General features: G+C 36.2%; 1 protein-coding gene across 8 annotated transcripts; it reads left to right on the top strand.

The window, feature by feature from the left end:
- The first annotated feature begins 241 nt into the window (after positions 1-241).
- On the top strand, positions 242-55,144 carry UCHL3 (ubiquitin C-terminal hydrolase L3). 8 transcript variants are annotated; one of them, XM_072782775.1, is made up of 10 exons: positions 502-587; positions 707-718; positions 8,705-8,833; positions 13,366-13,522; positions 13,878-13,963; positions 15,793-15,840; positions 43,464-43,655; positions 48,280-48,355; positions 54,261-54,319; positions 54,932-55,144. In XM_072782775.1, the coding sequence occupies exons 1-10, from the start codon at positions 546-548 to the stop codon at positions 55,013-55,015; spliced, it is 885 nt and encodes a 294-aa protein (XP_072638876.1). In that variant the 5' UTR covers positions 502-545; the 3' UTR covers positions 55,016-55,144. The 8 variants fall into 8 exon arrangements, with proteins under 8 accessions (XP_072638882.1, XP_072638883.1, XP_072638881.1 ...); XM_072782783.1 differs by lacking the exons at positions 707-718; positions 43,464-43,655 and adding an exon at positions 8,228-8,294 and having other exon boundaries at positions 499-596; XM_072782778.1 differs by lacking the exon at positions 43,464-43,655.
- The last annotated feature ends 362 nt before the right edge of the window (positions 55,145-55,506 follow it).

Below are 55,506 nucleotides of genomic sequence, written 5' to 3'. Positions count from 1 at the left end.
AGACAAGGCCTACATATCACCTCTGCATGCGACATGAGCTTTAGGGACAGGACTCCCGGGCATCCCTGGCCTTCAGGACTCCCGCTGTGCGGCTGGCAATCCGGTGTCTGGCTCTCAGGACTAGCCTCGGTGGCACGCCCCCTAGCGCCTCCAGCCGAAGCTGCAGGAACGGGAGGGCGCCGGCGAACACGAGGCGCCAGGGCCGCGCAGGGCGCAGGCGCAGCGCGCGGGCGCCCGGCTCGGAGAGGAACAGTCCAAGTGAGAGGGGAGCTGGCTGCGGATTCAGATTGTTTTCCCTTCTGCAGTAGAGAGGTGGCTTCTCTTCTCCTCTCCGATTGTATGTTCGTCTGTAAGACGTGTGTGTGTCTCCGCAGAGAGGGAGAAGGGAGCTAGAGAGGTGTCAGGCTTTTCTTCGTTCGTCGGCCCTCCTCCCGGGGGGTGGCGGAGGGTTAGACGGTCCCAGGTCAAGGCGCGCGGGGGCGGAAGCGGCGGCGGCGGCGGCGGCGGCGGCTGTCAGACCTGGACGGGGGCCGGGCGGGGTGGCCATGGAGGGTCAGCGCTGGCTGCCGCTGGAGGCCAATCCCGAGGTGAGCGCGGCCCGGACCTCGGCGTGAGGCCGCGGGTTAGGGGTCGAGGGCAGCGGGCTTGCCGCGGCGAGCCCAGACCAGTCTGTCCCTATAAATTGTGTTCTCTGTTTGGTTTTCAGGTCACCAACCAGGTGAGTGAGGTGTCTGCCGCTCGGGACCCCGGAGCCCTCCCTGCCCGCCTGCATCTCTGCGCCTACTAGGAATCGGGAATTAGATGCAGTGAGGGCCCCTGTGGTCCTGCTTCAGACCCGGTGTGCTGTGCTCCCTCTGCGGCCGTATCCCTCCCACCTGGCTCCCGGAGATGCTCCCGGCTGTCCCGGTCCCTCCTCTTGCTTCCGTTGCCCCGTCCTCTCCTTTCCTTGGGGTCTCCGGGTCCGCGGCTTGTGGCACCTTGACCCTGCCCTTCCCAATACCTCTCCCCTCTTGGTGTTGCCTCCTGCTGCTGCCGATTCCATCATTTCCCAACCTTTGTACCTTGTGGGTGACTAATTCGTCTACACTACCTGACTCCAAGCTTTGTAAACTCGCCCACCCAGTCCTTGTAATTTCATCCACCGCCCGCACTATGAAATCATCTTCCAATCATCTTGTCTTGCTCCATCAAGTCACTGGTCTTCCCCGCCACGCCCCCTTTCTCTTCCAGTCCCTTAAAGCTGGAATTCAGTTGCTTTGACACCATACAAAGCTCAGTATAATGGGACCCACGCCGTACTTTGCTCACCTACAAACTCTTTTATTTATTTATTTATTTATTTATTTATTTATTTATTTATTTATTTTTATTTTATTTTATTTTATTTTATTTTATTTTATTTTATTTTATTTTATTTTATTTTATTTATTATTTTTTCCCCACCTACAAACTCTTAAAGCCCCTCTGGGTGTTGAAGGTTCAAGTTTGGGGAGGGAAAAGGGCACATCTTCCAGCCACTCGATTAAAAGAACAATAAGTGCTACCAGGTATAAACTTTTGATTTGCTTAGGTGTATTTTGTCTTAACCTGTTTGTCATTCTCAGCAGCTCACTGACTTTTTACTGTCTTCTTACTTTGTCATATGATCTACTTCCCTCCCCCCCCCCCAAACCCCCATAATCTTTTTCATCACCAAGGAATAGTGATTCATCAGGTACTTAATTGATATTTAGTTTTCAAAGCTTGTAGAAAATTCCTTACATACAGAAAATAGATAGAAATGTCTATTTTTTTTTGTCTCTTTTTTTAAAAAAGATTTTTATTTATTTATTCATGGGAGACACACACAGGCAGAGACATAGGCAGAGGGAGAAGCAGGCTTCCTGCAGGGAGCCTGATGCATAACTTGATCCCGGGACCCTGGGATCACTACCTGAGCCAAAGGCAGAGGCTCAACCACTGAGCTTCCCAGGCATCCCAGAAATGTTTTAATGTTGACAGCAAATCCTTCATCTTATACAGTTTATTTTATTTTTGAAATGACTGTGAACTCTTACCTCTTTAGTAATCTAGAAATGTTCAAAGCTTAAAATCAGCATTTATCTTTTATATTTCTCTTTAGGTGGCAGTCCCGGTCCATAAACACTTCCCTTTTCTTTTGTTTACACCCTTTGAAATTTGCTGTCCATTTTTCCCTTAAAACATTTTGACCCCTTTGTAGAAAGAGAAAAAAAAATATTTAGGCTGAAAAAAGTCCGTATTTTCAATGCCTGATTTCGTGCCGTAAGAGAGACGCCTATTTCTGTCAGACTCAGTCCAAATCTATTTTTACACCTTTCGTGAAAAATCAATTTACCATATATCTGGATTCTTCTTTTCCGTTGATCTATGTGTCTCTTCTTTTTCTAATACCACACTGTTTCTATTACTGTAGTTTTGTAGTAAACCTTGAAATCAAATGGTAGGGATCCTCCCACTTTGTTCGTTTTTGAAGTTGTTTCAGGTTATTAGTTACTTTGCCTTGGCATATAGATTTTACAGTCAGTTTGTCAAGTTCTACAAAAAAATTGTGATGTTTATGGTGAATGTGTGTCTAAATCTATATAGATTTAGTTTGGGGAAAATTAGCATCATAAAAATATAGAGCCTTATAATCCATTAAGATGGTATATCTCATCATTTACTTGGGCCTTCTTTGATTTCATTCAGCAGTACAAAACACAGTTTCAGCATTTAGGTCTTGCACATGTTAGATTTATACCTGCGTATTTAATGATTTTTGGTACTATTGTAAATGATGCTGTTTTAAAATTTAAGTTTTTATTGTTCATTGGTATGTATAGAAGTACAGTTGATTTTTATATGTTGATTTGTGTCCTGCCTTGCTAAATTCACTTATTCTGGTGGCTTCTTTGTAGATGTTTTGGAACTTTCTATATAGACCATCATATTCTCTGAATAGACTGTTTTTTTATTTCTTCCTTTTCAGCCTGTGTGCTTCTTATTTCTTATGGCACTGGTTGGGAACTCCAATACAAAGTTGAATAGAATGGAGAGGGAGGACATCTTTATCTTTACCAGACCCTGGGTAGAAACCATTTGCTCTTTATTAGGTATATTAAATGTAAGGTTTCAGTAAACGCTTTTTTTCACATAAGGAAGCTTCCTCCTTTTCTTAGTTTGCTGAGGGTTTTTATCATGAATCAGTGTTTAGCTTTCTCAAATGACTTCTCTGCATCTCTTGGGATGATTATTTAAGGAAGAAATAATGCCAGTTCTACATAAACATAGAAGAGGAGGGACACTTATCAATTCATTTTAATGGCCAGCATTACCAGGCAAGCCATAATATGAATAATACAGACAGTGTCTCTCATGGCATCTAAAAATTTTCAACAAAATATTAGCAAAGAGAATGTAGCAATGTGTAAAAAAGGTACTATTTCATGACTAAGAAGTTTATGCAGGTATTGCTAAGCTGGTTCATTCAAAAGTCAATCATTGTTATTAACCATATCAACAGACGAATGAACAAAACTGTTTTTTTAGGTGATATTGTTATTTTTTAACAATATAAGCTTATTTAACTGTGATGTGATCCAGCTGCTATTGGACTTTGTTCCCAGGTAATCTTAATAGACTATAAAGCACATTCACTATAAACTAAAGTACTTACATCAAATAATATTTGTGGAGTACCTTTTTAATGTCAGGTATCTGAGAAGGAGCTGGTTATTCTTTAGTGATTAAAATATTCATGGTTTTCTGGTTTCATTTCAGTGGGATGATAGACAATAAACAAGTAAGGAAACAATTAGCAATTGTTTCATGTGCAGTGGAAAAAATTAATAGGGTACTGTGATCGAGATCATCAGGAGAAACATAATAGGTTGAATGGTGACAGGAGGCCATTCTGAGGTGACACAAACAGGGAAAAGATATTTTGTGTATGACTCTACACTATTTCTGGCTTGCTATGGCATGGTTCAGTTTGTTTTAAATTTATTAAAGAAGTGATATGCTTTTAGAGGAGAATGGGCAAATATCTTGGAAGTGATGATTAGTTTTAACCAAAATTTTTGTGGTTGTTTTTTTATCCTCTGTATTAGTGACAAAACTGAGGGTAGAAAATGAATAGAAATTTAAAAACTGACTTAGAATTTGGAGAATTAATAAATTAAACCATAGATAAACCCCAATACTATCCATCCCCACACTATTTCCTCATCCTAATGGACTCTTAGGCCTTTTACTTGTTACAGTTTGATAGTTGCATGTGTTATTATTGTACTCTTAGTTTGAGCAAATACTGTTTTATGTTCTAATGATACCTAGTTTGTAGAAGAATGATTGACTCATATTGACTATATGGAGATCATTATTGTCAGACATTAATTAGTAACCATGTGTCTCCTTAGATGTGATAAACAATGATTTTTCTTATTGAGTAATATGCTGTCAATACCTTCTAAGAACATTTTTTTGCCATGTTACAGGTAAGACTTACCTGGAATAAAATCATTTACGTGATAGAAAAAATTATTCTTATTTAACTACTATTCTTCTACTTCTGCATTTAGCGATTACTACCAATATATGTTTATTGGTAGTAATATCAAGCAAGTACTAAATTTAAGTATAATTTCTGTTATAATCTAAATCATTAACAAAGTAGTAATAAGGAGGAGTCTATTGCTGCCCTAAGCAGGGCATTAAAGACCAGAGAAAGTGGCTTTAGAACAAATTTGAAAGGAAAATCTTATTTTTCTATTTTCTTAAATTTATAAAATCAGAGTTTTTGTTACTTGAATATTATCTAAAGAAGGAGTGATTCATTATAAACTAGGGGCAGAGGGCAAAAGTTTTTCAGGTACAGAAGTCTAGTTTGAGTGCAAAAACCTGGAAGGAAGAGGTGGTTATAGACCCTTTGAGAAGAGGAAGAGTTCATTGTAGCTAAAGTTAGAAAATAAGGTACAAAAAAAGAGACTTCAGACAGTGAAGAATGGGGCCTGAAAAGTAAAAAGGGACGAGAGCATCCTGGACCTTTGCATGTGGGTTCTAACAGTGTGAGCTTGAAAAATCATGTAAACTCCCAGACTCCCATTTTCTCACTGGTAAAAGGATATAATAAAAGCTATCTTGCCAGTTGCAATAAAGGTGAAGTACATTAAATCTTTTAGCATGTTTCTGATACATGATACTTTAAAAAAATTTTTACGATTAATCTTAAATTTATTTAGTAGAAAAATTCATCATTGGACTATCAAAAAAAAGCTGCCTAAGGATCTTTCATGGATACATATTCCTTTTTTTTTTTTTTTTTAAAGATTTTATTTATTAGAGAGAATGAGCAGGGGACGGGGCATGGAAGAGGGACGAGCAGACTTCCCATGGGTATGAAGGATGGAGACACAGAGTTCCATCCCAGGACCTTGAGATTCTGACCTGAGCTGAAGTCGGACACTTAACCGACTGAGCCACCCAAGTGCCCCTAAAGGCACATATACTAATTTACTCATTTTTCTTGATTGGCTAAAATTTTAGTGGCATTGTGAACATTTGGTGAGCTAATCAGAATTTTGTTATTTTATTATCCAATGTTTAGAAAAGCCAAAAGACTGGAATTAGAGGTTATAAGTCTGTTTATCCTGCTTGATGCAAACTGGATGGTTCTAATTGTGTTGAGATGGCTTTGCAAATGCATATATAGAATACTCTGTGGGTAGTTTGGAGATTTTTTTGGAATAGTTTTAAGATTGTTACTTTGAGTTTTCTCCCAGTTTTGTAAATTTAACTAAAATACATATGTGTATCAGTTCTATAGATTTTTTTGTAACTTACAAACTATATATAACTGTTGTAAAAATAACACATTTTTTTAAAACTGGAAAATGAAAAAGTTGAGTACACTACTCAAGCTAACTGCAGTCAATATTTTAGAGAATTTCCATCCAATCTTTCTCTATTTTCATAGGATAATTTTAAACAAAGGTTTTTGTTTTTGTTTTAATGATCAACATAGGACAGCTTCATGATTTAAAAAAGAAAAAGTGAGAGGTAAAAGTTGATGACCTTCTTCCTCACCCTTTCTCCACTTCCCAGAGGTAGTTACTATTAATAGCTGCTTTTGTTCTTTTTGTTCCCTATGATGACTTCCCGCGTGAGTCTTACAGCATTCTGGAGTCAGAGGATGTAACTAATGTACTTGATAGATATTGATTGAATTTTTTTTTATCAAGCTCATTTGATTAGCAATATGAGTAAAAAGTTAGAAAATGTGATTCCACTTCAAATTTACCCATTTTTATGTTAATTTAGTCATGTTTTCCTCAGTTTTTTCCTTATCAGCTCACTACAGTTGGTGCCTTTGATCTTGGTACTTTTCATAATGAACGGCTTTGGCTGACACGGAGTTAGTTTACAACAAAGGCCCTCTACTTCACAGTAATTTGCCAGTTTTATCCAGACTGTCAGTAAAATGTTTACTTGCTTTTGTGGCACAGTTGTGAAATTACTCTGTTATGTGTACCATCTTGTTTTATAATTTTATGACAGTATGACTTTTTGGGATATACAAAATTAACAAATAAATTAAAATCCTCTTATCTAGATTCATGATTCTTTCCTTTAGAGCTCCAAATCCTGGGCAGGTAGTAGTCTCCCATCCAAGTACTAATCAGGCTCGACCCTGCTTAGCTTCTGAGATCAGACAAGATTAGCATGTGCTCAGGATGGAATGGCCATAGGCTGGGCAGGTAGAATTCTGAGTTGATTAAATGAATGTCCGGTTTTAGATTAGGGGCCAAACATATCTTTCCTGTCTACTTAACATGACACAAATAAAAATGAATATATTTTAAATATATGTCCATAGCTTAATGGACATACATAGACATACAGATGGCAAGATTATATTTATTAAAATAGGAATGTAATCTTCAGTTCAACAAGTATAACTTGAGTGTTGGGTTTAGCCAGGTACAGTGCAAGGCAATGGGATTTAAAAAATGAATAAGACACAGTTCCTTCCCTTGGTCAATTTTAATTCTTTTTGGTTTCTAAATAAAACTGAATATTGAGAAGGGCATTAAGTAAGAATTTTGGAGAAAATGGAGAATGGAGAGAGAAGTAGTTTGGAGTACTTCGGTGAACTTAACTAAAGTTTGGACCCTTTAGATGAGGGGAATTAGATGAAGAATAGGTATAATACAGAGGAGTCCATTGATTTCTGTGGCCCCAGACTGTTGGAGATCATGTGACTTGATTAACTTAATAGATGTTGAGCTCATTCTGCCAAGAGAAGTTTTTAAAATCAGTATATTTCTTATTACATAAATCTAGGACCTTATTTTTGACCAACCATAATATCATTAATTAGAGTTTCTTTGCCAAGCAGAGAAGTATGGAGATATGGGGACTAGCTATTTAATTAGGAAGGTCTTTTCTTACAGAATTTGACTGTATGAGATGAATATCACTGTTTATTTAACATGGCATGGTTTCTATTAGTTTTTCAAGATCTCTATTGATGGTCCAAGTACATATGATCATTCTTTAGAGAGAAGGACCTAAGGCACTGTCTTATTTTCAAGTTTCAGATAATGTTAGACCAATAGATAACTTATAGTCTTTTTTTTTTTTTTTTTAATTAAAGAAAGAGAAAGAGAGAGAGTGCACATTCCTGAGAGAGAAGGGTGGGAGCAGAAGGAGAGGGAGAGACAGAGAGTATCCTAAGCAGGCTCCATGCCCAGCGGGTAGCCAGATATGGGGCTAAGTCTCACATCCCTGAGATCATGACCTAAGCTGAAAAGAAGAGTTGGACGCTTAACCAACTTAGCCACCCAAGCACCCCATGATACATTTTCAATATGATTTTTTCCTCCTCTGCTCCTTTTTTTCTGTCATCTAAAAATAAACCTTATTTTGTGATGGTGTACTTTTGTAAATCAACAGCTTCATTCAACCCAAACATTTATTAAGACTTTATTGTGAAATTGACATCATTCTCATTTTTTCTGTCTGCAGTAGATTAGGGTCTGACATTTTATTTTCCTATGAAATCTTAAGAGTTTAAAAAACCACTAATCTTTTGCTACAGTTGTTTTGTTAAGTATGAGAGACAGTGATGTTGAGTAGGTTTCATTAAGTATTAGAGATCAGGAAGTAGTTTTCTTGTTATATCAAGCATTTTCTGCGTTCATACAATCACTGGACTTTTTTGCTATAGGTACTTTTTGCTTATTGATATAATTTGTGATAATCTGCCTATCTTTAAACCTCAAGCATCATCTTTGGTAAGTAGGATAAACTGTGTTGATCACCTAATATAATTCTTTATTTGCTAGAACTTAAATACATCTTTTTAAAAATCATGTACTGGAAATGAGTTTAACATATCAAGCAAGCTAATTTGTATGTGTTTGGGGAAGCCCTGGTTTATTATGTTCAATCTCAAAGTAATGGATTTTTAAAAAGGAAATTTGCTTAATATATTATAAATTGTTGATGTTTATTGATATAAATATATAGATGTCTTTTTCCACCATATTCATGGAAAACCTGCTTTACTTCATTCTTACCAAACCTCACTAATAATTGTCCCTTTCATTTGCTTTTATTTATTAGATATGCAGTAATTCATGTTCATTATTTCCCTGTTAACACTACAATTTTTGTTTGTTTGTTTGTTTTCAACCTTTACCAGTTTCTCAAACAATTAGGTCTACATCCTAACTGGCAGTTCGTCGATGTATATGGAATGGATCCTGAACTCCTTAGCATGGTACCAAGACCAGTGTGTGCAGTGTTACTTCTCTTCCCTATTACAGAAAAGGTAATTGTTAATTGCGATAATAAAGTTTCTGGTAAATGTAATGTTCTTTTTCAATGTTGAATTAAAAACATGCTATTCTTTAAGAACAAATGACTCCCTTCTTGCATAAAATGAGGAAATCTAAAAGATATCTTAAAAACCTAGTTTAGTTAAAGAAATGTTATTTAGATTTTGATTTATAGATTGAGAATAAAGCCCTGAGTTAGATTTTTAAACTCGGGTAGTACAGGGGCATCTGGGTGGTTCAGTGGTTGAGCGTCTGCCTTTGGCTCAAGGCAGGATCACGGGGTCCTGGGATCTGCCTTTGCTCTTCCTCTCTCTGTGTGTCTCATGAATAAAAAATAAAATCTTAAAAAAAACCCAAAAAACAACTTGGGTGTAGTGCCAAGACTACCATTTTTGGATGTCTCTTTTTTTTTTGTCTCTTCTTTTTTAAAATATGATTACTTTGCCTCAGTGTGTTTTGGATATTGCATTTAATCACATTTTGATGTATATACTTTAGAAATATTAAGTACTACAGTAATCCTAAATCTGCCTTAGAGAAGGTATAAAGAATATTCACAATTTTAGTATATAAAATATGTAATTGTATCCAATATATATGTAAAAAGAAATCTTTAAGGAGGTAAGTGTAACTAATGACAGGGGTTACATTTACAGAATAAACTCAGTATGTGTGGAAATCATTAAGTTGAAATATAGCTTAATTGGCAGATTTAGGATGTGCTGAGGATTATAATTAGCTGTTCTTATAGTTCTGTATTTAATTTCAAATCTCCATATTTCAGGCCTTTCTTCTAGAATGTCATATAGATATATGCATTATGAAGCCAGAACTTTTAAGTTCACTTTAAAACAGGTTTTGAGTCCATATCTTTCTTTTATTTCTAAATTTAGAAACAACGGGATACAGTCAGTAGTTGTGAAAAATGAAGAAATAATGTTTGAAAAGATGTGGGAGAAGTGACGTGTTGATAACTTGGTGACCATACTCAGCTCATCTTATTTTTCAGGAATAAATGGAGCCAAGTCCCATAGAAAATAAGAATCAGGGTTTGTTCAGTCCTAGAAAATTTTGGATAATTTTCTTTATGTCATAACTAATTAGCCTCAGTTCAATATGAAAAAATACTGAAATATTTGTCTTTTCTACTTAATATTCTACAAAACAAATAGTTGTGTTTTTTTTTTAAAGATTTATTTATTTATTTATGAGAGACAGAGAGAGAGAGAGAGAGGGGCAGATACACAGACAGAGGGAGAAGCAGGCTCCATGCAGGAAGCCCGATGCGGGACTCAATCCTGGATCCCAGGATCATGACTTAAGCCAAAGGCAGGCGCCCAACTGCTGAACCACCCAGGTGTCCCCAAAACAAATTATTTAATCAAGGAAGGGATATTTATTCATACTTGCTGTTTATAACATAGAAGTTCAGAGTTAGAAATTTCTTATTGATTATCCATTATTACACTAAACTTTTTAATGGTGAGGTTGTAATTATTCTGAAATTTGAGGAGTTAGGACACTTAAGTTTACTCTCCTTTTGTCCAGTATTATTATTATTTTTTGATTACTAAAGTAAGCCAATAAATAGCTATCCCAGGACCCCAATTGGTTGTTTTTTTTTTTTAAGATACTATTTATTCATGAGAAACAGAGAGACAGAGAGAGAGAGACAGAGAGAGAGGCAGAGACACAGGCAGAGGGGGAAGCAGGCTTCATGCAGGGAGCCTGACATGGGACTCGATCCTGGGTCTCCAGGATCAGGCCCTGGGCTGAAGATGGTGTTAAACCGCTGAGCCACCTGGGCTGCCCCCCAGGACCCCAATTGTAAGGAACAATAACAAGAAAAAAAAGAAAAAAAGTTTGCTTATAGCTCAGGATTTCTTAGTTGGTGTGACAAATGTGAGTTTTTGGTCTGAATTGGAAATTTCCTAAAACATTGAGTTTTATGACCTACTTTTTTTAAAATTTATTTTTATTTTTTTATTCACTTTTTAGAATTAGAGAATAAATTGGATTTGGTCTTCATTTATTGGGTCATCATTATTTTAAAAAAGCATGTTGTTCTTATCGGTAGGACTCTTCATTTAGTGGATCTCCAGTACTGAAAAGCTCATTCTCTCTATTGCTAGAAAGAACACAATTCTAACATATTAAAGTGGAAAATATAATGGCATCTGCCAGTTTTGGTTGTCTTTATAATTTTTTATATTCCTATTTCAGTTCATAAGTGACATATTAAAGTCACTCAAAAGGTATCTAGAGAATATTTTAGGAGATACAGAGTATTTTAGGCTTCTATTTTTTTAATTCTATTTATTTGAGGGTGAGAGAGAGAGAGAGAGAGAGAGTACAAGAAGGGGAGAGAGAGAAGCAGACTCCCCAATGAGCAGAGATCCCAATGGAGGGCTCAATCGCAGGACCCTGGGAACATGACCTGAGCTGAAGATAGACACCAAACTGACTGATCCACCTGGGCATCCCATCAGGCTTCTATGTTCTAATTTAGAAATTGATTATGTAGTTGCAAATGGCTTAATCATGCTAATACCAAAAGGACTGTCATGGATACCTCATAACTCTTTATATAAAGTTAATTTTGGTGTTTTAAGTGTGGGTTTAAGTATATGTTTACTAACCAATGAATTGCAAGTGAAGAGGCTATACATTTATTTCTAATATTTTTGTATATCTTGACCATGTGTTTTCATTTCAGTCTACTATTAATAACTTTTCTTTTTTTCCCCTATACTTGCTATGTATCATTTTAGGATTTTTCTGCTTAAACCTTAAATCTTGAGAAGTTACCAATCTTATTTTCCTTTAACAAGGAACATTGATATTAAACAACAGCAGAAAATTAAACTGTATGACCATATAGATATTTCAGTGTAAGGTTAATATGTTGAACCTTTTCCAGTTTTTATCAATTAAACTTACATGAATGAATTAGTCATACAGCATTTATTCTGAAAATGTAACTTAAAAATTTGACTTAGAAGCACATTCATAAAAATTATTATTTAAGGCATATAAACACTTGTTGTTAGAAGCAGTTTCTTAATTATGAGTTAACTGCAGACATCATTTGTTTCCTTAATTGCAAGGATCAGACGACATTTTCTGGAGAGGACCAGATAATAAAGGTTTTCAACTTTGTGGGCCTATAGAGTCTCTCTTAAAACTATTCTACTTAAACAAAAAACAAAAAAAAAAAACTATTCTACTTTGCTTTTTAGTGTGAAAACAGCCATAAACAATACAAAACTAAAACTTTTCTTATGAGAACAGGCAATGGGCCAGATTTGGCCTACAGGCTGTAGTTTTGCAGATGTCCTACTCTATTGAAATCTGAAATTATAGAACAAAACAATAAAATTATCTTTCTGTCCTCTCCCACCACTCACTCCTCCCTCATTTTTTAACCTCTTTATTATTTTTAGCCTCTTTTTACAATTAGGAAAATGAGACTTATCAAATAATAATGACAGGAAATAATGACAAAGTCAAGACGTGGGCTCAGTGGTCAAGTGTAGAACCCACATTTCTGGCATTTATTATTATACCATATTGTCTTTATAATCAGTTATTATAGATAATAGTGAATATTTGTTATGAAATAATATGCTTATATCATATGAATTTTGTTAATACAGTATGATTTAACAATATAGAAATATAAAAAATAGAGGATTTCATTGTAAAAAGAGATAAAAATCCTCCCGTGATCTCATGTCCCAGAGATAACCAACCTGTTAAATTTTTGTATACCCTTTTAAATTTTTCAACGCATATATGAAGTAGATATTTTAAACATTTTTTTAAATCAAAAAACATTTAAAGATTTTATTTATTCCTTTGAGAGAGAGAGAGCAAGGGAGCATGGGGTGGGGAGGAGCAGAGGGAGAGGGAGAAAGAGAAGCAGGCTCACCATTGAGCAGAGAGCCCAACTTGGGTATTGGTCCTAGGACTCCAGGATCATGACCTGAGCTGAAGGCAGATGCTTAACAGGTTAAGCTACCCAGGTGCCCCATAAATTTTTTTTTTTTTTGAGAGATAGAGGGAGTGTGCCTGCGTGCAAGTGAGCTTGTGTGCACGCTTATGTGCACATGAACAGATCGGGGAGGGGCAGAAGGAGATAGAGAATCTTAAATCAGGCTTCATGCCCAATGCAGAGTCTGACATGGGGCTCTATCTCACCAACCTTGAGATATGACCTGAGCCAAAATCAAGAGTCAGAGGCTTAACTGACTGAGCCACTACGTGCCCCTATAAAGTAGATATTTTAAAAACATAAATGAGAATCATATTAATTATATTGACCTAGAACCACTGTATAATCACGGACAAATTTCTGAGTCAGACTTCGTACTTTTTTTAAGTGCTTTATAGTATTCCATTAAGACATGCCATAGTATGTTAACCAAATCCCTGCTGATGGATATTTAGAAGTTTCCCAGTTTTATGTTTGAGTACTTTATAATGTATTATATTCCTATGTAGATTATTGACTTTTTTTTAATAGTATGAAGTATTCAGAACAGAGGAGGAGGAAAAAATAAAATCTCAGGGACAAGATGTTACATCATCAGTATATTTCATGAAGCAAACAATCAGCAATGCCTGTGGAACAATTGGACTGATCCATGCTATTGCCAACAATAAAGACAAGATGCACTTCGGTAAATAATTTTGTATTACTGCTTGCCCCCTACACACCCCTTAAGTTAGAAGTTAACTTATTGAGCAGTAGGTGGAGCTGTAGTTCTTTCTTTTAAAGTATTAAATGAAACATTTTCTTCTCTTCTTTCTTTAATGGGAGTGTATATAGCATAGAAGAAATACTAATCTTTCCCATTCTGTTATATTATTGATAAACAGGTTTAACAAAGCCTATCATTTATCTCAGTTTTCTTAAATTCCCAACTTACCAGTGAAGGGGTTTTTACCTGAAAAAGTTAGCATGCTTCTAGTCTTTTCATGTATTAGTTTCTTTGAGATAGCAAACCTTCTCAATTTTATCTTTAATATTCTCAGAATCTGGATCAACCTTGAAAAAATTCCTGGAGGAATCTGTGTCAATGAGCCCTGAAGAACGAGCCAGATACCTAGAGAACTATGACGTCGGTACCTTCTTTCTGTCTTGATCTCATTTATGGGCAAAGTTTTGTGGGATTGTAGATTTTGGGGGTTTGTCTTAAAACTGTAGTTCTCAGCAATTGCAGATTTTATTGTGTCTATTAAAAAAAGATCTTTTGTACTTCACGTAAAATTACTTGAAATATCCATAAGTGTTGATAAATTGCCACTTCTTTTTTATATCCAGAGCTGAATGAGAGGAAAAAAGTTTGATTTACAAATTTAAAAAAATATTTTATGATTGACACTAGCTTACCGTTCCCTCCCTATTATAAATATATGCCTTGCCGATACCCTATGTGTCTTTCACTGGGAATTTGGAACAGGCTGAAGATTAGTGGAAAAAACAAAGGTTTAAAGGTAGATGCCAGACCATAATTAAGCTCTTTTATCCTCTTAGTAATGTTTTTGCATGTGTGAAGACACAGGCCACACAGTCTACTTTTAAACGATGGTACCATTTCATAGAATTGTTTTAGAGAGGCATTTAAATTTCACTGTATTTGAGATCTATTTTCCTTTTTCAAAAGGAAAAGTCTTTTTACCTTTTAGTAACACTATTAAGTAGATGGTAAATTCTTTGAAATTAGAAGTGGTGTAGCATACAGATTATTTGGCTAGAAAAGCCTTAGAGTTTGTACTCAATAAATTCATTGATTTGATTATGTTGTTTTAGCATTCTTATAAACGGTGATTATCTTAAATTGTTTTTTCTTAAAAAACCTGCAGATTTCATGAAACATCTTTATTTTACACAAAAGTAAAATAAACAACATAAGAGTAATCCCACTAATGAGAGGTAGCCATCATTATTAATATTTTTATAGGGAGTATTATGTATGTACACAATTTTTAAAACAAAAGTTTGATCACACTGTAATACTGTTTTATAACTTGCTTTTTTCACTTAACTTATCACAAACGTATTACATACCAGTAAGTATATATTTGACATCATCATTTAATGGCTGCATAGCTTTCCATTGTACAGTATTTTATTTTACCAATAAATTATTGTTGGAAATTTAATGTTTTCCCCTTTATTCACTATTTAAAAAAATACTACAAGGTATATTATTGTAGTTAAATCTTTGCAAATATCCTTAATTATATATACTTATGTGTATAGTTCTGTGTAAATACATAAATTCCTAGAACAGAAATTGCTGGATCAACCAGTTTGCATGTTTTCAAGGCTTTGATACTTATTGCCAAATTGCCATTCATAAAGGTACTTTCACCCGAAGTTTACTACTTTTGCCCATTTTCTTCATCTTTGCTAATTGTGGGTATTTTAAGGGCATTTTTTTTTTAAGTTCAGAAAACTAAAATCTCTAGCTTCTGATAAATGCATGCTTTTTGCTCCACGTTTTTAAAGTGCTGACTGAAGCTGCATGATTAAGCAAAACTACAGCCAGAGCTGCAGAGGAGCATGTAACCTGGAGAAACAGATGAGATAAGCTTTTTCAGTCTCAATCTGTGAGATGCTTACTTTATTCCAGTCCCAGTTGAATAAAGTGTTTAACGTTAATTCTAACAAGTAATTTAAATGACTCCCACTTGACATCTGGAAATTACAAATAATTAGATATTCAGTTGCTTCAGTCTGTAGGGATTTGTGGGTTGGACACTACCATTCATTTCGTTACTCAGAAATCATTCTTAAGTATTTAATATTAAACTGTTCCTAAATTTCTTCCAATTTGTTATTTCTTAACAAAGCTTTCAATGTTAAAATTTAGCACTGTTGTTTCCTTTTAAAAATCTGGATATAGTCATTTTTTCCTATTGACATCTTGTGTTCTTGTTACAGGCTATTCGAGTCACTCATGAGACCAGTGCCCATGAAGGTCAGACTGAGGTATTTCACGTTTTTCAAAACTTTCCTGGCCATATGTAAGTTTAACTGCAGTGTTGTTGGATGGCATGTAGTTTTAGAAAATCACTTGAACTTTTTTTCCCTTTGAGGGAATCCGCTCATGTAAAAGTAGTTAAGAAATAGCACAAGAACATTTATGAATAAGCTATTAGTAGGCACTTGGCTATTGGCTATCTCAGTCTGTCTGATCATTTGGACAGATTGCAGATTATGGGCTGGTTGCTTTGGCTAACAAGTGGCCTGCATTTTCCGTATTAGATTCTTCTGACTTATGCAAGCGTTTTGAGAAAAATGCCTGCATTATAGTACAAGTAGATGAATGTGTAGGATTTTCAAGACTCTTCAATCATGCCCAACTTCCAGCAAAAAAGTCCCATCATTCTCTTTGCTCAATAAATCTGTTGTGGGGCAATATGATGATTCTTAACATCTTCATTCTGTTAGTTGTTCTTCACCCAGGTCACCTCTCCTCTACTTTCTTTGCCTCTTTTTTTGTTCTATTGGTTTCCCTCATTCCCTCTTCCATTTCTTTTCCTTTGCTCCAAGCCTCATGCTCCCATTCCTGCAGGAAGTTTGTCAAAAGGTATTTCAGTCAAAATGGATAAAGTTGCTTAGTAAACCTACAACGCATTTTAGCACTAACTCCAGAGAATTAGAGATTTTCTTCTTTCTTATCCATATGTGACTTGAAGCCATATGTTTTCACGTACAAAGATCATATTGCTTTTATGTTTTAAAAATACTTGAAAAAATGCCTGAAAAGTACCTGTTTTATTTTTATTTTTATTTTTTTAAAGTACCTGTTTTAAAAATACTGTTCTTAAATATTTTTACTGTCTTCAAAAAGTTTTTTTTAAAGGAAAAAACAATTCAATATTATTATGTAACTGCAATTTTTCATAGATTGAACTGGATAACTGAGTGTTTATAATAAAGCCATCTAGGAATTTAAACACTAATTCCCCCTGTAATTTATGCCATCTTGGTTGTTCTCAGGTTCTGTTTTTAGAGGTGTGGACTATTGCTTTTTAACTAAGTTTTCTCTCACGTGCACGCACACACACGTGCCATCTCTAAATGACTGTAACACCAGATTAGAAATTAATAAAATATTCCCTTTTTAAATTGTTTTGTATGATCCTAGCATGTTTTTAATATTCACTATAGCTTTGCTTTTTTGTTTATATATTTACAGTATTAAAATTAGCAATGATGATGATCAGCATGAGATTACTATAAAATATGAAGATAGTTATTTGTAATAAAGCTATTAAATGCTTTAATACATTTACTTTAAAAATTTTGTCTTTGCAATACCTTCTCTTGCCCTCTTTTTTGCAGCTTTATCCATATTATGGCTTCAATAACTCTGTAGGTGATGTTCACAACTTTTTGCAGACCTAAATTCCACTTTTTCTACTATCGGATTGCCTTTTAGACATCATCTGAGTGACCACCACTATTTTAGAATGCACTTGTCCTTGTTTGAGTATTTTAAACTTTTTCCTTTATTTTTCCTGTTTCTTGTAACACTTGCATCATACATTTTCCCCATTATCACTAGTCTAATATGAATTTATTTAATTTCTTCCTGGAAGATCAGTTTCTAATGTAGATTCTTAATTCTTAATCTTTATTCCAATACTTATTCATTTTTACACAGTTCTCCTGGGTTACCTTTCCTGAAATGTAATTTGAATTATTTTGGGTACTCAAATTTTTCTTTATTTTTTTTGTTTTGTTTTAATTTTAAATGTGTAGAAAGGAGTGATTTTCAAGGTGAGGTAGGGGTAGAAGTTAGAATTTTCTGGACAGCTTTTCCTAAATTTACTCTCAGAAGAATTGATTGCTTTTGCATTAATCAATCAATCAATCAATCAAGAATTGATTATTTTGCATCTCCTATAATCACTACCAGAGTAGTCTTATTTTTTATGTGTATCATAGCCCCAAAGTATATTGGGGTAAAAAAAGAAAAGTATTTGAGAACCATTCCCCAAGGATATACAATAAATTTCAGCCTCTTTAACCTAGCTGTAGTCAAGGTTTTTCTAACCATTGTCCTAACTTTTCAACAGTATTTTTTTTTAAATATTTCTCTCTTGCTGTTCCTCACTTTATTGTTGCTATGCTTTACCTCTTGCAGTTTACTCTTGCTAAAAGTATTCCTTCGTGAATCTCTGCTCTTCCTACTTCTATCCATTCTTCAAGATTTGGCTTAAGTACTATCTTCTGCATGAAACAACTCGTTCCTTCTATGGACTCCTTTATATGACTTCTATTATTTGCATTTAGCTACCTTCATATTCTTTTTCATTTATTTAAGATGTATGTCTTTTCCCTTTAACCCCCACATTTGAACAGTCCTAAAATTAAGAGAAATTTTTACAGTTTAATGTCGTAATTTACTTGGCAGCTTTCCTTGCTTGGCTGTGCATAAAGTGACACACCTCATCACAACTGGGTACCTTTGATTTGATGAAATGTGGTGTCATATCTACCTTGCTGTGACTCTGAGGCCTAGGAATGGTATCTGGTTCATTTGGTCATGCTCCAGAATATCCACCACCAGTCCTTGCACGTGAGCACAATACATATTCATTATTTCAACCATAGTTCCCTCAGAACTATCTTTACTGGTGTAAGAATTTTTTTTTTTTAAGATTTATTTATTCATGATAGACGTAGAGAGAGAGACAGAGAGAGAGACAGAGAGAGAGACAGAGACCCAGGAGGAGGGAGAAGCAGGCTCCGTGGGACTCGATCCCGGGACTCCAGGATCGCACCCTGGGCCAAAGGCAGGCGCTAAACCGCTGAGCCACATAGGGATCCCCTACTGGTGTAAGAATTTAATAACAAAAATAAAAAGTCATGTTTTTTCCATAGTCCCCTGTGTAAATAAGACATATCCATTAGTCATTGTTCTTCAGTAGGGTACTATTAACATTTTGGGAAAGATTTCAGTTCTGAGAGAACAGAAACCCACAGCATACATTTTCTAATCTATTATGAACCAGCTTAAAACTTTTGCACCAGGTACTATTTTTGTGATCACCTCATTTTAGGTTCATTTACCATCTCTGGGCTTAAGAGTTTTTTGACATATTATTATCTCCATTGTTTTATAGTCTAGCATACTGGTTTTTGGCAGTTCCCGGAAAAAAACTAAGTCTTTCTGATTTGTATTTGTTTGCTAGGGCTGCCATAACAAAATATCACAAACTTGGTGGCTTAAACAACAGAAACTTTTTTTCTCACTGTTCTGGAGACTAGAAGTCAGTATCATTGTGCCATTAGGGTTGTTTTCTGGTGAGCCTCTTCCTGGCTTGTAGATGAGTACTTTCTTACTGTGTCCTCCCCTGACCTTTCCTCTCTGCGCATGTAATGAGAGGGTGAGAGAAAGAGAGAGAGAGATGGATCGATCGATCAATTGATCTCTATTGATCGATCTCTGGTATCTCCTCTTCTTGTAATGACACCAGTCCTATCCAGTTAAGAGTCCCACATTATTAACTTTAATTACATCTTAGAAGACCCTAACCCCAAATACAGTTACACTGGAGTCAGGGCTTCAACATAAGAATTTTGGGGGAGCATAGTTTAACCTATCACACCATCTTTGTGCTTTCAATGGACTCAGTACTCTTCTGGATATTTCCCTCCTGTTTTTATGGTTGGTACCTTCTCATCTATGAGGTCGCTCCTTAAAAGTCATTTTTTCAGGGACGCCTGGGTAGCTCAGCAGTTGAGCGTCTGCCTTTGGCTCAGGGCATGATCCTAGTTCGGGGATCAAGTCCCCACATCAGGCTCCCTGTGAGGAGCTTCTCCCTCTGCCTAGGTCGCTGCCTCTCTCTGGTCTCTCATGAATAAATAAATAAAACCTTAAAAAAAGTCATTTTTTCAAAGGGCTTTTCTTTTATCACTGTTAAGTACATCCACCTCTGTGAATTTTCTGTCATAAAGTCCTGGCACTTTTAAATTATCTTATAATAAGGCTGTTTGTTTCTTCTGTTTACTTACTAGACGGTAAGTCCCATGAGGGCATGGGCCTTGTTGGTCCCATTCACCTTGAATACCAGGACAGTGCTTGGTATGTGTAGGCATTTATGAGAAATTACATATATAAAGGTAAGGAGCACAGGATATAGGTTTGTATGCCGACTCCACTACTAGTAGCTTAGGCAAGATACTTTCCTCAGTATAAAGTGGAAATAGTAGCATCTACCTTATGGGATTGTTGTGAAGATGGCTGAGTTAACCATATAAAGTGCTTAGAATAGTCCCTGGCATGTAATGAACCTTCAATAAATATTAGGTGGTAATTTTATTAGGCATTCAGAAAGATGAATACAGATGACAGAGGATGAGGCAGAGGAAGAAGTAATAGGGTGAAGCCAGATCAAGGAGGAGGCTTGGATTTTATAGGAAATAAGGAGACACTAAAGATGGTGTGTTTCGTTTTCAGCATATTGAGCTTAAGGTGAGTTTTTGGGTCATCTGTGTAGAAGTTGGATATGGAGCCTAAAGCTTTGGGGAGATATCTGAAATCTTTTGTATTTGAGTAGTAGTTAGAACCTTGAGAATTCTATAGAGGGAGAATAGTGGTGGACCACAATAAATCCCCATGGCATGTTAGTGTTAAAGGAGTGGTTAGAGGAAGAGGAGCCAGTAATAGCAGTGTAATTGCAATGGTAGTTGTTATTGACATCGTTGGTACCCTGTCAGAACATGTTCATGGAGTAGAGCAGGCAGGAGCCTTAGTGCATGTAGAGATTTGTAGCCTAAATGAGAAATCAGTAAGTTAAGCCACTCAGATACAGTAGTGTTTTCAGGAGACTGGCCTTAATGTGCTACTATACACCAGTTGTCTGTTTACTTGTATGGTTTTCTCTGTTCCACCATCCCACCATGAGCCTCAGGCAGTCTTTGGCTATTCCAGAAATTTGGACAGTAGCCCCACCTCACTTATATTTCATTAACTTATACTGAAAATTATTGCTTTCATTTTTCATTTAAGATAAAAGAACACTAAGATATGAGGAATTTAAATTATGTGTTTTTAAAATTGTGAACAAGTATCAGTGATACATTAATGGAAGCAATCTTCAAGTCCAATGTGAAGAAAAAAAAATCCAAAAAAGTATTTAATTTGCCGTTAAACTGTACTTTTATTTCATTGATGCTTATCTAAAAAGCAATTTCTAAAGTCTGTCATTTGTCCATATTAGTCTAGGAGCCAGTCCAGATAGAAGTGGAGATCTTCTGATAATTTATTGTTTAACTTTTTACAGAAGAATAAATTTATTTTACTGCTCAGAACCCTCCATTCAAATTTATAATAATAATGAAAAGTAATAGAAACTGGCACTGTTGCTTTATTTATTTTTTTTAAGATTTTATTTATTTATTTATGAGAGACACACAGAGAGAGAGAAAGAGACATAGGCAGAGGGAGAAGCAGGCTCCATGCAGGAAACCCAATGTGGGACTCAATCCTGGGACTAAGCCAAAGGCAGACGCTCAACTGCTGAGCCACCCAGGTGTCCCTTTATTTGTGGTTTTAAATAAACATGCCAATATGGAAAGTATAGCAAAAAATGATTTTTGATTTACATATATTTACTTCCAATCTTTTCTTTAAAATTTATCTTTTTTTTTTTTTTTAAAGATTTTATTTATTTATTCATGACAGACAGAGAGAGAGAGGCAGAGACACAGGCAGAGGGAGAAGCAGGCTCTACGCAGGGAGCCCGACGTGGGACTCGATCCCAGGTCTCCAGGATCACACCCCATGCTGAAGGCGGCGCTAAACCGCTGAGCCACCGGGGTTGCCCTTTTTTTTTTTTTTTTTTTAAGAGAGGCAGAGAGAAGCAGGAGGGGAGGTCAGAGGAAGAGGGACAGAGGGAATCTTAAGAAGGCTCTTGTGTCTTTAAGGACCTCTTTTTTTTTTTTTTTTTTTTTTTTTTTTTTTTTTTTTTTCCTTTTTTTTTTTTTTATTGGTGTTCAATTTACTAACATACAGAATAACACCCAGTGCCCGTCACCCATTCACTCCCACCCCCCGCCCTCCTCCCCTTCTACCACCCCTAGTTCGTTTCCCAGAGTTAGCAGTCTTTACGTTCTGTCTCCCTTTCTGATATTTCCCACCCATTTCTTCTCCCTTCCCTTATTTTCCCTTTCACTATTATTTATATTCCCCAAATGAATGAGAACATATAATGTTTGTCCTTCTCCGACTGACTTACTTCACTCAGCATAATACCCTCCAGTTCCATCCACGTTGAAGCAAATGGTGGGTATTTGTCATTTCTAATAGCTGAGTAATATTCCATTGTATACATAAACCACATCTTCTTTATCCATTCATCTTTCGTTGGACACCGAGGCTCCTTCCACAGTTTGGCTATAGTGGCCATTGCTGCTAGAAACATCGGGGTGCAGGTGTCCCGGCGTTTCATTGCATTTGTATCTTTGGGGTAAATCCCCAACAGTGCAATTGCTGGGTCGTAGGGCAGGTCTATTTTTAACTCTTTGAGGAACCTCCACACAGTTTTCCAGAGTGGCTGCACCAGTTCACATTCCCACCAACAGTGTAAGAGCGTTCCCTTTTCTCCGCATCCTCTCCAACATTTGTTGTTTCCTGCCTTGTTAATTTTCCCCATTCTCACTGGTGTGAGGTGGTATCTCATTGTAGTTTTGATTTGTATTTCCCTGATGGCAAGTGATGCAGAGCATTTTCTCATATGCATGTTGGCCATGTCTATGTCATCCTCTGTGAGATTTCTGTTCATGTCTTTTGCCCATTTCATGATTGGATTGTTTGTTTCTTTGGTGTTGAGTTTAATAAGTTCTTTATAGATCTTGGAAACTAGCCCTTTATCTGATATGTCATTTGCAAATATCTTCTCCCATTCTGTAGGTTGTCTTTGAGTTTTGTTGACTGTATCCTTTGCTGTGCAAAAGCTTCTTATCTTGATGAAGTCCCAATAGTTCATTTTTGCTTTTGTTTCTTTTGCCTTCGTGGATGTATCTTGCAAGAAGTTACTATGGCCGAGTTCAAAAAGGGTGTTGCCTGTGTTCTTCTCTAGGATTTTGATGGAATCTTGTCTCACATTTAGATCTTTCATCCATTTTGAGTTTATCTTTGTGTATGGTGAAAGAGAGTGGTCTAGTTTCATTCTTCTGCATGTGGATGTCCAATTTTCCCAGCACCATTTATTGAAGAGACTGTCTTTCTTCCAATGGATAGTCTTTCCTCCTTTATCGAATATTAGTTGCCCATAAAGTTCAGGGTCCACTTCTGGATTCTCTATTCTGTTCCACTGATCTATGTGTCTGTTTTTGTGCCAGTACCACACTGTCTTGATGACCACAGCTTTGTAGTACAACCTGAAATCTGGCATTGTGATGCCCCCAGATATGGTTTTCTTTTTTAAAATTCCCCTGGCTATTCGGGGTCTTTTCTGATTCCACACAAATCTTAAAATAATTTGTTCTAACTCTCTGAAGAAAGTCCATGGTATTTTGATAGGGATTGCATTAAACGTGTATATTGCCCTGGGTAACATTGACATTTTCACAATATTAATTCTGCCAATCCATGAGCATGGAATATTTTTCCATCTCTTTGTGTCTTCCTCAATTTCTTTCAGAAGTGTTCTATAGTTTTGAGGGTATAGATCCTTTACATCTTTGGTGAGGTTTATTCCTAGGTATCTTATGCTTTTGGGTGCAATTGTAAATGGGATTGACTCCTTAATTTCTCTTTCTTCAGTCTCATTGTTTGTGTATAGAAATGCCACTGACTTCTGGGCATTGATTTTGTATCCTGCCACGCTACCGAATTGCTGTATGAGTTCTAGCAATCTTGGGGTGGAGACTTTTGGGTTTTCTATGTAGAGTATCATGTCATCGGCGAAGAGGGAGAGTTTGACTTCTTCTTTGCCAATTTGAATGCCTTTAATGTCTTTTTGTTGTCTGATTGCTGAGGCTAGGACTTCCAGCACTATGTTGAATAGCAGTGGTGAGAGTGGACATCCCTGTCTTGTTCCTGATCTTAGGGGAAAGGCTCCTAGTGCTTCCCCATTGAGAATGATATTTGCTGTGGGCTTTTCATAGATGGCTTTTAAGATGTCGAGGAATGTTCCCTCTATCCCTACACTCTGAAGAGTTTTGATCAGGAATGGATGCTGTATTTTGTCAAATGCTTTCTCTGCATCTAATGAGAGGATCATATGGTTCTTGGTTTTTCTCTTGCTGATATGATGAATCACATTGATTGTTTTACGGGTGTTGAACCAGCCTTGTGTCCCAGGGATAAATCCTACTTGGTCATGGTGAATAATTTTCTTAATGTACTGTTGGATCCTATTGGCCAGTATCTTGTTGAGAATTTTTGCATCCATGTTCATCAGGGATATTGGTCTGTAATTCTCCTTTTTGGCGGGGTCTTTGTCTGGCTTTGGAATTAAGGTGATGCTGGCTTCATAGAACGAATTTGGAAGTACTCCATCTCTTTCTATCTTTCCAAACAGCTTTAGGAGAATAGGTATGATTTCTTCTTTAAACGTTTGATAAAATTCTCCTGGGAAGCCATCTGGCCCTGGACTCTTGTGTCTTGGGAGGTTTTTGATGACTGCTTCAATTTCCTCCCTGGTTATTGGCCTGTTCAGGTTTTCTATTTCTTCCTGTTCCAGTTTTGGTAGTTTGTGGCTTTCCAGGAATGCGTCCATTTCTTCTAGATTGCCTAATTTATTGGCATATAGCTGTTCATAATATGTTTTTAAAATCGTTTGTATTTCCTTGGTGTTGGTAGTGATCTCTCCTTTCTCATTCATGATTTTATTAATTTGAGTCTTCTCTCTCTTCTTTTTAATAAGGCTGGCTAATGGTTTATCTATCTTATTAATTCTTTCAAAGAACCAACTCCTGGTTCTGTTGATCTGTTCCACAGTTCTTCTGGTCTCGATTTCGTTGAGTTCTGCTCGAATCTTTATTAACTCCCTTCTTCTCTTGGGTGTAGGATCTATTTGCTGTTTTTTCTCTAGCTCCTTTATGTGTAAGGTTAGCTTTTGTATTTGAGTTCTTTCCAGTTTTTGAATGGATGCTTGTATTGCTATGTATTTCCCCCTTAGGACTGCTTTTGCTGCATCCCAAAGATTTTGAACGGTTGTATCTTCATTCTCATTAGTTTCCATGAATCTTTTTAATTCTTCCTTAATTTCCTGGTTGACCCTTTTATCTTTTAGCAGGATGGTCCTTAACCTCCATGTGTTTGAGGTCCTTCCAAACTTCTTGTTGTGATTTAGTTCTAATTTCAAGGCATTATGGTCCGAGAATATGCAGGGGACAATCCCAATCTTTTGGTATCGGTTCAGACCCGATTTGTGACCCAATATGTGGTCTATTCTGGAGAAAGTTCCATGTGCGCTTGAGAAGAATGTGTATTCAGTTGAGTTTGGATGTAAAGTTCTGTAGATATCTGTGAAATCCATCTGGTCCAGTGTATCATTTAAAGCTCTCGTTTCTTTGGAGATGTTTTGCTTAGAAGACCTATCGAGTATAGAAAGAGCTAGATTGAAGTCACCAAGTATAAGTGTATTATTATCTAAGTATTTCTTCACTTTGGTTAATAATTGATTTATATATTTGGCAGCTCCCACATTCGGAGCATATATATTGAGGATTGTTAAGTCCTCTTGTTGAATAGATCCTTTAAGTATGATATAGTGTCCCTCTTCATCTCTCACTACAGTCTTTGGGGTAAATTTTAGTTTATCTGATATAAGGATGGCTACCCCTGCTTTCTTTTGAGGACCATTCGAATGGTAAATGGTTCTCCAACCTTTTATTTTCAGGCTGTAGGTGTCCTTCTGTCTAAAATGAGTCTCTTGTAGACAGCAAATAGATGGGTCCTGCTTTTTTATCCAGTCTGAAACCCTGCGCCTTTTGATGGGGTCATTAAGCCCGTTCACATTCAGAGTTACTATTGAGAGATATGAGTTTAGTGTCATCATGATATCTATTCAGTCTTTGTTTTTGTGGACTGTTCCACTGAACTTCTTCTTAAAGGGGAATTTTAAGAGGCCCCCTTAAAATTTCTTGCAGAGCTGGTTTGGAGGTCACATATTCTTTCAGTTGCTGCCTGTCTTGGAAGCTCTTTATCTCTCCTTCCATTTTGAATGAGAGCCTTGCTGGATAAAGTATTCTTGGTTGCATGTTCTTCTCATTTAGGACCCTGAATATATCCTGCCAGCCCTTTCTGGCCTGCCAGGTCTCTGTGGAGAGGTCTGCTGTTACCCTAATACTCCTCCCCATAAAAGTCAGGGATTTCTTGTCTCTTGCTGCTTTAAGGATCTTCTCTTTATCTTTGGAATTTGCAAGCTTCACAATTAAATGTCGAGGTGTTGAACGGTTTTTATTGATTTTAGGGGGGGATCTCTCTATTTCCTGGATCTGAATGCCTGTTTCCCTTCCCAGATTAGGAAAGTTTTCAGCTAGAATTTGTTCAAATACATATTCTGGCCCTCTGTCCCTTTCGGCGCCCTCGGGAACCCCAATTAAGCGTAGGTTTTTCTTCCTCAGGCTGTCGTTTATTTCCCTTAATCTATCTTCATGGTCTTTTAATTGTTTGTCTCTTTTTTCCTCAGTTTCCCTCTTTGCTATCAACTTGTCTTCTAGGTCACTCACTCGTTCTTCCACCTCGTTAACCCTCGTCGTTAGGACTTCTAGTTTGGATTGCATCTCATTCAATTGATTTTTAATTTCTGCCTGATTAGCTCTAAATTCTGCAGTCATGAAGTCTCTTGAGTCCTTTATACTTTTTTCTAGAGCCACCAGTAGCTGTATAATAGTGCTTCTGAATTGGCTTTCTGACATTGAATTGTAATCCAGATTTTGTAACTCTGTGGGAGAGAGGACTGTTTCTGATTCTTTCTTTTGAGGTGATGTTTTCCTTCTAGTCATTTTGCTCAGTGCAGAGTGGCCAAAAGCAAGTTGTATTGGGAAAAAGAGAAAAAGAGAGGAGAGAAAGAAGGAAAGAAAAGAGAAAGAGAAAAAAAAGGGAAGAAAAAGAAAAAAAAACGAAAAAAAAAAGAAGAAAAAGAGAAAGAAAAAGAAAGGAGAAAAAAAGGGGGTGGGGGAAGGAAACAAATCAAAAAGCAAAACAAAACAAAAACAAAAACAAAAACAAACAAACAAAAAAAGAACCACCGGGGAGTATCTTCTGATTCTGTGTTCTTTAAGTCCCTTGGCTTCTCCTGGAAGTTGTCAGTCTAGCTGGTCTTCTGGGGGAGGGGCCTGCTGTGCTGATTTTCAGGTGTTAGCAGTTGGGGGAGCTGCTGTGCCCCTGCCTGGTGCAGGGCTCGGTGGGGGTTGTTTACCCCGTGAGGCCGCAGGAGGAACAGCCCCAGTGGCGGGGCAGCTCTGGAAACCTGGATTCAGCTCCGGCAGGAACTCCGTCTGCAGGGCCTGGAGGCTCCGGGGCGGGGCCGCTGATGTGCTCAGCTGGGGCAGGAGCGTCCTCGCTGTCCTGGGCCCTCCCGGCCTCTGCCTGTCCCGGGGGAGGCGGGATCCTGGGCTGTGTCCCGGCGCCCTGTGCTCCGGGGCCTGCGCTGTTGGATTCGCGCTCCCGGGCCGCGCAGCCCCCTCCGCGGAGCTGCCGCCCAAGCCCCTCCGAGCTGCTCCTGGAACCGCGCAGCCCCCTCCGCACGGAGCCTCTTCCTCTGCCCGAGCCCCTCCGAGGTGCTCCCGGGGCCGCGCAGCCCCCTCCGCGGAGCCGCCCCCGAGCCCCTTCAGCTGCTCCGGGTCCCGCCGGGTCCCGCCGTGCGCGCTGCAGCCCTTAGGGAGCTCGGCGCACTCTCCTGGGTGCGCAGTTGCTGTTACTGTCCCCGGGAGCCCGAGGGCATCCTCGCCCTCCTGGGTCCTGCTCCAACCCCCTGCGAGCCCCTTTCCGCCCGGGAAGGTCGGTGCAGCTCCTGCGTCTCCGGGACGGGGCTCTCCTGTCCTGGGGACACTCGCCCCGGCCTCAGCCCGGCTCCTCGCGGGGCCCCTCCCCCTTGGAGGCCTTTGTTCCTTTATTTCTTTTTCCCCGTCTTCCTACCTTGATAGATGCGCGAACTCTTCTCACTGTAGCATTCCAGCTGGTCTCTCTTTAAATCTCAGGCCGAATTCATAGATTTTCAGGATAATTTGAAGGTTTTCTAGGTAGTTTGGTGGAGACAGGTGATTTGGAGACCCTACTCTTCCGCCATCTTGCTCCTCCCTCCAGGACCTCTTTTTTACATCAGTGGAGATGGCCTCAGAAATAACCCTTGTCTGTGTTGAATTCTATTTTTAAATTTTGGCATGTTTGATAGAAGGAAATAATAAGTTTGATGGCTAATGACAGTTCAAACATCTTTTTAAAAAATATTTTATTTATTTATTCATGAGAAACACACACACACACACAGAGGTAGAGACATAGGCAGAGAGAAGCAGGCTCCATGCAGGGAGCCCGATGTGGGACTCGATCCCGGGACTCCAGGATCACGCCCTGGGCCAAAGGCAGACGCTCAATTGCTGAGCCACCCAGGTGTCTCTCAAACATCTTTAGTAAAAGTTTATAGAGTGAATTTAAATCATGAAGTTAAGTTATAACTTATTTATGATGAAATATGTAATAATGTATTTTGGTTAGTTTTGTCCTATAAGAGGAAGTTCATAGATAAGCAATAAATAAGTTGTGATTTCAAGTATGTGTTCATATATGTATACATAGTTAAAATATATGTGTGTGTGTGTGTGTGTATTTAATTGGCTTTTTGGCCCAATCAGTTGCAGACTATCAATGGAGAAAACTGTCAGGTTTCATTTTCGTTTGATGTAGAAGTATAGTTTGCATGGCTTCATTTTACTCTGCAGTACAATTCTGAGTGATTTTGATTATGTTACAATTAGGGTAAATTAAGATGTTCGTTCACATTTATTTCTTTTCTTTAAGGATTTTTCTTCTTTCCCGTCTTTGAAAGAAGCTAAACTTAGTTCTTATATAAAGTACAATTTAAGTTCCTAATATTCTTGGAGGAATCAGACGGAAACATAAATGGAACTCTGATGAAAAGCATGCTTTTTAAGCTGTATAGTCCACTTTTGTTAAGAAATCTGAAATTTCACTTTCCGATCTTTTTTCTCCATTTACTTTTCCATACCTCATTTTCTTTATTCCATTACAAGAAGACTTAGGGTAAATCTCTTTTTGGGCAACTTCATTTTATTTCATTCTTAAGGTTAAGAAATTCTGGGAAGCCCGGGTGGCTCAGCGGTTTAGTGCCCTGCCTTCAGCCCAGGGTGTGATCCTAGAGTCCCGGGATCGAGTCCCACATCGGGCTCCCTGCATGGAGCCTGCTTCTCCCTCTGCCTGTGTCTCTGCCTCTCTCTCTCTCTCTCTCTCTCTCTGTGTGTGTCTCTCATGAATAAATAAATAAAATCTTTTTAAAAAAAAAAAAGTTGAGAAATTCTCTGGAACTCCTATTTTAGCTCCCTATAACTTTTGCCTCCACCTCTCTTCTGTCTTTTTTAATTGTTGTTTTTCCTTCTGCATATCATCACCCAGATAGAGACATGTTTTTAAAGTATATGTAAAATTGAGTGGGGGAGCTGAGTTTTGAAGGAGGGAGTACAAATTAGAATTAGTCATAGTTGGGAAAATGTTATTGGAATGGTTTTTGTTTCTCTATTTTCTTTAATTTAAATTCAATTTAGTTAACATGCAGTGTATTACTAATTTCAGAGGTAGAAATTGGTAATTCATCAGTTGCATATAACATCCTATGCTCATTATACCAAGTACCCTCCTTAATGCCCATCACCCAGTTAACCCCATCTCCCCATCCTCCACCCCTCCAGCAACCCTTTGTTCCCTCTAGTTCAGTCTTTTGTGGTTTGCCTCCTTTGTTTTTATCTTATTTTATTTTCCCTTCCCTTCTTCTAGGTTCATCTGTTTTGTTTCTTAAATTCCACATATAAGTAAAATCATATTTGTCTTTTTCTGACTGACTTAATATCACTTAGCATAATACTCTCTAGTTCCATCCATGTGGTTGCAAATGACAAGATTTCATTCTTTTTGATGGCTGAGTAGTATTCAAACACTAACACCATGTCTCCAAGCATGTAATTCAGTTCTTTATCCACCTAAAAAAAATGCTATATAGATTAAATTAGTTGTTGAAGGCTAAGAAATATAATTACTACTCCATCCTATTTATACTTTTTCTCCCCTCTTCTTAGGTTGACAAGTGCTTTGTCCTAAAATGGATCAAAATATTATTTTCTTTCTTTCATTATCATCATCATCTTGTTTATTTATTTATTTATTTATTTATTTATTTATTTATTTATTTATGATTTTTTTTGACAGTCTGGGGGTTTTGGAAATAGAGATATTAAAACCATTACTTATTTTAAAGGAAAATTCTTAAACTGAACTCATGAGTTTACTCTTTCAAATCTGACCAGCTGTAACCCTTCTGTGTAAAAATGTCTTCAGCAATAAACATAGAGTCAAGGTTAGGTTTGGGGATGGTGAGATTTTTCTGTTTGTTTTGTTTTAAACCAGAACTTTCCAAAACAGAGGATAATGCTAGGATTTAAGAGTGTTTCATTTTAATAAATGAGAACCTGTTCTCATGTTGCAAAAAGAAAAAGCATTTCTGGAAATTAGTTTGGCCAGCTTAACAATGGTAAACTTGAATTTAATGTAGCATGTACAGATACAAGTCATTATACTCTTAGAGATTTCTGACATGGAGAATTGTAAATTGAAGCGAGATGACATAGTTGTTAAAACCAATAGAGGAAAAGTCTTTTAAGAATATCTTAAAACCTGTGGGCAAATTGATTTCTTAGGTAAGCAAAATGAATAAATTTGCCATCATACAGATTTTCCATGAACTATGTAATAGTATTTTGTATATTTTGATACCTAGCCTGTGTTTCAATTTTACTTTTTTGCCAGCTAAACATGGGTACACTGTAGGAAAATTTACATCTCTTAGATCAATCTGGTTTTACTTTTCTATTTTAAATTTGGACCTTATATTTAATGTAATCCAATGTATTGTGTTGAAATTTACTGAAAAAATACAGAAGTCCACTTAGAGTTATTTTATAATTTTGATTTTAAACTTTTCAAGTTAAAAATTTTCATGTTTTATATTTGCATACATGTTCTCACAAATGTGCACACATGTGCTCATACATGTATGTACACACCTTTATATTTTACTCCTTTTCATAGCATTTGGCAGCCCTAATTTTTTTTTTATCCATGTGCCATTTTTTAGACTCCGTGATATTTCTAACATCTGAAAGGGCATATACATCCAGGAAATAACTGTTAAATTTAATTGTGATCAAATATGTATTTTACCAAAGTGCCTAGGTGGCTTAGTCAGTTTTGCGTCTGCCTTAGGCTTGGGTAATGATCCCCCAGGGTCCTGCTCGGAGAGGAGCCTTCTCCCTCTCCCTTTGCCTGGCACTTTTCCGTGTGCTCTTTGTCAAATATGTAAATAAATTTTTTTTTTGTTTTTTTTTTTTTAATTTTTATTTATTTATGATAGTCACACACACAGAGAGAGAGAGAGAGGCAGAGACACAGGCAGTGGGAGAAGCAGGCTCCATGCACCGGGAGCCCGATGTGGGATTCGATCCGGGGTCTCCAGGATCGCGCCCTGGGCCAAAGGCAGGCGCCAAACCGCTGCGCCACCCAGGGATCCCCGTAAATAAAATCTTTTTTTAAAAAAGTACATATTTTATCAGCAGGTCAATAAAAGGAATCATGATTTCTAATGACCATACAATGAGAAGCTAAAGTGATTTTTTTAAGTTGAATTTAATTTTTTGGGCAGCCCAGGTGGCTCAGCGGTTTAGTGCCGCCTTCAGTCCAGGGCCTGATCCTGGAGACCCGGGATCTAGTCCCATGTCGGGCTCCCTGCCTGGAGCCTGCTTCTCCCTCTGCCTGTGTCTCTGCCTCTCTCTCTCTCTCTCTCTCTCTGTGTGTGTCTCTCATGAATAAATAAATAAAATATTTTAAAAAAAAAAGAATTTAATTTTTTTTAGTATTTTATTCCCATTTCTACCCTGTAAAAAGGAGGAGATTGTGAAGACAGTGCATGTTGTTTTCTACTAGAGATGCACAAATATTGTAGGTTTTGGAGCCAAAAAATTCTCAATGTGAGATAACTAGGGATGTTTGGAACATTAGGCATCATTTTGGGTGCCACAATGTCAATTGAGGAAGTTTTCTTTTTAACTCTTTAGTGTCATTTATGGGTGAATACAATGGAAATTGAGGTGTTTAGTAGCTTCCAAATATTCTCATCTTCTTAATTCTCACTGCTTTTGAAAGTATGTTTGCCATCTTATTTCAATGATAGTTACTATTTACTGAATGCATCCTATATGGCAGGCATTATACTAAGGGACAGGTGTACCCTACTCTAGTCCTGTAAACTCCTTAAGATCTCCGTATGTTATTTTATTTTACAAATGGGAAAACTACGAAGTAACTTGTTCAAGGTCACATAGCTAGTGGGTACTGACCATGCTCTAAAGGCAATAGAATGTGTACGTAAAACTGCTAACACAAAAAAGAAGAAAGAGGATTTTTAATTTTAAAGTTTTGTCCTAAAAGCAAAGTTAAACACAGCTAATAATTTTTTAATTTAAATTCAATTAATTAACATATAGTGTATTATTAGTTTCAGAGGTAGAATTTAGTGATTCATCAGTCTTATATAACATGTAGTGCTCATTATATCACATGCCCTCCTTAATGTTCATCACCCAGTTACCCCATGCCCCCACCCACCTCCCTTCCAGCAAGACTCAGTTTGTTTCCTGTGATTAAGTCTCTTATGGTTTGTCTCCCTCTCTAATTTCATCTTGTTTTATTTTTCCTTCCCTTCCCCATGCTCCTCTGTTTTGTTTCTTAAATTCCACATATGAGTGAAATCATATAATTGTCTTTCTCTGATTGACTTATTTCTACAGCTAATAATTTAATGCAAATATGTAATGCATTACAAATGCCATTTAGAGTTGTGCTGAATACTTTATTCTTTGTTACCCCTATATCTAAGTTAGCTCTTAGGTTTTTCCTTAGATTAAACGTAAAATCTTATTCGTAAACCAACCAGTCTTTTGATTACCATATTGTGTATATTTCAGAAAACAGTAATTATTTTAAGTATCTACCAGCTAATGATCCCTTCATGTTCAGAAGATTACATGGTTATAATGATATTTTTCTTAATAACAGGATGCCCATTAAAATGAGAAAATGCTTTGAGTGGAAGCCAAAATCTACTTAGTTTATTTTAGCATTTTAGAATAATTCATATTTGAGCACTTACAGTAACCTACCAAACACTTGATTTCTTAGTGGACCAGTTCTTTTAGGCAGACCTTTTGCCCCCTTTTAAAAAATGTCTATAATTACTTTTTAGCCTTTAGAGTATTTCTAATTCTTTGGTTAATGTAAAATAGTTTAAAGATTAATCTCTTCAATTTTCCTACACACAGAGACATGTACATTAACTGTAAAAGAAGGTAATTTTCCTTTTTATAAATACATTCTCTCCACCTTTTTATTAAAGGTTTATTTATTTATTTATTTATTTATTTTTTTTTTTTTTTAAAGATTTTATTTATTTAGTCATAGACACAGAGAGAGAGAGGCAGAGGGAGAAGCAGGCTCCACAGGGAGCCCGATGCGGGACTCGATCCTGGGCCTCCAGGATCACACCCCAGGCTGCAGGCGGCGCCAAACCGCTGCGCCACCGGGGCTGCCCTTATTAAAGGTTTAGATCATTTCTTTTTTGCCTTCATGGTATTTCTAAATTTTTGTATTGTCATTAACCAGTTTAAGGAGTAGTTGATTCATTTTCTCATACACAAAATGACATGCACATTAACTGTGAAGGAAAAGTAATTGGCCTTGTAGGAACTGAGTATTTTGCTTTTGGATTTTTTTTTCGTTTTTTTCTGAACTAGTTACAAATTTTGGAAAACAAATATTTGAATTGTGTTTGGAGAATACAAATAGAGCTGGTAATAGAGTTCCCTCATGAATCAGTTAAATTAGTTGACAGTCAATGGGCAAGTGGCTTTATATGTAATAAAAATACTGAAATTAGAGCCAAGAGTCACGTATTCTGCCTCTGGCTTTGACAGACACTAGTTGAATGCTTTGGGCAAATCAATTAAGTCCTTGTGTTTATGAATATTAAAAACCCCCAACACTGTCATGATAAACTCACTCTATGTATTTTATTTTATTTTACTTGGTATTTTATTTTTAACTCAGAGGATTTAAGTCAGAATCATAATGCTTAAAAATCTCTTGAAATGAATGTTTGTACCTAATTTTCATGCAACAATAATTTATTAAATTCTTAAGAGTTCTTTCTAAAAAGCAAAACATTTACTTTGCTTTTAAAATGCCTAGAGTTCTGAAAACTCTATTGTAGGTTTCCCCAAACATTATGTAACAAAGAGATTTAAATTATATGTCAATGTTCTATATGAAGTCACATTATGTTGCATTACTCACACAGCAGAGGATTTTAACATTGAACACAGCAGTTTCAATGTTAAAATCCTGGCAAATGTTGATGTTCTTAATAATTTTAATGAAATACGTAATTTTTAGCAATTTTGAATTCCTGTACAAGAACTAAAAAACCGAGGAAGTGAGCTTTTTGTTATGACTCTTCTGAAAGACTTAAGAATAAACTGTAAAAAAAAAAAAAAAAAAAAGAATAAACTGTAAATATTTGATCTTTTCCAATTAGTATGGAAGACCATGTAAAAAAACTGGATATTGAGTCTCAAGATTCAGTTTACAATTTAAATTTCCATATATTGAAGCAAGGCTGCCTTGGTTTCTTAAGCAATTGCACTGACAGGTGATATGAACATTTAAAAGTTGGTGTGTGTGTCTTTAATCTTTATAATTCTAGGAAGAAAACCTAGGAATTTTAAGATTCCTTAATAGCACATTTCATATCAGTCATTTCATCTCTTAAAATGATATTACTTGGCAAACTTTCCTGAATTATCACATACATTTTTACTGAAACTGAAAATATATATGATGTGTACTGTTATGCCTAAATTATGAATTAAATTATCTTTAGCACTCATGTAGAGAAAATATGTATATATTGTGTTCATTGAGCATTAGATAGAAATAAATATGACTAAACAATTAGAATTATTCCTTCTAATGTTAACATCTCAATGTTCATTTATTTATTAAAAATAATACACAAGCTAGCACTTGGGCTATGAAATAGTAAAGTTTTCCTGCCTAAAACCTTTATAAGATGGTTATAAGTAAAACAGTCATAATATAGTAATGTACCTTCCTATTTTTTATGTTGTAGAACATTAGCCAGATACAGACACATACAGAAACAAACTTTAATGTGTGGAACTCATTCAGCAGGGTGTGCTTTGAACCTACCATCCTTTATTTTTTCATTCTTCCCTCTTATATAAGTTTACATTGGAAGACATGAGTAAAAAGAGGGCTAAAGTCACCTATAGATAATCTGATAGAATTTGAACAAAAAATATATATTCATCTTTAAATAGAAATGATCATAGTTTTTACCTTACAGGATTATTGTGAGGATCTATGGCATCTATAGTTTAGAACCTCTGGTACATAAAGTAATCATACAATGTTAGCAATTATTAGTATTCACTGATGAACATGTAAGGGTACTTGCGGGAACATATTTACAGCATAGTTTATTTATTTGTTTTGTTAAAATTTTATTTATTTGAGCGAGAGAGAGAATATGAGTAAGGGGAAGGAGAGGGAGAAACATACTCCCCGTTGAGCAGGGACCCAACTCAGGGCTTGATCCAAGGACCCTGGGATCATGACCTGAGCTGAAGGCAGATGCCCAACTGACTGAGCCACCTGTGTACCCCTATAGCATAATTTATAAATGTAGGAAAGTAGGGCAGCCCCCGTGGTGCAGCAGTTTATCGCCGCCTGCAGCCTGGGGTGTGATCCTGGAGACTCGGGATCGAGTCCTACGTCAGGCTCCCGGCATGGAGCCTGCTTCTCCCTCTGCCTGTGTCTCTGCCTCTCTCTCTCTCTCTCTGTGTGTCTCTATAAATAAATAAAATCTTAAAAAAATAAAAATAAATGTAGAAAAGTAGAAATAACCTAAATATACAATAATATCTCTATTTATGGTACATCTATTTAAGAAATAATATCTTGCCATGAAAAATGACATAGATACATACTTAATGGCATGGATAGAGGCCCAAAATATATAGATATAAAAAAAAGCAGCATGAAGAGTATGATCCCTTTTTGTAAAAAAAACCAAAAATGTTAAAATATTTTAACAAATTGCTAAAGGCCATGTATAGGCTAGTATGAAACTATAAAATTGCTGTAAGGGGCCCCAAAAGGGAAGCCCATTCACTCCACAGACCTCACTGCTACTTATGAGTTAGACTGGAGAAAAGGCTAGAAAGAGCCCAAAGGTACAAACCTGGGGAAGGGAGCAGTTTCTACTTTGGCTAAGGCTCCAAGCCTTGGTTCTTCTCCCCTAAAGAGCAAAACCTAAAGATGCTAAGACAAAACACCTTCCTTGGGGAAGGAAATAGATAAAACCACCATTTTGGGGGAGGAGCAGAAAACTATGAGAGAAAGCGCTGGAAGAGGAAAGCCTGATCCTTGATACCAGGGGTAAATAGCCTACCTACGATGGTAGAAGCAATGGTTAAACCAGAACAATAAATAATATCTCCACCTTCCCACCGTTAAAGACCAGCAAGCACCAATAAACAGCTGTCAAAGTGTGAGAGTAAGTCAAGTACAAGGAGAGAGAACTCTGAGCACAGGTTCTAAGAAAAAGCCTAAAGCTGTGGGTGGAACAAGAACATTGAAAAAGAAAGCATCCAACAACCCAACTGCTACCCTAAGCACAAGGTAATGCTAGATGAATTTTAAGCTGGTAGGTTGCTGAGGTTATTTTGCCTAACAAAATAAAACACGAACAGCTCAACTCCTAACTAGATTGATTCAATTCCATACACTTAAGGTCTAGCAGAAGAGACATGCCAATTCTCAGGCATAAGTAGTATTTATCTCAGTCTGCTTTTATTTATTTTTTTTTTTAATTTTTTTTTATTTATTTATGATAGGCACACAGTGAGAGAGAGAGAGGCAGAGACACAGGCAGAGGGAGAAGCAGGCTCCATGCACCGGGAGCCCGATGTGGGATTCGATCCCGGGTCTCCAGGATCGCGCCCTGGGCCAAAGACAGGCGCCAAACCGCTGCGCCACCCAGGGATCCCTCAGTCTGCTTTTATATAAGATATATATATATAGCTTTTAACCAAAAATTACAAGACAAAGAAGAAACAAGAAAAATAACAATACACTATTATTAAACAAAGTAGTCAACAGAATCAGAGTCAGATATGATCCAGATATTGGACCTATCAGATGTAGTTTAAAATAACTATAATTAATATGTTACTATGTTAAAGACTCATGTGAACAAAGTAGACATGTACTAACAAATAGGGAATATTAGCAGAGAGTTGGAAACTATAAGAAAGAATCAAATAGAGGAATCCCTGGGTGGCTCAGTGGTTTGGTGCCTGCCTTTGGCCCAGGGTGTGATCCTGGAGTCCTGGGATCAGGTCCTACATTGGGCTCCCTGCATGGAGCCTGCTTCTCCCTCTGCCTGTGTCTCTGCTTCTCTCTCTCTCTCGGTCTCTCATGAATAAATAATAAATAAATAAATAAAATCTTAAAAAGAAAGAATCAGATAGAAATACTAGTAATGAAAAATATGGTACTAGAATGAAGAATGCCTTTAATGGGTTCACCAACCAATAGACTTGACAAAATTGAAGGGAGAATCAGTAAGTATGAAGACACATCACTAGAAATTACTCTAAGAATTACCAGAAGGAAGAGAGAGAGGTGGGATGCCTGGGTCACTCAGTGGTTGGGCGCCTGCCTTGGGCTCAGGTCATGATCCTGGGATCTGGGATTGAGTCCTGCATCAGGCTCCCTGCTGGGAGCCTGCTTCTCCATCTGCCTGTGTCTCTGCCTCTCTGTCTCAGTCTGTATCTCTCATGAATAAATAAATAAATCTTAAAAAAAAAAAAAAAGATAAGGGTGAGATGGGGACATGGGCAGGAAAAATATTTCAAGATCTAATGGCTGTTTTTCAAAGAGTAATTAAAGACTTCAAACCACAGCTTCAAGAATCTCAAAGAACACTAGGTAGGATAAATATCCCTACCCTCCCCAAACCAAACACACATATACACAGAGATACATAATGTTTCAAAATGCTGAAAGTGAGAGATAAGTAGAAAATGTTGAAGGCAGCCAGAAGAAAAAGGCACATTAGATACAGAGGAACAAAGATAAGAATTACAGGCCTCTCAGAAATTTTTTTTTTGAGGATACACCATGACTAAAGATAAATATTTTAAATCCAAGGATAATTACTATAAAACATAAACAATAAGACAATAGTATATATAAGATGGAATTGTGTAAATAATCCAAAAAAAGGCAAAGAAGGAACAAAGAACAGATGGAAAAGGAGAGAGCTGGCAAGATAATAGATTTTAATTCAACCGTATCAATACTTACATGAAATTAATAAAATATAAGTGGTCTGAATATAAACACACAAATTGAAAGAAAGATGATAACATTGGTAAAAAAGCAAAACAATTATGTGTCTTTAAGAAAGTCACTTTAAATATAAGGACATGGAAAGATTAAAATTAAAGTAATGGGAAAAGATACACAATGCAAACACCAATCAAAGCTGGAATAATTATATTGAAATTAGATAAAGTAGACTTCAGAACCAGGAATATTAACAGTGAAAAAGAAGGACATTCTAAGGATAAAGAGATCAGTTCACCAAAAAGACCTAACATAAAGTTTGTATATGTAGCTAAAAATAGAGCCTCTAAATATAGGAGGCAAACATTGATAAAACTGAAGAAACAGATTCACAAGTACAGTTGGATATTTCAACACTTCTCAGCAATCAGAGCAAGTAGACCCGGAAGATTAGTAAGACCTTAAAAGAAGACTTTAACAACAATATCAAACAACTTGGCCCTATTAACATTTATGAACATTCCATCCAAAAACAGCTTAAGATACATTCTTTTCAAGTACACGTGGGATGTTCACAAGAATACGCCATATCCTGGATCAGGAAATAAAGTTTTCTTAAAAGTTGAAATCACACAAAGAAGGTTTTTTGTGTTTTATTTTTTTGTTTTTTGTTTTGTTTTGGCCATAATGGAATTAAATTAGAAATCAGTAACAAAAAAATCTGAAAAATTCCTAATTATTTAGAAATGAAACACTATACATTTAAATAGTTCATGGAGGGCAGCCCTGGTGATGCAGTGGTTAGGCACCGCCTGCACCCCGGGGTGTGATCCTGGAGACCCGGGATCGAGTCCCATGTTGGGCTCCCTGCGTGGAGCCTACTTCTCCCTCTGCCTGCATCTCTGCCTCTCTCTCTCTCTCTGTCTCTCTGTCTCTATGAATAAATAAAATCTTTAAAAAATAAATAAATAATTAAATAGTTCATGGATCAAAGAGGAAGTCACAAAGGAAATTAGAAAACATTTTAAATTGAATAAAATTACCTTAAGATTTTTTATTTATTTGAGAGAGGCAGAGCACATGAGAACATGAGTAGGGGAGGAGAGGGAGAAGTGGGTTCCCCGTTGAGCAGGGAGCCCGATGTGGGGCTCGACCCCAGGACCATAACTCGAGCCAAAGTCAGATACTTAACCAACTGAGCCACCCAGGTGCCCCTGAATCAAAATTTTTAAAAAGTCAAAATATACAGGTTTCAGTTAAACCAAGAATTAGAAATCTCTATCATAAATGCTTATAGAAGAGAAAAAACAGGAGTTACAGAAAAATCTATATCACTGAATGCTTATAGTAGAAAAGAAAAAGCAAGGATTCAAGAGAAATTGATAGTATTAAATGCTTATAGTAGAAAAGAGGCTTCAAGTCAGTGATCTAAATTTTTACCTTAAGGTAGTAAAAGAAGACCATATTAAAGCCAAGTCAAACAGAAGAAAGAATAAAAATAAAAGCAGAGGGGTTCCTGGATGGCTCAGTGGTTTAGCGCCTGCCTTCGGTCCAGGGCATGGTCCTGGAGACCTGGGATCGAGTCCCATGTCGGGCTCCCTGCATGGAGCCTGCTTCTCCCACTGCCTGTCTCTGCCCCTCTCTCTCTCTCTCTCTCTCTCTCTCTCTCTCTCTCTGTGTCTCTCATGAATAAATAAATAAAATCTTTTAAAAAAATAAATAAAAGCAGAAATCAGTGAAATTCATTATTGTACTAAAGGTCCTGGGAGTGATGTAAGAACAAGAAAGAAAGGGCATATGAGTTAGAAGGGAAGAAATAAACTGTATTTATAATGAGCATGATTTTTTATGCTGAAAGTTGTTTATTTAAAAATGGGGGATGGAGACTGTATCTGAAATGTTAATGTCATAAAAGATGAAGACTGTTGGAAATGTTCTAGATTAAAGGATACTAAAAATACATGACAAGTAAATTCAGTGTACCTGGTTCCTAGATTAGATCATGAGGGAAAATGCTCTAAAGGAAATTAACAGATAACTAACAAATTAAATGCAGACTAGAAAAGGCACAATGCAAATTTATGAAGGTGACAACTACCCTGCTGTTATGTAAGAGAATTCTTAGTCATAGGAAATACTGAAGTATTTAAGGGTAAAGGACCGTGATGTATGTAACTTACCCTAAACCCTCAAATGGTTCAGGAAAAAAATTACATAGCATAAATGCAGAGGATAAAACAAATGGGGGGTGGATAGGATGTCGTAGGCAAAGATTTCAGTGTTTCCTGTGCTGTTTTTGTTTTTGTAACGTTATAAATTTGAATTTTTTTTAAAAGTTCTTAAAAGGTTTTTCAAAAATCTCAAAAGAAGAGGGCCATTACACTTGAAGTTGGAAACTGCTTTACTCACAGTAGGCAACTGTGAGGGATTAGGTAAGGTCTGCCTATAGGTTAGAGTATGTTTGCTTGCTTCTTGCTATAAAACACATCTCCCCAAACTCTGTTCCTGTCCTGTAAGACAGCTCACCTTGTGTGCGACCATCCATCTAGGCCTTTTGTGTTGCCCTCATGTGAATGCGTGCAAACCAATAGATGATCACGCTCCTGGCTGTACTAGAAGTCAAGCCTTTTTTCTCTGACTCAGGAGTCTGAAGTCTTCTTCCAGCACCTATGAAAAAGTAACAGGTCAACTTTTTCGATTGAAAGCATAAAATCAAATTCCAGACCCAGTGGTCTAGTCCTGTGAACATGTCTTACTTGTCCCTATTTCTGTTCTTTTTCTGACACTGAATTCTTTGCCAGGAATCCCTTTCCCATTTCTTCACCTCTCCAAACCTTACACATCCTTTCAGTTTACACCCTTCAGTTTTACTTCTAGTTTAGTAATCTCTCCCTCCCAGATTCTTAGGAGATTGTTGTTTTGTTCCACTGCTCATTTAATCATCTCTCCTTCTCTTTCTTTCCTCCATTTCTTTTCCCTCTTCACCCATCTTTCTTTTCCCCATTTTCTTTCCTCCATTTCTTTTTCCTATTTAGCTGTAATCAGATTGAATATGACAAACTTCTGATTAAACTGTGTCTGTGAGAGCAGACCGTTTATTCTAGTATAGAGCCAAGAGGATTTATTTATGTATTTCTGATTAACTAGTTCTTATTAAGAGCCACTGAAGTGTTCACAAACATGTTTTTTTAAACTCTCATCACAGGCTTTATTTTAGGTTGGTGTATTGTTCACAGAGATTGAAAGCACTAAGAACAATCAGAATTTTCAGGGTTGAAAGAATCCTAGAAATCATTCAGGGAAAAACCCTTCATTTTCTTAAAGAGAATAGGTCATGGATAGTGATCATTATCACTTCCGAAAGACTCATATCACTACTCTTAATGTTGATTCTCACTGTGGTTATAAACAATTATAAATTTTTCATACTGCCTTAAAATAAATTTTTTTACTTCATGTGCTGATAATATTTATTAGAGGTAGCAGTCATAAAATAATCATTTGGATTACCATTAATAAGTTAGATTTTGGGGACACCTGGGTGGCTCAGTGGTTGAGCGTCTGCCTTCTGCTTAGGGTGTGATCCCAGGATCCAGGATCAAGTCCTGCATTGGGCTCCCTGCAGGGAAACCTGCTATGTCTCTGCTCCCTACCCCCCCCCCCGTGTCTCTCATGAATAAATACATAAATTAAAAAAAAATAAGTTAGTGTTTGTACGCATGTGCATGTTGTGGAAAACTTTTGGACCAGATTCAACCTTTGTGGTGTAATTATGTTTGAAAGCATGATTCTCAAAATACCTAATTTTAAGAGGATTATAGCTCTCATCATTAGAATCTGGCCTAACAAATTAGTGATAAAATCTTTCTCTTGGAAAATGAGGTTGTACATCAAGGTGATTCTACATAATGGATTCTAGAACCAGATTTCCTGTATTTGAATCTCATCCCTGCCACTTGTTAGTACGGGCCTGGGTTATATTAATTAACTCTGTGTGTTCTGATTCCTCATTTTTTTAAAAAAGATTTTATTTATTTATTCATGAGAGACAGAGAGAAAGAGATAGAGATAGAGAGAGAGAGAGAGAGAGAGAGAGGCAGAGACACAGGCAGAGGGAGAAGCAGGCTCCATGCAGGGAGCCTGATGTGGGACTTGATCCCGGGACTCCAGGATCATGCCCTGGGCTGAAGGCAGGCGCTAAACCACTGAGCGACCTAGGGATCCCCTGATTCCTCCTTTGTAAAGTGGGAATATGTTACCTATCTCATGGGTTACGGGGAGATGAAATAAATTGATAATGTAAAGTGCTTAAAAGCGTAACCGGGACAAAAGAAATAATTTAACAAATACTATTGATTAGTAGAAGATGGCTAATAGGCTATGATAGTTTCCATTTAACTTGTTAGCCTAAGTAAGAGGATAGTTTATGCAAGTCACCAGCTTCAGAGGGGTTTACTTTATTCTTTATATTTTAACGTTTTTTTCCCCCTTAGAGCTTATTCCAACTAAAGAATTCTTTTCACCAGTGCCTATTACCATATTGTTTTCTTCTAAACATTATTCTTTGTGTTTTGTATGTGTTACATGTTGTGTTCTGTGTATGTGTGTGTTCCTGTTTTTTAAACAAGTTGATGTAATAATTCCATTTTAGTGGCTTTTCAATAATTCTGAGTCTGTGCTACACAAATGAGGATAGGTAAATATTTTAGATGTGTACTTACAGAAGCTATGGTATATAACCCTATACCTTAGTTATGTATTTCCATATTATCCAGTTTTAAGCAACATTCATATACAATCCTTTTCTAGATTATTGTTGATTAAAGTACTAGACCATATAAATACAGGTATGACCATACGTTGCTTTTAAGAATAAATGATCGCCCAGTAACGTGGTCTAAGTAAAATGTTCTCTTTTTTAATTATGTAGTCCTCTTCGCCATCCTCATCACAGCCTCATTCTAGCCACTGCAGAACGAAGGCCTCATCATTGTGTCACCATGCATCCCTGCCCTGGGTCAAACGTAACCATGTAGGCCCTGCAAAGGCTACCAGTCCATCTCTCCGTCTTCGTCGCTGGCGACCCTTCTTGCGCCTACCATCTATGGGTCTCCATTCTGTTGTAAGTGTAGTCAATCTTCCATCTCTTCTTCCAGTGACAAGGATAGTCCATTTTTTTTCCTTACACTTCTTCCGTCTTCAAAGTGCTTTTCTCTTGGTTCACTCAGCCATTAGCTTTTTCTCCCCCAATTAGATTGCAAGCATACCTCCATGCTTTGCGGTCTAGCTTGACTTTCACCAATGCCTCCGTGAACATTCATTTTCCCACTCCATATCCTGCCAGCATAAGGATGCCTGCCTTTTGATGAGTACGGATCGACATTCATGATGATGTTTAAGTTCCTGTCCATTGTTAAAGTGAATATGTATTCTCTTAACCTTCATCTCTCTGATTTCATTTAGTTGACCCAGGTCAACAAGTGCTGTGTACCTTCTGAGTTCTTTGCCATCTCCTTTTTTATTTTTTTCATGTTTCTGAACATGACTGTAGCCTCTTGTCATGCTCTGGGGTCACTTTACTTACTCTATCCTTAACCTAATCCTTCATGGTGTAGGGTGTTTCATCTAAGCTATTTTATTCCCTGAGGCATCTCAGGTACTTGGTTTAATCTTGATCCAATCTTCCCTGCCTATTCAGTTTCTAAAGATCTTTTCTAAGTAGGAGGTGAAGATTTTCTCGTTGTGAATTGCTTCCCACAAATTTTATGATTTCTCCTTCTTAGATTGGTGATATTAGCAAACTATTAAAAAGTACATTTGTTCTTATAATCTTGCTAATTATCTTAAATGTTGAGACAGATGATGGAATTCTAATAATTTTCATGATTGAACTAAACTGTAGGGTTAGGCAACTCCAGCTCTTTTCTTTTTGATGTTTTAAATTTTTTTTAAGATTTATAAATTTATTTATTCATGAGAGAGAGAGAGAGAGATGCAGAGACAACAGGCAGAGTGAGAAGCAGGCTCCATGCAGGGAGCCCGACGTGGGACTCCATCACGGGTGTCCAGGATCACGCCTTGGGCGGAAGGAGGCACTAAATCGCTGAGACTCCCGGGCTGCCCTCTTTTTGATGTTTTAGACTGTTAACGTCAATAACTGGTTTAGCAGAGCTAACCTAGAAATGCTATCTGAAAGATTTGGTGTATGCCATCCATTTATAAGAAACTTGATGCTTCTGGAAATCATCATAACTTTTGAAGCCAGAGGAAGTCTGACTCCTCATACATTTAATGCTTAAAAAACTAGAAGTTGGTGTCAAACATTCCTTCCTTCCCCTTATTTACTCTTTCAGAGCTATACTCAAACTGTGAAGTAGTCTTTACACTTTTCCTTAAATATGTTTCCACCAAATATCAGTATGGTCATCAAATAGACTTTCATTTATACTGAATACCAATCAGTAAACTGGTGTCTATTTTATTTTCTTCATTTGATCACAACATGCATGTGCCATTTTTATTCATTTATCTATTTAATATTTGTTGCTTCCCTACTGTGCCATATACTGGCATAGTAGGAGATACAAGGTGAATTATATATGATCAGAGTAAAACCCTAATTTTGTAAATTCTAACTCGGGCACAATTGATTCTAAACATGACTGATTGCTTTGTACTTTTAAATATTCTAAATATAAATGAATAAATCATAAATTGGTGTTTCCAGTTTTATATGATTTTACATAATTTTGATCTTTGCTCTCCATATTAATTTTGTTGTTTTGTAGCTTCATAACTATTTTCATATCATAGCATGGATTCTTGAACTATCCAGCCTGAGTTTGAAACCAGATTCCCTCACTAGCTCTTGAACAGTTTTCTTGAGAATAAATGAGTATATTATCTATTTCATAGAGTTTATATGATGATTAATTGGTCAGTACATTTAAGGCACTTAGCACAGTGCCAGTACCTGGTATATATTAAGTGCCAAACAAGTATAAATTAAACTATATTTTCAACAATTTGAATTTTATATTTAGTATTTAATTTCTAATTGATTTGTTATTTTATTTTTAATTGAGATAATAATAAGTGTTGTATTATAAATTAGGGAACTTTGTAAAAAATAATATATAAAACTAAATGTAGGCGACATGATCCAGTCTATAGCTTCTGGTTTCTACCTTCTTGGTCATTTTTTTGAAATTGAAGACTTTGCCTTTTTTTATTGTTCTTGTTCTTAGTGGAACAGTTTTTAAGCAGTTGGATAACTGCAAATTTCAGACCCTCAGACTGATGAAGTTGACCCAAGGGAAAAGGAAAGGCTCCCAATAGGTACTGAAGTTTTGTGGAAGGCTTAGAAGTTTTGAGCTTAACTTACCTTTTATAATAATTTGAAGGCTTTTCATGCCCTCTTTAGTTTTATATTTTTCATATGCACTTTTGGATAAAAGGTATAATGACTCACAATTATGAGTCACTAGCATTAGTGATTTCTTATATTTGTGATAATGTAGTTAGTATTAATATTGAAATATTACATAATTCTTTTATGGCACTTAACAATTTACATGTATTTCATTTAAACTTTAAAACAGATAAGAAACCCAGTGCACCCAGGGGTTGGGTATATATTCAGGTCTCTGACTCCAATTGTACTACTTTCATCTCTAGCATGGTTTTATTTACTGACAAAATATGAAGAATAGAAGCTATAAGATGTATTATTCTTAAGAAGAGATGGTGTTAAAACAAGTGTATAATTTTTGAAAATGCAGTAGCTCCAAAATTTAACATACTTGTTAACCTATTGGAGAATTGTCTTAAAATGAATAATAAAAAAAAAAAAACCCTCTTTTCTAGTTGGATAAAAAATCATTTCTAGTATTTCTTTTTTTTTTTTTTAAGATTTTATTTATTTATTCATGAAAGACCGAGAGAGAGAGAGGCAGAGACGTAGGCAGACGGAGAAGCAGGCTCCACACAGGGAGCCTGATGTGGGACTGCCCAGGACTCCAGGATCACGCCCCGGGCTGAAGGCAGATGCTTAACCACTGAGCCACACAGGCATCCCCATTTCTAGTATTTCTTATTATATAATTGAATTTAAGTTTGTAGAATTGCCTAGGTTTAGCCTTGAAAAATTGGATCCTTTTCTGGTCATTAGTAAAACAAGAATATTAAATTGAGTGATCACTAGTATTTTTTGATTCTCTGAGCAGGAAAGTAAGGGAACTCATTACCACTATCTTTAAACATTTGAAGACATATCATGTTCAAGAGGAATTAGAATTTTTTCTAAGAAAAGGGAAAAATACTGGGGGCCATATATTACTCTCAGTATGAAGGTTAACTCCAGCAAAACTGTCCAAAGAGCTAATAGACTACTTCAGAACCTAGTGTTCTGCTAGGGTCTGCTGCAGATGGGGCTGTGCTGGAGAGGAGTCTACTACTGGAGTAGCAATAAAAGTAGATAATATTGACTCCTACCAACAGTAGAATTCTTTCATTCTAAACTGAAGCCAGGAAGAGCTAGTTTGCCACATTAATGTTGAGATTCTCCCATTAATAATTGAAGAGAAGTACTATCTGAAGAATAATGGGAGATTAGATGAGTCACTCTATCTGTAAATTTTTTAGAAACATCCAGTAAAACCAAAATAGTAACGCTTATTCTGTCACTTTCAATTTTTGCATCTAAATACTTCTTAAAACTAAAAATACTACTTAAAAATACAAAATTATCTGAAGATGAAAAAAGTATAAATTTACATTTCAGATACCATTGTGTTATATAGGATGTTAATATGTGATGTAATTTGACTTATGCCTCTTTAAAACATTTGCTTCTAAAATTTGTTCATGCATTTAAGTGATTGTATCTTATTCAAACCATTTAAGATTTGATATACAGCTAACACACATTAGTGTTAACTGTGCAGCTTACTGCATATCATAGTGCCATTTAATCATGTATGATTTTGGGTAACTTATTTACATTTCTAAGAAATGTAGCAGATATTGCTTATTGCAAATCGAATTTAGAAAACTAAAAAAACCTAAAAAACTAGGTGTAATTTTCATTTCAAATAGTTCACTAAAAAAGCAGATGAAAAATCATAGGTTACAGTTAATTGTACTTTGATTTACTTTTATCTCTTCCCCCCCACCCTGTACTCTTTTGGCTATTTTCCTGCATTTATTCATTTTTAAACTTTGAATCTTGATGAATAGTGAGACTTACTTCATTCTAAGACTATATTACGTTGTTCAAAAAATGAGATTATCAAGTTCAAATCATTAAGGAAAGAATTCACTTTCTTATTAAAATTTAGCTTGAAAAGAGTTTTAACTGTTTATCCTATTTTTTTAACTTTCTTATTTCAAATTTCAAAAATTAGACAAATCAGCTCATGCATTCATTTCATTCAGCAAGTATGCATTGTGTATTTACTGGTACCAGGTGTTGTGCTAGTCACAGGGTTTTCAAGGTTGAATAATATTTAAGGTTTTTAGATCAGTTGAGATTAAGAAAGATGTGCTTTAAGTCGATGTTTTCTTGGTTGATGGGTGAGGACATTGTCATAAATGTGGTCATGTTCATTCTTTGTCCACCATATCAAAGATGAATAAATCTTGAATTACATGTTTTCTCACATCATTTCATATTTATATATGTTTACATGTACTTGATTGATTTGACTACTAACATGCATAATATGTATTTTTCCCTCCTATTTCAGGCACCAAGTATAGATGAAAAAGTAGATCTTCATTTTATTGCATTAGTTCATGTAGATGGGCATCTCTATGAATTAGGTAAGAGCTATTTAAATTTACTCTGGGGAGGGAAATGATAAATGGGAAAGTCTCTATTTATGATTAACAGGTCTGTTGACATTTATTGTGTTTAATATTAATTGCCCTATAATATCAAGTTGGCATAATGAAAGTTTTCCTTTAAGATTTTTTACTAGAAAAAATAAATGTTTTTTGAATTTTAAGCAACTTATAATTCAAGAAAGTGTACATATTAGCTTTGTATTTCACGCAAAGCAGGGAAGTAAAAATCATAGGAAACTCCTATAAATCAGTTCAGCATTCCTTACTAAATTATTTAGTAATCATCAACATCTGGATGAACTATCTTGATCCTGAAACAACTTTTAAAATATGCTGTAATATTCATAATGACTAACTTTTGTAATCAGTAATGAGTATCACTACTTTTTAGGTTTTTGTACTATCTCTTTGTGTTGCCTCTGATTTTTTTAACTTTACAAGAGCGTGTGTTTTCTGGCAGTAGTTCCCTAAGGCATATGTCAGAGTAGCCATGATTAATTATTTGGCATTTTGGCCTATACCTGTACTTATTTTTTAGAAGTTTAACTGTAGATCGACTATTTTGGGGAATGTTGGAGATCATCATCATAATTTTAATTGATCCTTTCAGACATAACAAACTTCTTAAAGTTCTTTAATGGCTGGTTTATACTACTTATCATGAATCCTTGTTGTTTTCCATGAGGACAAGGTTAAAAAAAGCCAAATAAGGGGCAACTGGGTGGCTCAGTCAGTTAAGTGTCTGATTCTTGGTCTCAGCTCAGGTATTGATATTCAAGCCCTACATTGGGCTGGATCCATGCTGGGCCTGGAGCCTTCTTAAAAAAAAAATAAAGAAAAGTAGAAATTAAGTTTAAAAAAATTTTTTAAAAGCCAAATAAAAAAGAGAAGTCTTTTTCAATTTCTAGGTACCATGATTTTTAGTTCTCTTTGTTCTTACTTGCTGTCTGTATTAACTTGCCACTTTCATTTTCCTCAGCTTATTTAAAAGCACAAAGTTCTGAAAGAACTCCTGTTACTATAAATGAGGTCCATAAATGTAGATAGATTTTACGTGTGGAATATAACAACAGAGTAATACACTTGATTAAAAAGAAAGAGCTGTATTCAAGGGTACAAGGAAAGGAAAAAGCATAATTTTGTAGAAACCTAAAACCCCCAAAGGAAAAAAAAAAAAAAAGAAACCTAAGATCCTGAAGGCTGTGTACAATAATAGAGACATTTGAGTTGGATTCAAACTGAAATGAAAAGAACACATTGTGATGGGAGTAGATGATACCCCTGTAGGGCAGCATGGAAGACCAGCTTTGCTAAGTCAGTCTACAAGGTCTGTATCTAGAGATAAGATGTAATAGTGATTGGGGATTTCCTACATCTGATTGATTGCTGGAAGCTGACTTTCTACTCTGAATTTTGAATTATAAAGAATAACTAGTGGAAATGGAAATAAAGAGAGTGCGGAGACTTGCCAGACACATTTCATTGACCTCAAGAAAGTACACTTAGGAAAGGCCAGAGAAATGATAAATATGATCCATAACCAGAAACTATGACAGTGGTGATGACTTTCCGAATGATAGACTTATCAGTAGAACAAACAATAACATCTAAAAGATATTTAGAAAAAAAAAAAGAAATCTCAGATCATCTCAATGGGAAGGAGTTGACTAAAAAACTCTGGTTAGCTAGCTCTCTGAGCTCAGAGTCTAGAGAGGACAATTAGAAGGAAAGATGTATTACAAGGGTACGCTACATATGAAGAATGTTTTTCTTCTGCATTCCAAGATCAGTACAAAAGGATTTTAAAATTGGTTTGAACATTAGGAAAGAAAGAACTACCGAGGTCTTGTTGGTTAGGCATTCTTTAGCAAGAAGAATGATCATGGCTGATAGAGAATTAGAGCCTTTTGGGGATTACATTCTTAAAATGAATTTAAAGAATTTCAGAGTTGTAAAGAATAGCAGTAATCTTTTAGATAGTGTAGAGAACAGGGATAAGTACAAGACAAATGAAAATGGGCAGTTGCTGATTCACTCCAAAGGAAATTGGCAGTAACCCTGATGTGGGTTCCTAATAAATTCTAAAGGAATGTTGAGCAAGGAGACTACTGAGTTAGTGAATAGAAAACAGTGATTAAGAGAACAGCATATGATTTTTAAGAAAAAAATCATTTTGAAGTAACCTTATTTTTAAAAATAAGACTATGATTCTAGATGTGTGCAAATTAATTACTACAGGACAGTTATTCAAGAAAGGATAGTGGTTATCTTTAATATATTTATTCCATACTCAATTGTAAGGTTAACTGATGAAAGGAATTGAGTTATTCATCTTTTTGTTATCACTTCTTCCTTTTCCTTAAGGCTTCATGTTGTTAATAGCATATGTAGGGGAGGAGAAGTACATATTTTTAAATAGATAGAATTACTCTTTATGGATAAATTGGAACAATGGGATTTGGAAGTGAATTCAGAATTGATTGAATCATCAGATTGGTATACTGATAACTAACAATTTATTGTCTACTTGGAGCAACAGGAATACTCTGAAACAGTAAAAAAAAAATTTATTTTGAAATAATTTTAAATTTTTATAAAAATTCCAGAAATTGTATGAGAGTTCCCATAAACCCTTTATTCAGGTTCCCCAGATTCAATTAATATGTCTGAACCACTTAAAAGATAAGTTGCAGACATGATGCCCTATTATTAATATATTTCTGTATGTATTTCTTCAAAACAGGTGGATACTCTCTTATATAACTGTAGTATGACTAACAAAATCAGGAAATTAATATCAACCTATATTATAATTGAATTCACATATTCTGTTCAAATTGTTCTGATTTTTTACAGTATCCTCTCTAGGTTCAGAATCCAGTCCAGGGTTGTATGTTGTATTTAGATGTCACGTTTGTCTCCCTTAATCTGGAATGGTTCCTCAGTCTTTTCTTTCCTCTCGTGTCTTTGACATTTATTTTTAAACCTACAGGGCAGTTATTTGAGATTATTTGGGTTGTTTGATATTTCCTCCTTATTTATCCATTTGACACATACACCACAAAAGTGGTGTTGCGTTCTCAGTGCGTCATTCAGGAGGCTCATGATGTTGATTTGTCCTCTTGCTGATGATGATGACCTTTATCATTTGGTTTAGGTGGTTATCTCCATTTCTCCATTATAAAGTTAAGTTTGTTAAACTTATTAGTATATCAATATGTTACGGTTATTGATAGTTAATGAATAAATATTTTATCAGGGGATACTTCGAACCTATGTAAATACACAGTTTCTCATTAAGCCTTTATCAGATTTAGCATCCATTGATGATTTTTAATTGATTATCACTATGATGGTGCCAAATGGTGTTTTTTTTTTTTTAAAGATTTTATTTATTTATTCGTGATAGACACACAGAGAGAGAGGCAGAGGCAGAGACACAGGCAGAGGAAGAAGCAGGCTCCATGCAGGGAGCCAGATGTGGGACTCGATCCCGGGTCTCCAGGATCACTCCCTAGGCTGAAAGTGGAGCTAAACCACTGAGCCACCCAGGCTGCCCCCAAATGGTGTTTTTAAAAAAATTCCTCCAACATTAGAAGCTTTCCTTTTTCCCTCATTCATTCATGTCAGAATGGACTCATGGATTCATATTTTACTCAAAAGATTACATAAAGTCCATTATCATCATTTATTTTGATGCTTAAATTTTCCCAGACTTGGCCTTGAAGGGCACCCCTTCAAGCTGTCCCTTTTGTCCATTTGATACGTTTCTCTCTTTCTTCAAGCAATTTCTTGAATAAGATGTTCAGATAGAATAAGATGTTCTAGGCGCATCTTTGATTTTCTGTGATCCAGCCATGTATTCAGTTGCTTCCACATAGAGTCCTGGTTCCTTTTAGTGGAAAATGATATTTAGAACCAATGTCTGGGTGGTAGGTGTGCTCATTGTTACTAAGATATCATTATCTAGGTCCTCTCAGAGGACAAAAGTAGGAAATATTTGTATGTATTAGAAAAATACACTCACATACATGTATGTGAATATGAGTATAGATGTACCCACAATTACATTGGTTTATATATTAAAAAGCATTCATTTACATTAATACTTCTAAGTCTGATCTAGTAGTGTATAGTTTATTCTAGTGTTCTCCATTACCTTTCATGTATTTCTTGGTTTACCCATTCTTCTTGTATATAAAGAAGCTCTTAGCCACTCACCCTAAAACTCAGACCCAGACACAATGCTCCCTGAGCCCCCTGGCACACTAATCCTGGCCTGGCCCAGCCCAGACCAAGGGCAACAGATCTACAAAGTGGGGAGCTACCTTCATTCTAATACTGTGCAAATTTCCAAACCTTGCTCTCTTTCTCCTCAGTCTCCTCATTAAGACTGTTGTGCTCTGCTTGGGTTTCCCATTCGTGAGCTAGCAGAAAGCTGCTATTACTGTTGGGCTCACATACAAGCTACCTACTTCCTCATGTCTAAGAACAACTGTTTCAGCTATTTTGTCCAGTTTTTTAGTTGTTTGCAGTGGAAGGCCTCATCCAGTACCAGTTATTCCCTCCCAGCTGGAGGGGGCAGTGGCCTCAGTATTATTTCTTCACTTCCCACAAGGAAGATAAGATTTTGCTTCCTTGTATCACCCTTGTTCCTTACCCACCCTCCCAGTCACAGAATAGATTATTTCCTTTCTCCTATTCTCCCAGTTCTGTTGTAGTTGTTTATATTTTTATGACCACAGAAACATTATTCTCAGCTGAGCCATAACTAATGTACATTTGAAAAAACTCTTATTTCTTTAGTTTTAATAATTGTCTCATTTTGCCTTCTGGTTTGTTTGGTTAATCTTCCCTTATATTTTTCTTTCAAAGTGGTATCTATCAGTTCAGCTCTAACGCTGTGTATGTTTGTGGATTCAAACATTTTTATTACATTTGGAAGCCATGAAATTACAGAAGGGATTGTGTTTTATGGATTGAACTCAAAGTGCCACTTAAAAGACATATGAGGTTTAGATTTGGATATAGAGTTTCAGTTAACTTTGAGTTAGGATGAATTTATATAATAATAGACTTTTTCATTTTTTCATAGCATTTATAAAGTAGTAGTTTATTCAAGATGTTTATAATTGTGTTTAATTAACTTTGGTGGTCAGTGAAATAACCCTAGGTTATTTAGATTGTTGGTCTATACTACTGCCTTGGTGGTACACAATTAGTAGCAGTAATATATAAATCTTATGTTGGCTCCCTTTCATTGGCATAAGCATATCAGTCTTAGGATCTGATTTGAAATAAATTTTTCATTTTCTACTCTAATAATTTTTCATTTTTCTACCCTTTCCTGAGGGTAGAAATTAGGTTGGTAGCTTTTTAAAAATTGACTTATAAATTTTGCATTTTTTAAAGGAAATTAAAGCCAAAAAATAAAATTAAAAAAAAATAAAGCCAATGTTTATTTCTTATAAATTCTGTTTAGGAAGATGATTTAGGCTTTTCAAACATGGAAGCAAGATTCTTTTTTTTTTTTTTTAATTTTTATTTATTCATGAGAGAGAGAGAGAGAGGCAGAGACACAGGCAGAGGGAGAAGCAGACTCCGTGCAGGGAGCCTGATGCGGGACTCGATCCCGGGACTCCAGGATCACGCCCTGGGCCAAAGTCCGGTGCTGAAACGCTGAGCTACCCAGGGATCCCCTGGAAGCAAGATTCTAATAACATTAGAATAACATAATAAGATACTTGCTTTAGAATATATTACTTTCAGTATCTTTTAACATTTGCTTCACTGTAGGAAGATGAAAATGGAAGTTGGAAGTTGGAAGGACATTATCTTATATAAGCAGCTAAACATTCAACTGTTTGTTCATTTTCCACAGATGGACGGAAACCATTTCCAATTAACCATGGGGAAACTAGTGATGAAACTTTATTAGAGGTAATAACAAAACTTATTGGCCTACTTTAAGTGTTATTAATGTTCTTGTTATCTTTAAAGTATCTCTAAAGATCACTTGAATAACATTTTCTCTGAATTTGGATGTTTCCATGTTCTTGCCCTCTTGAGAAAATCCAAAAAGAAAATTCTGAGTTAGTGTTAAAGATCTACAACAAATGAAGAGATTTTCAGAACTCTTTGTGTGAACAAGTATCAAATTTGAAAAAGATAATAGTATCGAAAGAGTTGCACATCATATCCCATATTTCGCTGAATCCAAGATACTATCATTTGTATCTTGATCCTGATTTTAGAGATTTTTAAATTTATGAACAAATTGTGTGGCTCAATGAAATAGTACTTTTCAAGTTAAAAGTTTCTTTAAAGTATTTTAAGAAAGAACACTTACTATATTTTATAGTTTTGTACTAAGCAAATCAGGCTACCAACCATTCACTCTTCTGGTGTGCTTTAAATTATTTTGCATTTGGAAAAAGAAGTCTGTAATATAAAATTAGTATGAATTAGGGAAATATGAAACATTTATTTATCATTTGAAAGGAAAACACATGTTTATAAACTAAAAAATTACACACATTTTTTTCCCCATAGGATGCCATAGAAGTTTGCAAGAAGTTTATGGAACGTGACCCTGATGAATTGAGGTTCAATGCAATTGCTCTATCTGCAGCATAGCTTGTCAGTAAATGGAAACACCAAATACTGTATTATTTGCAACAAAAATTACATTTCTGCTGCCATACACTAACTCAAAAATTTTGATATTTTCATTAACTTGACTGATTAAACTTTATGTGAATTAAACTTTGACTTAATCTGTGTATTTTTTTTTTTGCCCCACATTAAAGCTGTAATTCTTTCTCCCCTTTCTTTCTTGTGAAAGACTTACCTTGTCTGAGGACTAGCAATAGGTTTCTTATTCTCTTCTAAATTTCATGGGAGATTTTGTATTGAGCACAAGTGCAGTTTCCATCTGCATAGTATAAATATACATTATATCACATATTTTGACATATTCCCTTAAAAAGCATTTGTGGAACATCTACTTGTAATGAGCTAGACACTGTTCTAAGTGCAGGAGTTACAGCAATGAACACTGTCAACAAGTTCCATAGTCATGGAGCTTATGTTCCTGCGAGAAGAGATAAATGACACATTAGTAAGAT

This window comes from Canis lupus, chromosome 17, assembly GCF_048164855.1.
Source record: "Canis lupus baileyi chromosome 17, mCanLup2.hap1, whole genome shotgun sequence".
In the NCBI taxonomy this organism is placed as follows: Eukaryota; Metazoa; Chordata; class Mammalia; order Carnivora; family Canidae; genus Canis; species Canis lupus.
Note: the sequence above shows the minus strand (reverse complement) of the source record. Positions and strands in the feature narration are given on the sequence as shown.

Excerpts from the sequence above, each read along its gene's own strand:
- UCHL3 (XM_072782775.1), top strand. The coding sequence starts at position 546 with ATGGAGGGTCAGCGCTGGCTGCCGCTGGAGGCCAATCCCGAG. Across the intron at positions 43,656-48,279 it reads CTATGGGTCTCCATTCTGTT|GCACCAAGTATAGATGAAAA; the intron begins GTAAGTGTAGTC and ends CTCCTATTTCAG. Across the intron at positions 48,356-54,260 it reads TGGGCATCTCTATGAATTAG|ATGGACGGAAACCATTTCCA; the intron begins GTAAGAGCTATT and ends CATTTTCCACAG.